The sequence below is a fragment of the Lepidochelys olivacea genome, assembly GCF_965140295.1.
Source record: "Lepidochelys olivacea isolate rLepOli2 genome assembly, chromosome: 23".
NCBI lineage: Eukaryota > Metazoa > Chordata > Testudines > Cheloniidae > Lepidochelys > Lepidochelys olivacea.
In genome coordinates this window covers 8339846-8407614 of record NC_140433.1, presented here as the reverse complement: position 1 = coordinate 8407614, position 67769 = coordinate 8339846, and the positions used below count along the sequence as shown (strand labels likewise).

Below are 67769 nucleotides of genomic sequence, written 5' to 3'. Positions count from 1 at the left end.
TGGAACGCCCCTTCAGGGAGTTGAAGGCTGCTATCAAATCCTGACCCCCGACTCTTCTCTTCTGCAGACTAAATAACCCCAGTTCCTTCAGACTCTCCTCGTAAGTCATGCGTCCCAGGCCCCTAATCATTTTCGTTGCCCTCCGCTGGACTCCCTCCAATTTGTCCACATCCTTTCTGTAGTGGGGGGGCCCAAAACTGGACGCAGTACTCCAGATGTGGCCTCACCAGCGGCAAATAGAGGGGAATAATCACTTCCCTCAATCTGCTGGCAACGCTCCTACTAATGCAGCCCAATATGCCATTAGTCTTCCTGGTGACAAGGGCACACTGTTGACTCATATCCAGCTTCTCATCCACTGTAATCCCCAGGTCCTTTTCTGTGAACTGCTGCTTAGCTAGTCAGTCCTCAGCCTGTAGCAGTGCATGGGATTCTTCCGTCCTAAGTGCAAGACTCTGCACTTGTCCTTGCTGAACCTCATCAGATTTCTTTTGGGCCAATCCTCCAAATTCTCTAGGTCACTCTGGACTCTATCCCTACCCTCCAGTGTATCTATCTCTACCCCAGCATCATGTCATCTGCAAACTTGCTGAGGGTGCAATTCATCCCATCCTCCAGATCATTAATAAAGATGTTGAATAAAACCGGCCCCAGGACCGACCCATGGGGCACTCTGCTTGATACTGGTTGCCAACTAGACATTGAGCCATTGATCACTACCCGTTGAGACAGCTTTCTATCCACCTTATAGTCCACTCATCCAATCCATACTTTTTTAACTTGCTGGCAAGAATACTGTGGGGGACCCTATCAAAAGCTTTGCTAAAGTCAAGATATATCACATCCACTGCTTTCCCCATATCCACAGAGCCAGTTATCGCGTCATAGAAAGCTATCAGGTTGGTCAGGCATGACTTGCCCTTGGTGAATCCATGTTGACTGTTCCTGATCACCTTCCTTTCCTCCAAGTGCTTCAAAATGGATTCCTTGAGAACCTGCTCCATGATTTTTCCAGGGACTGAGGTGAGGCTGACCGGTCTGTAGTTCCCCAGGTTCTCCTTCCCTTTTTTAAAGATGGGCACTATATTTGCCTTTTTCCAATTGTCCGGGACCTCCCCCAATCGCCACATGACCTATCTTGGATAAAATACATCAGAATTATGCCATAATCATATTGTAATAATATCACTGTGAAGAATATGGGGTGCAGTGTCACAATGGGCATGTCAGACGGTATCAAAGTGCCAAATAAAGAGGTAAAATAACCTCTCTACACGTACTCAAGATTCCCATTTATGCATCCCAGGATCACATTATCCTTCTTGACCACAGTGTTGCACTAGGAGCTCATGTTCACCACCACTCCCACATCTTTTTCAGTCACTGCTTTCCAGCATAGAGTCCCCCCTCCGGTAAGTATGGCCTGTGTTCTTTGTTACTAGATGTGTACCTTTACATTTACCATATGAAAATGCATATTGTTTGCTTGCGCCCAGCTTATGAAGTGTTCCAGATTGCTCTGAACTAGTGCCCAGTCCTCTTCATTATGTACCACTCCCCCAATGTGTGTGTCATCTTCAAACTTCATCAGTGACAACTTCATGTTTTCTTCCAGGTCATTGATAAAAATGCTAAGAAACATTGAGCCAGAAACCTGTGAGACCCCACTAGAAACACTCACTCAATGATTCCCCATTTACAATTATATTTTGAGATCTATCAGTTAGCTGCTTTTTAATCTACTTAATGTGTGCCATGTTAATTTTATATCATTCTAGATTTAAATCAAAATGTGCTGTACCAAGTCAAAGGCCTTAGAGATGTCTAAGTATATTACATCAACACTATTACCTGGATTTGTGCTGGAAATGGCCCAACTTGATTATCATACACATTGTAAGGAGAGTGATCACTTTAGATAAGCTATTACCAGCAGGAGAGTGGGGTAGGAGGAGGTATTTTTTCATGCTTTGTGCGTATAAAAAGATCTTCTACACTTTCCACAGTATGCATCCGATGAAGTGAGCTGTAGCTCACGAAAGCTTATGCTCAGATAAATTGGTTAGTCTCTAAGGTGCCACAAGTACTCCTTTTCTTTTTGCGAATACAGACTAACACGGCTGTTACTCTGAAACCTACTATTACCTTTATGAATCACACTTGTAATTGCAACAAAACCGATACCAAGTTAGTTTGACAGGATCTATTTTCCATCAACCCATATTGACTGGCATCAATTACATTACCGTTGTTTAATTCTTCATTAATCAAATCCCGTATCAATTTCTCCCTTATCTACCCTGGGATCTATCTCAGAATGACAGGCCTATAATTACCTAAGTCATCTTTTTTACCGTTTTTAAATATTGTCACAACATTAGCTTTCTTCCAATCTTCTGGTATTTCCACACTGCTCCAGGACTTACTGAAAACCAACATTAATGGTCCAGGAAGCTCCTCAGCCGGCTCTTTTAAAACTCTTGGATGCCAGTTACCTGGACCTGCTGATTTTAAAATGTCTAACTTTAGTAGTTGCTGTTTAACATCCTCCTGAGATACTAGTGGAATGGAAAGAGTGTTATCATATGATATGACTTCATTATCTGTTTTTATAGCTAGGTTTAGGGAAAGGCTAGAATTAGGGTGAAGGGCAGTTTTCAGATTAGATTTAAGGTTAGTTGTCTAAACTGAATGTATTTCCAATATAAAGTTCACAAAATTGTTTAGTTTATTATTTTAAATAGATTTTGCCTTAAATGGTGAGATTTAGCCACCATTTGCAGATAGTGCACACATACACCCACCATACTCTCTAACACACACCTAGTACACCTAACACGTACACAGTCCCACTAACACTCTCTCACTCCCACTTGACCAGTCCTGGCTTCCTGCCCTTTACATGATCCAGTTCTGATGCTGTCATGCAACTCCCATCTCTTCCCTGGATCTGCTGCTCCTCAGGGTGTGGCAGAGGTGGTGGTGGGGGCAATCAGATCCCCCTGGAGCTAACACTAACCAATGAACAAGGCTTCACATCCAACCACCCTTGTCTTTATTAGGGTGTGAAATGGGTCAGGGCCCACAGTGCCAAACCTAACCTATATCCTCGCGCCCATACCCTGAGGGGTTAGGGCTAGAGTTAGGGATGGGTTATAGTTACGGATATGATTTTGTCACGGTAAAATTAAACAAAATTCCTGGTGCGGTCACGGGAAAACTGTACAAAACCAGGGTCTGGCGACGGCGGGGCTGAAGCGGAGCCCCGCTGCCCAGGGCTGAAGCCGGAGAGGGGCTGAAGCTGACGGAAGAAGTCACAGAGATCTGCGACCAGGTCAGCTCCTTCGCTGGGGTTCGGTCTCGGAGGGGCGTTCGAAGCGGGTTCGGATCAGGGTGCGGGCCCGGGCCAGGTGCAGGTTTAAGGCGAGAGCTCGTTCTGGGTTAGCCGGATAAACGAATGGGTTTCCCACAGGAAAAGTCCCAAACCTTCGAGTTGATTAGACAGATTTTTGGGTGGAATGGCCAGATCTGGCCACCGTTTGGTGAGAGCAGCCTCACCCCCCAGGCCGCCCACCCACGGACACCCGCCCGGCACACCCACTCGTGCCCGCGTGTGCACAACGCACAGCCCCGGGCACACGCGGACACAGCCCCACAACTCCCCCGCGCCCCCAGTCCTGCCTCCCGGCCCGCTCCGGGGTGCAGCCCAGACGCTGCCCCCCCCCGCCCGGTCCGAGCCCCCGGCCCCGCCCCGCACGGCCCCCGGCCCCGGAGAGACGCCCCCGCCCCCGGGCCACGCGCGGTGCACGCTGGGACACCGAGGCATTGTCCTGTCCCGGCTCCCGGCCGCCGCGCGCGCGGTGCATTGTGGGGGAGGAGCCCCGCTGCCCGGGCCCCCGGGACGGGAGGGAGCTCGGCAGGTACCGGGGGCCGGGTCCGTTGCACCGGGAGCGTCGGGGGTTGGGGCCATGGCAAGGGGACCGCGTCGGAGGGGCCGGGCCCATTGCCCAAAGGGGGGCCCGGGGAGCGTCGGGGGGGGGGCCGGGCCCGTTGCCCGGAGGGGGGCCCGGGGAGCGTCGGGGGGGGGCCGGGCCCGTTGCCCGGAGGGGGGCCCGGGGAGCGTCGGGGGGGGGGCGGGCCCGTTGCCCGGAGGGGGGCTCGGGGGGGGGCGGGCCCGTTGCCCGGAGGGGGGCCCGGGGAGCGTCGGGGGGGGGGCGGGCCCGTTGCCCGGAGGGGGGGCCCGGGGAGCGTCGGGGGGGGGGGCGGGCCCGTTGCCCGGAGGGGGGCCCGGGGAGCGTCGGGGGGGGCGGGCCCGTTGCCCGGAGGGGGGGCCCGGTGGGGAGCGTCGGGGGGGGCCGGGCCCGTTGCCCGGAGGGGGGGCCCGGGGAGCGTCGGGGGGGGCGGGCCCGTTGCCCGGAGGGGGGCCCGGGGAGCGTCGGGGGGGGGGGGCCGGGCCCGTTGCCCGGAGGGGGGCCCGGGGAGCGTCGGGGGGGGGGCCGGGCCCGTTGCCCGGAGGGGGGCCCGGGGAGCGTCGGGGGGGGGCCGGGCCCGTTGCCCGGAGGGGGGCCCGGGGAGCGTCGGGGGGGGGCCGGGCCCGTTGCCCGGAGGGGGGCCCGGGGAGCGTGGGGGGGGGGGCGGGCCCGTTGCCCGGAGGGGGGCTCGGGGGGGGGGCGGGCCCGTTGCCCGGAGGGGGGCCCGGGGAGCGTCGGGGGGGGGGCGGGCCCGTTGCCCGGAGGGGGGCCCGGTGGGGAGCGTCGGGGGGGGGGGCGGGCCCGTTGCCCGGAGGGGGGCCCGGGGAGCGTCGGGGGGGGCGGGCCCGTTGCCCGGAGGGGGGGCCCGGTGGGGAGCGTCGGGGGGGGCCGGGCCCGTTGCCCGGAGGGGGGGCCCGGGGAGCGTCGGGGGGGGCGGGCCCGTTGCCCGGAGGGGGGCCCGGGGAGCGTCGGGGGGGGGGGGCCGGGCCCGTTGCCCGGAGGGGGGCCCGGGGAGCGTCGGGGGGGGGGCCGGGCCCGTTGCCCGGAGGGGGGCCCGGGGAGCGTCGGGGGGGGGGCCGGGCCCGTTGCCCGGAGGGGGGCCCGGGGAGCGTCGGGGGGGGGCCGGGCCCGTTGCCCGGAGGGGGGCCCGGGGAGCGTGGGGGGGGGGCGGGCCCGTTGCCCGGAGGGGGGCTCGGGGGGGGGGCGGGCCCGTTGCCCGGAGGGGGGCCCGGGGAGCGTCGGGGGGGGGGCGGGCCCGTTGCCCGGAGGGGGGCCCGGTGGGGAGCGTCGGGGGGGGCCGGGCCCGTTGCCCGGAGGGGGGGCCCGGGGAGCGTCGGGGGGGGCCGGGCCCGTTGCCCGGAGGGGGGCCCGGGGAGCGTCGGGGGGGGCGGGCCCGTTGCCCGGAGGGGGGGCCCGGTGGGGAGCGTCGGGGGGGGCCGGGCCCGTTGCCCGGAGGGGGGGCCCGGGGAGCGTCGGGGGGGGGGCCGGGCCCGTTGCCCGGAGGGGGGCCCGGGGAGCGTCGGGGGGGGGGCCGGGCCCGTTGCCCGGAGGGGGGCCCGGGGAGCGTCGGGGGGGGGGCCGGGCCCGTTGCCCGGAGGGGGGCCCGGGGAGCGTCGGGGGGGGGCCGGGCCCGTTGCCCGGAGGGGGGCCCGGTGGGGAGCGTCGGGGGGGCCGGGCCCGTTGCCCGTCGTGGGGCTGGTCCCATTGCCCGGAGCGGGGTATGGGGAGTGTCGGGAGGCTGGGACCCGGCAGCAGGAAGGGGCCAGGCAGGGCAGGCTGGTTCGGGGTGGACGGGAGGCTGCATTTCCCCCCTGCCCAGCTGACGCTGTCTTGTGTCCCCTGTGGCAGTGGCTCCCCACGCCCACCCTCTGCCCGCAGGGCCATGGGGGACCTGGGCCTGGGCCAGGAGTTCCACACGTGGCATCAGTTCAGCAGCTTCTTCGACGACTGGTGCGAGAAGCACAAGGTGTTATTCATCATCGCCAGCCTCAAGCCGCTGATCTCGCTGCGCCAGAACCCGCTGCACTACCAGCCCAGCCTGGCCGCCACCCTGCGCTTCCGCTTCGTCCGCCTCATCTGCAAGCACAGCGGCACCTACGTGGGCCAGAGCACCGTGCAACGCAACCGGCTGTGAGTGGGGCGCCTTAGGGCTCGCTGCGGCGCTGTGCCCCCCAACTAAGTCCATACTCTGCAGCATTTAGGTTCTGCTGGCAGATCTTGCCTGCCGCTATCTTGACTCTGCTGTTACATGGCGCTCTGCTCTCCCCCAGTGCGGCTGGGGGCCTGTCATGTTCCCCTGGCTGTGGTGGTGGAGGGGGCCCTGCCTGGGCCTGGGGGAGCTGCCATTAGCCTTGCCAGGGGATTGCTGTGCATTACTGGGTTGCGTTTGGCCTCTCCAGTAGGTCTCCAGGCTGGGCCATGACCAGTGTTAATTGTGCTGGTGATGGGGCTCCCTGGCATGCCCTGGAGGCAGCAGTTTGCAGCCTGAGCCCCTCTCCCTGGTTCTGTGCTCTGTGGCACCTGGCAACATCGCCCCATGGGGCCACAGCCCCTCTCCATTTAGTCCCCCCAGGTCAAGGGATGGGTTGGGCACAAGGTGCCAATGTGGGCAGCTTGTCGGAGTGACTTCCACTGCCCACATCATTGGCAACAGCGGGTGATGTCTATCTGCTTCAGGCTCACCCCTTCTGCCAGACCCTAGAGGCTGTCCCTCCCCCCTCTCCCCCCCACCCCCATATGGCTGTCCCATGCTGACCCCTCTGTTTCCCCTCCCCAGCAGCGAGAAGATCGACTGCCCGGCCTCCATCACACTGCGACTGGGCCCCAAGAAGGACCGGCTAGTGGTGATTGAGGCCAGCCTGGAGCACAACCACAAGTTGTCAGAGGTGGAGTTTGCTCACTACTTCAAGCGTCACCAGCTGGAGGCCAGCATGGGGCTGCCCATCCGCATCACCAACAGCGTGTCCAAGCGGTTCCTGGCACCTGACCTGATCTGGAACCTGGAGGACTACAGCAAGGCCAAGGACAAGGGCATGTGCGAGCTGCTGAGCCAGCTGGATGGCCTCTTCAAGAGCGACCCGGGCGCCAAGGTCAAGCTGGTCTTCCAGGAGGACGTGGCCGTGCTCAACAGCATCTTCCTGGCCACATCGCACATGCGGGGGCTGGTGCAGCGCTTCCCCCGCTGCCTCTACATGGACAAGGCGGCCTGCATCAACAGCGAGTTCGAGCTCTACTCGGTGCTCTGCCAGGATGGCAACGGGCGGGGCCGCGAGTGCGCCTACTGCGTGGCCCGCCGGGGCGTGCCCGATCTGGTCATCTTCATTGTGGCCTCCCTGGTGCAGAGCGCACCTGACATCAAGCTGAAGGTGAAGTGTCTGACTGTGGGGGCGGGCATCACGGATGTGGACGCGGTGGAGGAAGTGCTGCCTTGTGCTCGGGTGCAGATCTGCCGGCTGCAGGTGCTGGAGGCGCTGTACCGCAAGGCGCGCGAGCTGGCCGTGCCCAAGGAGGACAAGGTGCGCAACCTGCTGCACAACATGGCCAACGCCAGCTCGCCCCGCGTCTACAGCCAGTACCTGAGCGACCTGGAGGATGTGGCGCCGCTGCCCTTCCTGCAGTACTACCTGGAGCACTGGCACCATAACAAGGGCACGTGGGCGGAGTGCTGGGCCTTCGAGCGCAACTGCGACTGCCCGTTCCTGGAGCACATGAGCTTCCACCAGCAGAAGCTGCGCTCGGTGCTGAGCCCGCCCCTGGGGCTGGCGGCCTGCGTGCGGGGGCTGCTGGAGCTGCAGGCGCTGCGGGTGGAGATGGCGGCGCTCAATGAAGAGCGGGTGTCGGAGCTGTACCGGGCCGTGTGTCCGCCCGACAGTGCTGCGCTCATCGCTGAGGAGCTTGGCCTGGCCAAGCACGCCAACTACCATGTCAAGGAGGTGCCCGAGGGCTTCCTGCTGGATGGCGGCATCTGCTCCTTCCTGGTGAGCCGTGACCTGGCCGCCTGCTCCTGCTCCATATACGTCTCAAGCCGCCGGCCCTGCCGCCACCTTTTCGCCACCCGCCTCTGGACTGGGCAGCCCCTCTACGACCCCGGCTTGCTGCACGCCTCATCGGGAAGTGAGGGGCAGGACACCTAACGCCAGAGGTGCAGCCCAGACTGGCATCTCCTAGCCCTGGGGCATGGCATGGCCCCACTCAGCTGCCTCCTAGTGCTGGGGGTGCTGCACAGACTGGCACCTTCTAGCACAGGGGTGCTGCACCCCCCGCCAGCCACTTCCTAGCCCCTGGGTGCCACGTGGACCGACAGCCTCCGAGCTGCTCCCACAGCACCGCTCTGGGGGTGGAGAGGAGGAGGTTCCTGTGGGCGGAGGAGAGAACTGTCTGCCCACAGGTCCAGGGTATGGGACTGGGGGGGATGTGTGGGAAGGGCAAGTCCCCACAGCACAAGGCTGGGGGAGCGAGGCCTCAGGACAGTGAGAAGGGGCATGGGGGTGCCTGGGAGGGTCAGGGAATGGGGGGTGGGTCTGGTTGTGGACGTGACTCTTTATAAACTTCCCATCAATAAAATGCCTTTGGGAAAGCGCTGTCTGTGACACGGTCCAGCCAGGGGTGGGGGCTCCCTGCCCTGTCCTCAGAGCCCCGCCCCTGCCCAGGGAAACAGACTCCTGGGAGAGAGAGGTTACCTCTGCAGGGGCAGTGCACCTCAGCTGGGATTGACAGCGACACTGGCCAGGTTTGTGAAAGCTGTTGGGTTTGTTACTCAGCGGCACACAGCACAGGCCATCCTTGGCTCAGAACAGAGAGCTGGAGGTTAAAGCAGAGCCCATTCTGGTCAGCCCAGAGCTCAGCTGAGCTGTAGGGAACCCCATTGTTTCAGCTCTGTCTCCCCCCGTCTGACTGCCTTGGTCAATTCCCAGGGGAGAGTCCCAATTCGTTCCAGCAGCCAGCCCTTGTCCCCCACCTCCCCAGTCTGTGCCCAGATTCCCTCTGGGGCGTTGGGTGCTAGGTGTCCCTGTCCTGGGGACTGGGTTTGCCATTGTCTTAACGGACGATTGGCCTTTCAGTGACCCATCTTAGCTCAGGCAGCTGGATGCCTTCCTACCTATGTCTCTTAGGGCATGTCTACACTGCAGTTGGACACCCGCAACTGGCCTGTGCCAGCTGACTCCAGCTACATGCCTGTTCAATTGTAGTTTAGGCTTCTGGGCTTGGGTGAGCTTTGGGCCCCTCCCACCCTGCAGGGTAATGCAGTTCAACAGCTGAGTCAGCTGGCAGGGGCCAGACGTGGGGGTGTCGTGTGGACATACTCTTAGGAGGCCCTGAGAGCAAACAATCCCCACCATAATGATGTGACAGAGAGGGGAAACTGAGGCCCATATTGTGGTCAAATATTACAGGACATTCCCACTTTGTCCCAGGGACTTCACCATGGCCCCCTGTCCAGCGAGAGGCCAGCCCCACATTCAGCCTGTGGTGCCAGCGGGGGCAGCCTGACAGCCCTTCAGCATACCCCATGGATGAGCCCTGAGCTCTTGTCATTGCTTTGTCTTGGTCCCAGAATGTCCTGGGGCCTGCAGAGGGAGCAGGAGCAAGGAGTGGGAGCCCTCAGCTGGCCTCACGGGGGACCCTGGGAATATCAGCTCCTCTGCCTGAGGCAGCAGGGGCGACTCTCCACCCCAGCCTGGTTGCCAGCCCCACCCGCATCCAGGCAAGGGCAGGTGGGTTCTGGTCATGGTATTGGCCTGCTCCCGTTGAGGGCAGCCCTTGAGGGTGGTGGTACCCAAGGGGAGAGCCCCTGCCCACAGGGCCTGCTCTGTGTGTGGCCAGGGAACGAGAGGAGCCCCATTTGCCAGAGGGGGAATGGGATGGGAGCAAGTCATGGGGTCACTATCACTGTGACCTTGCACCCCTCTCATGCCCAAGATCTGCAAGTACCACTCAATCGTGACCCAAGCCCAACTGACCCAGTGCCTCCCACCCCACTAGATAACCACTCCCATTCCACAGCCAGCAATAGAACCGGGGAGTCCTGGCTCTCCCCCCCCCCGCCCCATAATTGACAGCAATGAGCGCAAGGCGATCATTGTGCTATAGGGACAATTGATAAAGGGGGACTAGTCACCCCTGGGGGGTGTCCCGCTGGGCTCTGGTCTCGACCCAGGGTTGGGCAATGGCTGTATTGTTGAGCTGGAAGGAAAGATAGGCCCATTGCTGGTGAAGCCTACAGGTGAGACAGTGTGGGAGTGGTGAGTAACGCAGGGGACACACAGTGCTGCAGGGTGAGCTGCATCGTTGGTACAGTGTGTGCATCCAAACAGCATGCACCTCAACATGGCCAGGGGCAAGGGCACACATCTAGGAACCAAGAGGAGGGGTCACGTGCCGGATGTGGGGCTTGTGTCCTGGAGAGCAGGGATACTGCAAAGGATGGCAGGGTCCTATTGGAATTGAACTGCCCAAGGCTCCCAGCGTGGGCTGTGTCTAAGAGGGTGAGTGCATGGCTGGGCTGGATCAGCAGGGGGAGGGGATCATGTTAGTGAGACTGGTACTGGGTACAGTGTATATTCATAGTTTCACACAGTTTAAGGCCAAATGGGCTCATCTGTTCTAATCTGCATGGCCCAGGTGTTACACTGCACACAGATACCCCTGGACCGAGCCCAGGGACTTCAGTCAGATGAAAGCATTTCAGTCCTCGGGGCACTGATTTCTGTGTGTCAGGCAGAGAGGTGAGACTGAGGGCAATGGCAGGGAATTGATCAGGTGAGATCTGCCCAATGGATCCCAGCAGGTAACCCATGCCTCAGGCTGTAGAGGAGGGTGAAACCCCCCCAAAGCCCCTGCCAGTCTGACCTGGTGGAAAATTCCCATCTGATCCCAAATCAGGTGACCCACATATGAGAGCGAGATAGCACTCAGGCAGCTAGACAGAGGATGTCCTCATTGCAAACAAGACAGGGACGAGTGGGAAGGGGTTGGAGAAGAGCTACAAGAAGGGGGAGCTGGGAACCTGCCGGGCAGGTAGAGGCTGAAGGATCTCAGTGGATTCAGCATCTCCGTGCTGCTGGGTACCTGCCCGGGGAGGAGATTTCAGAGAGCAGGGGGCTCTGTGCTCCCCCAGCAAAGGCAAAGCCTGGCTGGAGCTGAAGCTGGATAATCCCAGACTATCAATAAGAGGCTAATGTTTACCAGGGAGAGGAACTGACAGAACAACTGGCCTGGAACATGGGAGATTCTGCATCCCGGGCAGTCAGTACATCAGGACCACATGTATTTGCTGTAGCCCTGTCAGAGGTCAGTAGGCAGGGCTCACTGGTCGGGTTTGCCCAACCTGGGTGATGCAGAAACCAGACTGGGCCCCTTCTGGCCTTATAGTCCATTAACTGAAGACACTCACAGGCTGTGTCTAACACCGCAGACTGTTACACAAGGCATACAACTGCTAAAGTCCACGCACGTTGCACGAGGCATACAACTGCTGAAGTCTGTATATTGCTCGGGCGGGTGCATACTTGGCTGCTTGTGTTGGTGCTCCACATACCCCACAGGAGTGCTTGTGTTGCTGCACAGTGTGGTGCACCACGGGCAGGTATCCCACGGCCATGAGCTGCTGTCTGGCACAATGCCTTTTGGGAAATTTTCACAATCTATTGTGGGACAGGTATGACTTGCGCAGGGATCTGGGAACTAGGGGGTCAAGTTCCCAGCTTGCAACTTTCTCCATCCCATAATGCCATCCATATCCCATCATTTTCCTGTCTTTTTTTAAAAATCCCCAAACCCTTTTGTCACTCTTCTGTCTCTGCCGTCTGTGAGGGAAGCACGGAGCCTGCAGCGCTCTGCACTGTTCTCATGAACATTACAAACCCAGGATGTGCAGTTCTGTATGTGCAGACCGGCAGGAAGAGCCGCAATAATGGGGGACGTGAGATTTCTTCAAGGACACTTTGCTGAGGGACAGCAACAAACAGTTCAGGATTGTTTGTGGCATTCACAGCGGAGCACTGCTTCCAGGCCCGAGAAATGAGCACCGACTGGTGGCATCGCATTGTAATGCAGGTTGGGACGACGAGCAGTGGCTGCAGAACTTTCAGGTGGGAAAGGCCACGTTCCTGGATCTATGTGCTGAGCGTGCCCCAGCCCCCCCGTGCAGGGACACCAGAATGAGGGCTGCACTGACAATGGAGAAGTGTGTGGAGATCACGCTCTGGACTCTTGCAATGCTGGATTGCTGCCGGTCAGTGGGAATCATTCTGGAGTTGGAAAATCCACTATGGGGGGTGATGGGCCTCAGGGTCCTGCTGCACCCATCCCAGAAAAGGAGCAGTAGAGGAGTCCTCCAAGTAAGGTACCAATTTAAAGATTGCAGACACACCCAACCAGGAAGGAAGGTGGGCGCCACGTCATTACATGGGTCATTGTCATGCGGCGTGTAGGGCTGTTACTTGTCTCCTGCTGCACAGGACTGTGGCTCTCAGCAATGTGCGGGACATAGAGGATGGATTTACAGCAATGGGGTTCCAAAACTGCAGTGGGGTGATAGACAACATGTACATCCCTATTTTGGCACCAGCCTGCCTTGTCACAGGGGACATCAACAGAAAGGGCTTTTTTATGATTGTGCAAGTGTTGGGTGGATCATCTGTGTAGGCTGGTCAGGGAAGGAGCATGACGCACATGTCTTTAAGAACACAGGACAGTGCAGAAAGCTGCAAGCAGGGACTTTCTTTCCTGACTGGCAGATTACCGTTGGCGATCTTGAAATGCCAATAATGATCCTGGGGGACCAGCCTGTCGGAGAGAGAGAGAGCCTGAAGTTCTGGGCCCGGTATAAGATTTGAGGCCTGAACCAGAGACTGAGTCAAAGTTAGGCCCTGTGTTAAAGTAGCTGTTTACGAGTTTACCGTATGATCTTGGCAAAAATATCACTAGTGTTGTTAAAATACAGGCCCCCCCTGAGAAGCAACAGATACAAGGTATGTGTGAAAACACACTCCAGACGATTAGTCCAGGGCCATCCTGAGCTAACACCAGACCAGGATGTTTTGTCCCAGGAACCTGGAGCATGATACCAGGGGAGGTAAGAAGCAGATGTCCTGAACCGGGGAGAGTTGTTTGTCTCAGTCTATAAATACTGGGGTGCCTCGCTTTATCTCTTTGTGCGGCCTGTGGGAGAGCAGAAATTCCTCCAACTGACTGAATCGCTCCTTGCCACAGGGCACTCGTGTTAGCATGCCTGTAGCTCCTATGGGGTGCTAGGATTGTGTCTTGAGGGCACTAAACCTGGCCGAGTGCCTTTGTCAGAGAGCAGTGCCGGTAGTCATTCTTGAATAACACCGAGGTCTGTGGAATTAGCTAGGGGGAGTTTATGCTTGCATTGAGAACACTGGCTTTTTTACGGCAAAGACATGGAGCAGCTGTAACAACTCAAAGCAGCCCTGGACTGTGTCACCACAGCAACGACACTTCAGCCTTCCGCATTTGACAACACAGCCTAGCCCTGGCTCATAAAGCCATACAGCGGCTGCATCGACAGCGCCAAGGAAGGGTTCAACTTTTTTCCGCTCAGCAGTTGCAGAATGACAGCTGAATGTGCTTTTGGTAGATAGGGCGCTGGCATTGTTTACTCAGTAAGTTGGATCTCCATGCAAAAAATACCCCTGTGGCTTACAGCTGCCTGCTGTGTCCTGTGAGGTGAAGGGGGGAAAGCTGCCGGCAGGGTGAAGGGCAGAGCTGGGGTGGCTCTCTGTTGAGCTTGAACAGCCAGACACAAGGGCCAGTACAAGAGCCCAGCATGGAGCTGTGCAGTTGAGGGAGGCTTTGAAAGCACTGTAACGGTTAGCCACAGCAGCGTTCTGTGTGGAGTGTTTTTGGGCCTAGCGCTTTGAGTGCTGCTAGGACCTGCATCATGCTTGCTGGACATATAGAGATGTGGCTAGGTGCCTTTCTGGAGTTGTGAACTCGGCGGCGCTTGCTGCATGTGTCCAAGTCCTGCTTGCTTTGAGGGCCATTCTGCAATAAGTGTCATGAACTAATAAAGAAAACTTGATTTTCCAAAATTAGAACTTTATCGAGTGGGTAAAAAACAGTGCAGAAAATCAATGGGCAAAGAAACCCGCAGGCCATGTTAGACCCATTTTTAACATAGCTTAATGGGGTGAAAATGTAAAATTAGAAAGGAAGTAAACATTACTGTCCATTTGAGTGCACATATGCTGCCCGTTGTGGGTACGCATACAGCAGCTGGGGCAAGCCGTGGTTTTCCTCCCTGTCCCCCGGTGTGGCGTAGTAGGGGTAAGGATGCGGCCTGTGGTGTCCCATGATATGGTGAGGGGTGTGGGGAGCACTGACTGGAGGTCTCCAAGGACTGCAAAGGGTGGAGAGTCAGATTGTTGGATCTGCAGCGTTTGGTTTGTTACCTACCTGAGAAGTCCAATTATGTCCTGGTGCAGTTGCCTCTCCTTGTCTTGTTGGCACTCCTGGGCTGTTCTTCTGTCTGCTCTTTCCTTCTCCAGGCTGTCTGTCAAGTGGGCCATCCAGGGCCTTTATTCACAGTCCAAGGCAGCAGTGGCTGCAGGGTCTCAGTGAATGTGTCCTCGCTAGTCCTCTTCTTCCTTTGCCTCAAGGATGCAATGGCAGCAGCTATGATGAAAACAATCACCGTACCCCTGGATTTACAGTCACAAGGGAACTATATGTTTCCAACCTCCCTTCTCTTACTCCCATAAACCCTTTTAACAAGACATGCCTATCAACACTTGAGCTTTGGAGCGCCTCGGCACAGCACTGCTCTCCAGCCCCAGCCCTAGTGAGTATGGCCTGCTGGGGGGTGGGGGGAAGGATTTTCTCTGACATGATGATGTAAAATTTTGGTCCCTATTCCACAGGTATGAGTACAGGGCAATGGCACTGAATACTGGCACTGTTTTCCACAGGCGGTGGTGATCTTAGCTGATCTCTCACTCCTGAGGGTCACAAAGCACAGAGATCTCAGCTGCTGCTGGTGTCCTGAAGCCACCCAGGCCCATATGCCAATAGCCTGTGTACTGCGATGGTGCCAGTCGAACGCATTGCAGAGTGGCATGGGATAGTGTCCTACGGTGGGGGAAGAAACAAGGCAGCCCTCTCTAGAAACCTTTGGGAGAGGATTGCAGAGAATCTGCATGAACCTTTCCTGGAGATCTCTCAGGAGGATCCCAGGGTCATAAAGCGTTCCTCATGACCCCGCCTACAACCCAACAGGAGAATGAAAAGCAGATGCCAGCCCAACCTCTGTTTGTTGCACCACTACCTCTTCTCGTGAGAGTCAAACAAGGAAACATCAATACATGTGTCAGGTTAACTTGGGGAAGGGCCGGGCACCATCTTTAAACTTAAACACTGTAAGGGAAAATGCATGCATGTGCTTCCCTGCGTTCCCCTCCCCTCATCCGTGCTTGACTGGCGGGACTGGCTAGACTGTGGTCCTGGCTTGCAGCTTGGCTGGAGTCCTCTGGTGCGTCTCCCCCTCCTCCTCACTCTTCTCTGTCTCGGGCTCCTCCAAAGTAACCCCAGCATGCTGGTGGGGTCTCCGCCATGGTTCCCTACAGAAGTGGCAGGTGGGCAGCACTAGATTGACAGTTGGCCTCCCTGGTCTTGTGGTATCCCTGGCGAAATTCCTTTGATTTCACGTTGCACTGCTGCTGATCCCTGTCGTACCGCTGTGCAATCTGGGTGTAGATGTCCATGTTTCTGCAGCTGTTCTGTAGCTATGTATGCACAGTCTCTTCTCCCCACAGGCCCAGGAGATCCACTATTTCCTGTCTGCTCCAGGCAGGAGCGTGGAGCTGGTGTAATTCACCTCTGGCATGGCTTGTTGTGCACCTGTATGTAACAACGGTGAGCGGAGAAGTGTGCTTGCCAAGCTGGGCTGTCAGGAAAAGGCATTTCAAAACCGGAAGTGGGGAGATGGCTTCTGGTCTCTGCGAGCCCACGTCCTGGGCAGTGGAGTTCACAGTTATGAGCAGGGCAGTCACTGTCACAGGGAATTGGACATGGTGGGGCAGCTCCTAGAGGACTGCTGGGGTCAACAAGCGTCATGTAGCGTGTATGTTTGCACTGCATCAGCCTCAGCAGGTCTGCTCCATGCTGTTGGGGGACATGGGTTGGCTACTCACAGTAACGGGGCACACATGTTGGCGGGGGCCACACGTGCAAAAATGGGTTGATGCAAGGCATCTTCTGTCAGCCTAACTTTGTAGTGCAGACCAGGCCTCAGAGGGCACGTGCATTTCCTCACTCCACCCCAGCATTGTGTAGCCTCGGGGTGCCTTCCGTCCAGCCTCAGTGCCCTTATTCCCCCGACAAGGAGAGGTTGCAAGCCAGCCGATCTTTGCCCACAGGTGTTATGCTAGTCTCTAAATCCCAACTCTGTCTTTAGGCCTTTCCCATGGGTCCCTGGCGCTGTGCTCTCAGCATGGCCATACACTTGCTGTGTTGTCACGCCTTACGGCAGTGCCCAGATGGGAACGATACAGAGCTCCTGGTATGGGTCCCGCAACGGGACTGGGGGAACCAGCTTTCTACTCACTAGCCCTGCTCTCCCCTTGGCACTGGGCCAGTGTCACAACTGATCAGCCAGCCCAGTCCATAGATGCTGTCTGCTCTATGCAGGGATGACAATGCCAGGACACACACTGTTATCCCTCTGTGGTGCTGCATCCACCCTAGAGTTGGCCTCTCTGTACCAGACAAGGAGGGTAAAAGCTCTACAGTCCGTGGGCAGAGGCTTCCAACTCCCTAGAGACCCTGCTGCAGCTTTTCCCACCGTCATTGCTCCCTAGAGGGATAGGAGGACTTGTGGCACCTTAGAGACTAACCAATTCATTTGAGGATAAGCTTTCGTGAGCTTAGTAACACCCATTGTTTCATGTTCTCTGTATATATAAAATCCCCCTACTGTATTTTGCACGGCATGCATCCGATGAAGTGGGCTGTAGCTCACGAAAGCTCATGCTCTAAGAAATTGGTTAGTCTCTCAGGTGCCACAAGTCCTCCTTTTCTTTTTGCGGAAACAGACTAACACGGCTGCTACTCTGAAACCTAGAGGGTTTGGAGGCTACACGGCATTGGGGAGCTGGGGGGAGGGCTGGGGGAGGGCTACAGCAGTGCCTTGTGGGAACTGGGGCTGGATGGCAGCTTGTAGTGTATCCTGGAGACTGGCAGGGGGCGAGGGCTGCTGTGCCTTGTGGGGAGTTTAAGGCCGCGGTGCATGGTGGGAAGCGGGGGCTGGGCGAGGGCTGCAGTGCATTGTGGGGCGGGTTAGGGGGCTGGGTCGGCAGCGCAGGGGGGGACCCTTGAGGGGAGGGCCGCGGTGCATGGTGGGAAGCGGGGGCTGGGCGAGGGCTGCGGAGCACTGTGGGGGCGGGTTAGGGGGCTGGGTCGGCAGTGCAGGGGGGGACCCTTGAGGGGAGGGCCGCGGTGCATGGTGGGAAGCGGGGGCTGGGCGAGGGCTGCGGAGCACTGTGGGGGCGGGTTAGGGGGCTGGGTCGGCAGTGCAGGGGGGGGACCCTTGAGGGGAGGGCCGCGGTGCATGGTGGGAAGCGGGGGCTGGGCGAGGGCTGCGGAGCACTGTGGGGGCGGGTTAGGGGGCTGGGTCGGCAGTGCAGGGGGGGACCCTTGAGGGGAGGGCCGCGGTGCATGGTGGGAAGCGGGGGCTGGGCGAGGGCTGCGGAGCACTGTGGGGGCGGGTTAGGGGGCTGGGTCGGCAGTGTAGGGGGGGGACCCTTGAGGGGAGGGCCGCGGTGCATGGTGGGAAGCGGGGGCTGGGCGAGGGCTGCAGTGCATTGTGGGGCGGGTTAGGGGGCTGGGTCTGCAGTGCAGGGAGGGACCCTTGAGGGGAGGGCCGCGGTGCATGGTGGGAAGCGGGGGCTGGGCGAGGGCTGCGGAGCACTGTGGGGGCGGGTTAGGGGGCTGGGTCGGCAGTGCAGGGGGGGACCCTTGAGGGGAGGGCCGCGGTGCATGGTGGGAAGCGGGGGCTGGGCGAGGGCTGCAGTGCATTGTGGGGCGGGTTAGGGGGCTGGGTCTGCAGTGCAGGGGGGGACCCTTGAGGGGAGGGCCGCGGTGCATGGTGGGAAGCGGGGGCTGGGCGAGGGCTGCGGAGCACTGTGGGGGCTGGGTGCTCTAGTCTCGGCTCTTGCTGCTTGTGGAGCATCCTGGTGCTGGTGAGCTGGGCGGGACCCGCAGCAGGCTGCAGCTCGGGGCTGGCCGGGGCGGGGGTTGACCGGGGCGGGGGGCTGGTGCTCAGGGCTGGACCCACACAGGGCAGAAGCTGATGCTCGGGGCTGTCGGTGGGTCCCTCCTGGTCCGATCCCAGCTCCGAGCAGGGCTCGGGGTGGCAGCGCTGGGGCTGGTTGCGGGGTTGGGAATCGATGGGGCTGGGCGAGCAGCTCGGGGAGTGCAGCACAAGGGGTGGACAGCTGGGTGTGTGATGGGGTGCGTGAGAGAGAGCTGGCTGAGGAGCTCGCTGGACCGTTCATGTTGATTTTTTAATACGTCCTGGAGCACTGGGATAATTCCAGAAGACTGGAAGAAAGCTGACGTTGTGCCAATATTTAAAAAGGGGGTAACCGGTGTAGGTATAGCCCTGTCAGCCTGACATCAATTCCAGGCAAGATAATGGAGCAGCTGATACAGGACTTGATTAATAAAGAAATAAAGAAGGGTACTATAATTAATGCCAATCATCATGAAAAATTAACTTGATTTTGGTGGATGAGATTACAAGTTTGGTTGATATAGGTAATAAAGTTGATGTAACAGACTTAGACTTCTGTAAGAGGTTTGACTTGGTACCACATGACATTGTGATTAAAAAACTAGAACAGTATAAAATGAACATGGTCCACATTGAATGGATTAAAAACTGCTTGATAGGGCTCAAAGTGTAATTGTAAATGGGGAATGGTCATTGGTTGGGTATGCTTCCAGTATGTGCCGCAGGGACCAGTTCTAGGACCTTTGCTGTTTAACATAAAATATCACTCATAAAGTTTGAAGTTGTTACAAAAATTGGGGGAGTAGCAAATAATGAAGAGGACAGGTCACTGATACGGAGTGATCTGGTTCGCTTGGTAAACTGGGCACAAGCAAACAATGTGCATTTTAATACAGCTAAATGTAAATGTATACATCTAGCGACAAAGAATGCAGGTCATATTTACATGGTGAACTCTCTGGGGAAGCAGTGACTCTGAAAAAGATTTGGGGATCATGATGGACAGTCAGGTGAATAGAAAAGGAGTACTTGTGGCACCTTAGAGACTAACCAATTTATTTGAGCATGAGCTTTCGTGAGCTACAGCTCACTTCATTGGATGCATACTGTGGGGTGGGAGGAGGTATTGTTTCATATTCTCTGTATATATATAAAGTCTGCTGCAGTTTCCACGGTATGCATCCGATGAAGTGAGCTGTAGCTCACGAAAGCTCATGCTCAAATAAATTGGTTAGTCTCTAAGGTGCCACAAGTACTCCTTTTCTTTTTGCGAATACAGACTAACACGGCTGTTACTCTGAAACCAGTCAGGTGAATATGAGCTCCCAGTGTGACACTGTAGTTAAAAGAGCTAATGCAATCCTGGGATGCATAAATGGGAGTCTTGAGTAGGAGTAGAGTATTTTACCCCTATATTTTGCACTGGTGTCCAGTTCTGGTGTCCACCATTCAAGAAGGATATTGATCAATTGCGGTGGGTTCAGAGAAGAGCCACAAGAATGATTAAAAGATTGGATAACCTGCCTTATAGTGGGAGACTCAGGGAGCTCAATCTGTTTAGTGTAACAAAGAAGAGGTTAAGGGGGGATGATCACAGACTATGAGTACCTAGATGGGGAACAAATAGCTGATAATGAGCTCTTCAGTCTAGCAGAGGGAGGTCTAACACGATCCAATGGGTGGAAGTTGAAGCTAGACAAATTCAGACCGGAAATAAGGTGTACATTTTAACTGAGAGTAATGAATCATTGGAAGACTTTCCCAAGGGTCATGGTGGATTCTCCATCACTGGCCATTTTTGACTCAAGAGTGGATGTTTTTGTAATAGATCTGCTCTAGGAATTATTTTGGGGAAGGTCTCTGGCCTGTGCTATACGGGAGGTCAGAGCAGATGAACACAGTGGTCCCTTCTGGATTTGGAATCTATGGTGTGGGGAAGGGACTGTGTGTGTGACACAGAGTGGTATGGTATGGGAGGGTGTGACACAATAAGGGCTCTGTGGGTGATACAGGGTGTGTGTGACATGGGGATTTGACACTAAAAGGGGGCTGAATTTGTGTGACGGGAGCATATGATTGGGACCCAGGGTATATATATATGACTCAGGGTGTATGACAAGGTGCGTGACACAGTGGAGGCTGTGGCAGTGAAACATGAGGGGTGTATGACATGGGAGTGTGACACACAATGGGGCAGTGTGATTGTGACATGGGGGGGATGGGAAGTTCATTACGATGTGCAGTGGCTGTAGGGTACCTGAGAGCACTGTGCCACAGAAACTTCACCCAAGCGGGGAAATGGCGGCCCCTGGCCGATACAGCCTGTGAAATTTGCCAGAGCTGCTAGTCTGTCTGTGGAATCTCATGGGGTGGGGTTAGTTCCAGAAAACCTGAGATGCCACCAGCACAGAACTCAGCCTATGGAAACAATGACAGGTGCCACCCGCCTTTCTATATAACACAGCCCGAGAGTTCAGCTAGTCACCCTCCTCTGCTGGGCCCAATAACTTGTATCTGACTAAAGCAGCTTCCAGAAGAGCATTCAGCCTGGACCTGAATCCAGCGAGCGATGGGGATGCACCCGCAACAATTATTCAACATCCTTTATAAACATGGACACCAGAACAGCATGCAGAAATCCAAGGCCTGCCCCACCAATGCCGTACCCAGAGGGAAAACTGCCTCCTACCTCCCTATCCAGCCAAAGGTCACCTTTGCCCTTGTTGCCACAGCATTGCCTTAGGAGCCCCTGTTGAGGTGTTTGTCCCCTATGAGCCCTAAATCCCTTTCCGGGTCCCTGCTTTCTAGGGGCCAGCCCCTGTGCGGTCAGTGTGACCTGCATCCCTTGTTCCTAGACGCATGACCTCACATCAAGCTGCATTAAACACACTCTGTTTGAATGGGCCCAGCTGACCAAGCTGTGCAGTTTGCCTGGTCTGGCTGCCCTGGCCTTGTTGCTGATTACTGCTCGCTGGTCTGTGTGTCAGCCGTCAGTGCTCTTCTCAGCTGGGAGTTTGTATTTCCTGCCTGATCGCTGATGAAAATGCAGACTAGCATCAGGCCGGGAGCTGGTCCCTGCAGAGCCCACTTGATGGGGGTCCCACGGATGACTGTGCCGGAGAGCTGTCATGTAGCCAGCTGTTAATCTGCTGAACGTGTGTGTTTGTGTGTGTGTGAGAGAGAGAGACAGACGATGGGCGTGTGTGATAACAGGCTGCTGGTGTGGGGTGCCCCATGGGCTGAGGGGTTTGTGAAGCTGCAGGGGAACATGATCTATACACAGTGGGGGTTCGATACATACCCCAGCTCCCTCCTGCCCCTCTCTCAGTGTCACACCAGAGCTGCCCTGAGGCTGAGGGATGCGGATACTGGGGAGTCACAGCAGTTACTGGGGGGCAGCGCTGGTTGGGCAGAACAGCAAGGGCAGGTGCCCAGAGGACAAGGACTGGGGGGCTGAGTCTGTGCAGCTGTGAGCCCCTTCCTGGTGCCCCTCTGCTCCGTCCCTGGTCAGGAGGCTGGCTGAGGGATGCCTGTTGTGCTGTGGGTCTCCAGCACTGAGCTCTGTACCCTGCCTGTCCCGGTGCTGACCCCAGCTGTCCCCAGCAGGCCCAGCCACCCCGCGGGATGGAGGAGGACGAGCTGCAGGAGAAGGAGTTCTTCTCGTGGGAGGAGTTCAGCGCCTTCTTCGACGCTTGGTGCGAGCGCAGGAAAGTCCTGTTCTTTGTGAAGAACTCGGTGCCGCTCAGCAAGTGCAAGTGGGCAACGGCGCCCCCACGGCCCGACGTGGTGGAGGCCCTCAAGTACAGCTCCGTGCGCCTGGTCTGCAAGGACTTTCGTGGCTCCAGCAAGCCCGACCAGGGGTGAGGACCCACTGTGGGCGGGCCATGGGGGGCGGGCAGTTCGGCAGAGGGGCAGCACACGCAGAAGGGCTGGGGGAGGCACAGGGACACAGCTGGGCAGGACGGTTCAGCGCCAAACTGGGCATGTACTATCTCTCCCGTGGGGCTCCTGTGCATTGTGGTGTCCACCAGAGCCCACCTGCAAAGCAGAGTCTAACTGGGCCAGGGCTTGGAGCCCATATCCTTGCTGTGTGGGTCTCAGTAGGGAGCACTCTCCCCTGACAGTAAGTGCTGGCCCCGATGCCCAGGCCGGCGCTAGGGGGTCTGTGCTGAAGGGAGCTGAGTGGCTGATCTAGATGTAAAATTGTAGTCTTCCTCGCTTGTAGTTAAAACAATCCCATGGAGACTTCCCTTAAGAGCTGGGGTGAGAACCCAGGTATCCCGTTGAAACACTAAGATGGCTACAACCCCCATTTCTGTTCTCTGTCTGACTCCCCTTCCTGATCTCCACTGTTGTGCATTGGTTCTGTGTGACTTTTAAACAGCCCTCATGTCCCACCCCAGAGGCAGTTGCATCACAGTACCGGGCAAGGAATCCCTGTATAAAAACCCTCCACACCCCAGGCACGGGATCCCTCTCTAGCCTTTTCCTATGTCCCATTGGGGCTGAGAGGTGCATGGCTGCTGTCAGTGCATGTTACCCTAGGCAGGAGCGCGGTCTGATGTGGGTGAGGCTGTGATGGGACAAAGCTTACATCCCTCGGCACTGCCAAACTGGCTCAGCCCCAGGCTGCCTAGCTCCATATCCGAGGGTGGCGAATCCCCGCAGTGGGGAGTGCTGGCATAGCCTGCCCCAGGGAACTCCCCCCGGCTCCTGTCAATCTGTGACTGGCTGGGAGGTGGGTCATCTCCCTGCCCCATTTAATCCTGACTAATAATTAACAACCGTCCCCAGCTCTTATCTAGTCCTTTCCCTTGTAGAGCTCACAGCGCTTTACCCACTGTACAGAGGGGAAACTGAGGCACAGAGAAGGGACAGGACTTGCCCAAGGGCATACACCAGGCAGAGCTGAGAACAGAACCCAGCTCTTCTGTGGCCTAGTGCAGAGCTCTATCCAGTAGGCCACACTGCCTCAGTAATGCTGGGTGTTCTTGTTATCCAGACAAAGGCGCAGCTCCATTTTGAGCCCTGCTCGGCCCTGGCCCCACACTTCCTTGTGGTAGTGAGTTCCCCAGGCCTATAGCACTGTGAGGGAAGGATTTCTGCCTGTCTCATTGCCCATGTCCTGGTTCCTGCCTCATGAGAGAGGGGAGCAGAGGTACCTGTTTCCTGTCTCTGTCCCAATCGATGCTGTAGGTCCCTCTGTCCCATCCTTTCCCTGCAGTAACCTGCTTGGGCTCTTCAGCCCCCCAGTTGGGAGCCCCGCCGCACAATATCTGAGCTCCAGCTGGCATGGCTCTGGGGTCTCCCCAGGAGACCTGCAGTGGAGTGCCCTTACCCCAGGGCAGTGAGCCGGTGAGCCAGGCCCCTACTACTAGAGCTAATGGAGGCTCCATGCACACAGGTATATGCTGGCCAGGCCCCCTTGCAGCCCTGCACTGGTACCCGCCAGGCATGGGGTGAGCATAGGCCCCGCTCTGCCAGCTCCCACAGCTGCCTCCTGGCCCATGGGTGAGGCGTGTGCTGGGGTCCCAGCGTGCTCAGCCTCTCTCTCTGCCCACAGGGGGCAGCAGAAGGGCTGCTGCGCCAGCATTGTGCTGAAGATGAGCCCCAAGAAGGACCGGCTGATCGTCACTGAGTGCCAGCTGGCCCACAACCATTCCTTGTGCCCCATCGAGTTTGCCTACTACTTCAAGAAGGGCTACCTGATGGCCAACTCGTGCCTGCCGGTGCGCACCACCAACAAGATCTCCAAGCAGTTTGTGGGGGGGCCGGACGTGCGGCGCCTGCTCTCCTACTGTAAGAGCCGTGACCATGGGGTGCTGGACGTGCTGACAGTGCTGGACGGGCTCTTCGCCAGTGACCCCAGCGCCAAGGTCAAGCTGGTCTTCATGGAGGACAAGGTCATCGTCCAGACTATCTTCTTCCTGAGCTCGCGCATGATGGCGCTGAGCCGGCGCTTCCCGCTCATGCTGTTCTTCGACCGCATGGTGGGGCTGAACGAGGAGTTTGACCTGTATTCGGTGCTGTGCGTGGACGGGGCGGGGCGCGGCCGCGAGGTGGCCTACTGCCTGACGCAACGGGAGACGCCCGACCTGCTACGCTTCACGCTGGCCTCGCTGGTGCAGAGCGTGCCTGAGGTCAAGCTGCAGGTGCGGTGCATCACGCTGGGCGTGGAGATCGCCCACCTGGAGGCGGTGAAGGAGCTGCTGCCCAACGCCCGCGTGCAGATCTGTCGCTCCCAGGTGCTGGAGACGCTCTTTAGCAAGGCGCAGGAGCTGGGCGCCGCCGAAGACGAGCGCATCTGGCCCCTGCTCTGCCGGCTGGCTGCGGCCAAGTCGCCGGCCGCCTACCAGCAGGCAGTGCAGGAGATGAAGGCCATTCTTCCCCCGCGCTTTGTGCGCTACTTCCGGCGCCATTGGCAGCCGCGCAGCGAGATGTGGGTGCAGTTCTGGGCCTTTGAGACAGCCCGCAATGTCAACGCCTGCGAGCTGCTCAAGCAGCACCAGCGCCGGCTGCTGGCAGCCCTCAGCCCCTCGCCCACCGTAGCCCAGTGCATGCTGGACCTGCTGGCCATGCAGGTGGGCAGCGAGGCCCACGAGCTGGACGAGGGAGAGCTGGCCACGCACTACCGTGCCATCTGCAAGCCGGAGCCGGCTGGCCTGATCGAGGAGGAGCTGGGCTTTGCACGGCATGGCCGCTACCACTTCCAGGAGACAGCCGAGGGCTACCTGCTCCACGACGGCCTGTCTGAGTTCGCTATGGACCAGGCCCTGACGCGCTGCTCCTGCTCCATCTACACCTCCAGCCTGCTGCCCTGCCGCCACCTCTTCGCCACACGTCTGCGCACTGGGCTGGCGCTCTTTGACCCTGGCCTGCTACACAGGAACCGGGCAGCACTTCTGGGCGCATGCTAGGGCCGTGGGGCATGGACCCCAGCTGCTCCGGGTGCTTACTATGTAAGTTAGGGGGACAGGCACTGGTGCAGGGCTGGCTGCACATCTGCAGCTCACACAGCAGGGGAGAAGCCAGCCCATTGCCATGATGGCGGTGCCCCGCGATGACGTCAGGATGGATGGGATACCTGGGTGCTGGTCCTGTTTGACTTGTTTTCACAAAAAAGAGAAAGTGGCGGGTGGTGCTGTCCTGTAGCTGAGAACACCTACAGCCAGTGCCGGGCAGGGACCGCAGTGGGTTGGGTGCCTATCATGGGCCTGATGCTGCTTTCCCATACCTCAGAGCACCTGCAGCCCAGGCCGGGTAGAGATCCCGAGGTGTCTGTGTACTCATGGTGGGCTGGGCACTGCTGGCCCATAGCTGAGAGCACCCTGATCCCGCTGGCAGAGGTGGATGGGTGGATGTTGCCATGTGGGGTGTGACGCTTTGGGGTGTGTGCACTGGCAGAGGTGGGTGGGAGGATAGTGCCATGCAGGGTGTGACACTTTGGGGTGTCTGCGCTGGCAGAGGTTGGTGGGTGGACAGTGCCACATGGGGTGTGATGGTCTGGGGTGTCCGTGCTGGCAGTGGCGGGTGGGAGGATGGTGCCATGCGGGCTGTGATGCTCTGGACTGTCTGCACTGACAGTGGTGGGTGGGCGGATGGTGCCACGCGGGGTGTGATGCTCTGGGGTGTCTGCGCTGGCAGTGGTGGGTGGACGGATGGTGCCATGCGGGCTGTGATGCTCTGGACTGTCTGCGCTGGCAGTGGCGGGCGGGCGGATGGTGCCATGTGGGGTGTGACGCTCGGGAGTGTCTACGCTGGCAGGGGCAGGCGGATGGTGCCACGTGGGGTGTGACACTTCAAGGGTGTCTGTGCTGGCAGTGGCAGGTGGGAGGATGGTGCCATGAGGGGTGTGATGCTCTGGGGTGTCTGTGCGGGCAGAGGTGCTTGGATGGATGATGCCATGCAGGGTTTGACACTTTAGGGGTGTCTGCGGTGGCAGAAGCGGGTGGGCGGATGATGCCATACGGGGTGTGATGCTCTGGGGTATCTGCACTGGCAGACACGGGTGGGTGGATGATGCCATGTGGGATGTGACACTCTGGGGTGTCTGCTCTGACAGTGGCGGGTGGGCAGATGGTGCCATGTGGGGTGTGATGCTCTGGGGTGTCTGTGCTGCAGTGGCACGTGGGCGGATGATGCCATATGGGGTATGACGCTCAGGGTGTCTATGCTGGCAAGAGTGGATTGGTGGATGGTGCCATGCGGGGTGTGATGCTCTGGGGTGTCTGTGCTGTCAGAGGTGGGTCTGTGGATGATGCCAGGTAACGCTCTTTGTACAGAGAATACACTTTATTCAATAAACATATATTTTCCTTTTTGACCCTTCCTGGCTTACAGCTCCTCCCTCAATTCCCTTGTGCTCTGATGACTCTGTGGTTTCCTTCAGGGCCCAGTCTGGGGCTGCCCATCTTGGTGCCCATTGCTGTGGTGCCATGCCCCCACCTCTCTCCAGCTGCTGGCTCTTGGCACGGGCTCAGCTTTCATTGCTTTAAAAAGTCCGTCTCTAGCAGCCTGGGTGTGTAGAAAAGATCCCAAAGTGCCCATAGCGTAACCAGTGCAGGGACATTTGCCTGGGCAGCTGGAGAGCTTGAACCCCCCTAGCTCAGCTAGAGGAGGTGTGACCTGCCCTGCTCAGCTCCAAGATGTGCTAACTCTGCTGCTCAGTGCTGATGCTGATTTCGATGTCAGCTCTGGCAACTGATTCATGCCATGGGACAGTGGCAGGGTCATGTCTGCGCCTTGTCCTGGCAGTGACAGAGGGCACTGCTCTGCCACCCCCAGGAAGAAGCCAGTAGAGTCCCTGGCACCTTCAGTGCCCACCAAGGGGCTGAGCCTGGAGAGCCACACAGTCCTGGACTGGACCTCTGCCCTGGGCAGCATGTGCAGGTGGCTTGGCCTGGCGCTAGCCCTGGGCAGAGCGGGAGGGGAGCAGCCCTGTGACCCCGGCCCAGCACCGTGGCCAAGGCAGCACCATGGGGACTCCAGGAGCTGGGCAGATGGGCCATGCAGGGGGGAGGGGAGTGCAGGGACGCCATAGGGCACCATGGGGGAGTGCCCCGGGGGTGGGGGCAGGGGTAACAGAGCTAGGCCAGGCTGTAGATTGGGCAGGTGTGGGTTGGACAATGGCAGGAGTGAGGCTATATTTCCCAGCATGCCCCTGGATATGTTTGGCGAGCCCCGAGCGTCAGATGCTACCAAGACTACATTTCCCAGCGGGCGTAGCGCGTTTGTTTTTGGGTTGCGCGCGCAGCGCACGTCGTCTGTTGTGACGTCAGGAGCTCGGTGGCTGTCGGAACGCGACGGGTTGGATTTTCCCCGCGAAAGGGCGCTGGGAGGCGCGAGCCCCGAGTTGGAATTGGGCGCGAGACCCGCAGGTAGCCGCGCGCGCGCCCTCCCGCGGCCAGCAGAGTGGGGACTGTTGAACATAGACCGTTGGGGGCCAAGGACCGCGCGCAGCCCCTGTGGGGCAGAAATGGCGGGAAAAGGGGCTGCTGCTCACCTGCCCCATCCCCTCTTCCAACGCCCCCTGCGCTTCTCTGCCAACTGCCCCTCCCCTTTCATCCACCTTCCCCTCCAGCCACCTGCCCCTTCCCAGCCGTGCACCCACACCTGGCCCTCAATCCAGCCACCTGCTCCCCCAGCCATCTAACTCCTCCACTGCCAGGCCAACTCCCAGTCTGGTCAGGGAATCCAGTCCCTAGCCATGACCCTGGTACTTCCCAGGGGGCAGCTGCCCCCTCTGCTCTGTGCCCTGGACTCTGGCTTGCGGCTGAGCAGTGGGAACTGGGCTCAATGCCTAGGCAGATGGTTTCGCTTTCCTGTCTGTGTTGCAGACTAATGCTTGCCCTGGTCTGCCCCAGGTTCAGTTCTTGGGTCAGCTTGGGGGCCTCTCACCTCTCTCCCCTTTTCTGCCTGCAGCTGGAGCCGCCATGGTGGAGGGGTGCTGAGTGATCCCTGGTGCTTGGCTCACAGGTCCCGGAGCAGCTGACGTGCCAGAAGGGCTTTGCATCTGCCTGGCCTGCAGTGACAGCTCCCCCCCACCACCCATGATGCAGCGCCCCATCACGTGAGTAATGCCCCCCGGGGGCCTGGAGCCTCGGCACTCCCTTGCTGCCCCACTAGCGACAGGGGAGAGGTGAAGGAGCAGGGGATGGGGAGAGGCTGGTTGTTCCTTGCCAGCCCCGTACCCTCACCCCTCTATCCCTGTGGCAGCAGAACCCGCCTGTGCCATGGCTGTGTTTCCCTGCCCCTCCGCAATGTGTCTCAGCCCACTGGGGAAGGCACAGGCCCTGCCTGCACTGTTTGATGCGTTGCCTTTCAGAGCTGAGGCTGGTCCCTGGGTCTCCTGGCCTGTCTCTCTTGCTGTTAGCCTGTGCTCAGTGCTGTGGGCATGAGTACCTGAGTGACTCAGAGTGCCTGCCTTGCAGGAGGGCCCTGCAGAGAGACTTACCGCCCCACAGAGCTCTGGCCACATGTGCTCCCTTCAAGGATATAACACGGCTTGCAGCTAAGTGAGGCACAGACAAGAGCTGCTTCATTGCATGTGTGGGATGATGCAGTGAGCCCACAGGTGGGGAAATGCAGCAGTTATTCTGGGTATTGCTGGAACACTCCAGGCCCTTCTGTTGGACCTCCATGCAATTAGAGCACCTGGGGCTGCCAATGCAGGGCTTTCTCTCATTTCTCCTTTCCTCAAGAGACTGTCTAGTCTGCCCATGCAGGGGTGTTAGTCAGGCATTTCTGTCTGTTGCTTTGGCCAGGTCATTTTTCCAGCCCATGAAGGCAGTGAAGGAGGAGGAGAAGATCAGACTGCCAGCAGAAGAGGACTCAGCCAGCCAGTGAGTTACTGCCGGGCTCCGTTATGCACCATGGGGGGCAGTTGGAGCGAGGTCTTGCTGGTGTTGGTTCCGGGGCCATCCTTTCTGATCCACAGCTTTGTTACAGGGTGTCAGAGGCAGCTGTGATACAGAGAAATGGCCTAAGCCTCTGTGTGGACTCCCCAGTGAAATCCGCTGCCAAGAGGCCCCTGCGCCGGGTCTTGGAGAGCGACAGTGACGAGGAGGAGGCCGTGCTGACAGCCCAAGCAGAGGTGGATCCCATACAGGAAAAAAGCTCAGAGAAAGCCAGCAGCAAGGAGGTATCATTTGCGCACCACCCATCTCTCTCCTGGAATCCCCATGGGGCTAGCCTGGGATCCTGCATCCCCCCAGCACCAACTGGAGTGTAGGCTGCCCCATGGTGCCCTTCACTCGGCCTGCACCAGCCCAGTGCCTCCTCCATGCCTTGCCTTAGTGCCCTTCACTCCAGCCAGGTTCTGGGCTCCCTCTTGTACGTGTCCCCTAATGCTAGTCCTGCAGTGTGTCCTGGGCAGAGTGCCTTCTGCTGGTGGGAGAGGTACATACAGTACAGTGTCCTCTGTGCTGCTACAGAGACCTGCCTGTGTGTGCCCCCTCCCTCCACTTGGAGCTCTCCTGAAGGTGGCTGTTTTGCCCCCATATCTCTCACAGGCCTCCTTGGAATCCCCGCCTAAATTTCTTCCAGAAGCCTGCTGGCCCCTCTCTTGGGGCTGAGTGCTGCTCCCACCCCACCTTGCCCAGTGCTAGTGATACAGCCAGGTGGGCTGTGGTTTGTGCTCTATGTCTCTGCCCTGCCTGTAGCACTCTTGGGGGGTTGTCTTTCAGGAGCCTATGCAAACTCCTCAGTCTGATCTTTCTGCGGATAGCCCCTCACCAAGCAGTAGCCACTCCGCTGGAGACAGCCCGGCCCTTTCTGACTCCCCTGCCATTGGCCGTGCTGGCATCCCCAGACGCAGGACGGGTAAGGACCCTGCCCGGATGTGATCATGCCCTCACTCTGTCCTTGGGCACTCTTTCCAAATGGCAGGCCTCTACCTGCACTCTCCCAGAATGGGCCTCCATGGTTCAGCCCACCTGAACAGGTGTCTTAGGCCCCGTGCAATCAGACAGAATAATAGTCAGTTATAGATGACTCCCTGGTTCTTTTCCCCAGGGCTCTGGGTAGGACAGCCACAGGAGACAGGCTGGACCCCATGGGCCTGTGGGACAGGACAAGTGAGCTGGCGCTGGGGCTCTGTCTCAGCCCTCAGCCTGACTCCACACCAGCAGGGAGCCTTGCCTGCATGCACCCTAAATGGCCCATAGGACTTCCCATGTTATTGCCTTGAGCAGCCCCTCTTTTGTGTTTCCTGTCACAGTGCAGGGCAACTGTGCCTGTATTCCTCCTTGTGGTGCAGCAAGGGCACCAACTCTAGGCTCCCAGCTCTCCAGCCATTGCTTTTCTTGGACAGAGACATGCATCTCTCTCCTGCCTGACCAGTGTTTTTCTAGGCTGCAGATGATCCCTGCTTGCTCTGTGTTGTTCTCAGCAAATCAGTCTAACCAGTGTCTGTGTTTTGCTTGCTCTTCGAAGGGTATGAACAATGTAATTGCCAGAAGTTAATGTGTTGCGCTCTCCCTGGGCCATGCTTTGTTGAGTTCTCCTCATTAAATCCCATCCATGCTGCTTGTTTGCCTTTTCTCCCTTGGGCCCTGACAGAGACCTGCCCATGTGTGCGTTCACTGCTGGGGTCCTGGGCTCCAGGAGATGTTTCTCTGATTGCTGCTCCTCTCCCTTCCTTTTGGCTTTCTGCTGGCTTGGGCTTCTGTCTTTCTGAACTCTTAAGTCTTGGGAAAGGTTGGAGCTGGTTGAACAGTGTAGAGCGAGATGCAGTGTCGGTGCCTCTCTGCAGTACAGCTGTATTATGGCTGCCACGTTCCTTCTGCCCACCAAGTCACTCAGGCCTTAGTGTTCACGAGGGGCCTGGTCTGGGGTGCCTAGCTGTGCCCCATTCTCAGAGGGGCTGAGCACCCAAACTCCACTGAAGTCAGCTGGAGAATTGGGGGTCAGACAGGGCACCTAAAGCCAGAGGGGCCTCTGGATGAGTTTGGCCTCATTGGGCGCTGTAGGTTACTATGCTGGCCTGGCATGCTCTCTGTAACCCACTGCTGCTTCTGCTTCTGCACCGTGGCAATTGTGCACCTCTGGACTCTGCACCCCCTGTTTTTCCCACAACTTGTCCCAGTCCAAAGGCTCGGGGCTGGCTCCAGACATCCCTCCCAGTAGTTTGAAGGAGGCTGACTCTAAACTCTGCTCTTCAGCTCGCAAGCAGATCCCCAAACGCAAAATAGAGCTGCCAACTAGCAGGGAGAACAACAGGGATGAGGAGCCAAGTGCCAAGAGATGCCGGGAAGAGCAAGGTGAGAGTGTGCCAGCAGCTGCTCTGGGAATGCAGAGCCTCTGGCTTCCCTTCCCTGGATATCTCCTGCTGCTTCCCAGAGGGTCCTGCTGCCAGTGACACTCCCAAGGGGATCTGTCTTTTTCGGCTGGGGGCTCATTTGCGTGGCCTTTCCTTGTGGTGCTCAAGACCTGAGTACTCCCCCGACACAGGGGCCTGTATTGCACTACCATACCTGCAACCAGGAGGTGGCAGCAGTGAGCTTGCTGTAGGCATCCTGTGTAGAGCAGTGGCTCCCATCCTTTCCAGACTACTATACCCCTTTCAGGAGTCTGATTTGTCTTGCATACCCCCAAGTTTCACCTCATTTAAAAACTACTTGCTTACAAAATCAGACATAGAAATACAAAAGTGTCCCAGCACACTGTTACTGAAAAATGGCTTACTTCCTCATTTTTACCATATAATTATAAAATCAATTGGAATACAAACATTGTACTTACATCTCAGTGTATAGTATATAGAGCAGTATAAACAAGTCATTGTATGAAATTTTAGTTTGTACTGACTTTGCTAGTGCTTTTTATGTCGCCTGTTGTGAAACTAGGCAAATATCTAGATGAGTTGATGTACCCCCTGGAATATCTCTGCATACCCCCAGGGGTATGTGTATCCCTGGTTGAGGACCACTGTTGTAGAACCTATCCTCTGGGACTGGCTCTCACCCTTCATCCCCAGCTGCATGGGTCAGCCAGCTGCCTGAGCAATGGGGTCCCTCCCTGCACCCTGTATGCCTGATCGGCTGTGGGCTTCTGTTCTGCTGCAGGCCCAGGAGATGAGGTAGGCAGGGGAGCAAAGGAAGAAGCAGCCATGGACATGCAAGAGATGAAAGGTCAGCATTCGGAGATAGAACTGGCTGAAGTTAATGGCACTTTGGAGGAGGGGGCTGTGAACAAGGGAGAAGAGGACTGCACTAAAGGGGGAGCCCAGGAGAAGCCTGAGCCACCCAAGCCCAGCAGAGCCATCGCCAGCTTCTTTGGTGAGTGTGGGGGCAGTGTAGCCCCACTGGTTCAGGGACCCCTGGGCTGGGGTGGGGGCTGGGCTTGGGGAGCCGGTTTCCAGCATGAGGCATAATCCATCACTTATGTGTGGGGTCAGACTGTCCCCAACTGAGCTCTCCAATCTGGAGCTGCCATGTAGGAAACCGCCTCATAAACATAACAAATGTGGCCAGCAAGGCTCAGTGCCACTGTCCTCGGCACTCTCCAGAGCAGAACTGCGCCCAGGTGGAGGGTCACCTCCCAATAGTGGGGAGAGCAGTCCTGGCACAGGACAGACAGACCCAGGGGAGGGGACAGGAAGACATCCTGGCCCCCAGGATGGGTGGATCCGGGGGAGGGGCATGGGAGGTGGGTGGATCTGGAGATGGGTGTGGAGGCCTGCTAAACCCAGGGTTGTGAGTTCAGTCCTTGAGGGGGCCATTTAGGGATCTGGAGCAAAAATTGGGGATTGGTCCTGCTTTGAGCAGGGGGTTGGACTAGATGATCTCCTGTAGTCCTTTCCAACCCTGATGATCTATGAGCAGGAGCTGATGTGTGCAGATCCCGGGGAGGGGGACTTAGCGTTAAAGGCAGTGGGGTTCCCCTGTGGGTATCTCTCCTGCAGGCAGGTGGGCCTGCTCTCCTCCAATGAATAATGTGCTGTGTGTTGGCCCTTTAAATCCCACATAGCCCCCAAGAAGGTGGCAGTGGCAAGGGCAGGGAAGGCAGATGAACATGCAGCAGTGGAGATCCCGCCTGCCCCAACTGGCTCAGCCACAGCGAGCAGCAATGGGAGTGATGGCACAGCTGGCAGGTAGGGAGCTGTGGGCATGGAGCATCTCCTGTGCCTGGTGCTATGCCCCACCCACGCAGTGGGGGAACAAACACACTGTAGGGCAGCACCTGTGTGGGGTGGCACTCCTCTATCAGGGGCGGTAGCCTTCCCCTCGCCCTCGCCCCTCTCCCAGGCAAGCATGGCCCTTTTTGGGGGTGGCAGGAGGTAGCGTCAGCTTAAGTCCTCCCCCTCGCCCTCCTGCGAGGTACAATTCCTGCAAGGGCTGCACGCCCCTGGGCTGCACCCAGGCCTACGTGCACACACAACTTCCTGTGACACTGCAGCTTCCCCCATGGGGGGCATTGGTGCAGGGGGTGCTGTCTCATCCATTCTATAATGGTGCCTGTTGCTACCTGTGCTAGGATCCCCTCGTTGGGGGTGCTAGTGCAAGTGAATTGTTGGGAGACTCCCAGAAACACTAGTGCGGTGGGGCCTTTGTACTGGGCTTGGTGGCTTCCTATCTCTCTTTGGCTTTGTGATCCCTCCAGTTTCTCCAAGCCAGTTGTGCCACTGGACCCTATGGAGTACAATCCTTCGAAGAGCAGCTACCACCCCATCCAGGATGCCTGCTGGGGGCATGGTCAGAGGTGAGGGGGCCATGAAGAGGCAGTGCTCCCTTATGAAGCCTGCAAGCCCTGCCCCATCTGGGGGTGGGGGGGAAGGAGGGGTGTAATGGGAGGTGCACACCAGGGTGCTTCCCCTGCTATCGGGGATCTCGTCATATCACAGAACTGTCACTATTCTCCTTTGTGGCACATCTGGTCCCAGCAGAGCAGCAGGGTGCTCTGCACTGGCAGTGGGGGAAAGCACCTGGCTGGGCTTAAAAAGCTTCCTGAGGAGTGACGGGGCAGGGGGGCTTGGAAATGGGGAAGCATGAGGGCTTGGGCTGCCCTGGGGATTCATGTGTGAGATTCCCTAGTGCAGACAGAGCTGCGGTGTGAGCCTTGGATGTGGAGCCTTGGGTCTGTTGCCCTGGCCCAAGGCTCTGAGTTTCAGTGGTATGCTTGCAGCTGAAGATACAGCAAGTTCCTTGGGATGTGCACAGGGGGGCTGCAGGACTAGGTGATGGGCCTAGGAACATGCAGTGAGCTGGCAGGAGTGCAGGCAATAGAACCCAGGAGTCCTGACTCCCAGCTGTCCCTGGTCCAACCACTACAACCCATTCCCCTGCCGTGATCAGGAATAGAACCCATAAGTCGTGGCTCCCGCCATGCTGCTCTCCCCACTAGCCTGTGGTTGCAGGGAGAGGAAATGTGTTGGGGTGGTGGTTCTGACAGATCTATGTCTGTCTCTGCAGGGTCCCCTACCTGGCTGTGGCTCGGACCTTTGAGCGGATCGAGGAGGTGTCTGCCCGGTAAGGCCCCGTTGTGCTGCTTGCGCCTGGACTGCTAGGTTGCATTAGCGGTGGCTGATGCCCTTCCCTCATTATGTGTGTGTGTTCCAGGCTGAAGAACATTGAGACCCTGAGCAACCTCTTCCGCTCGGTGATCGCCCTGTCGCCATCTGACATTCTGCCCTGCATCTACCTCTGCCTGAACCGCCTGGGCCCTGCCTACAAGGGGCTGGAGCTGGGCATTGGCGAGACCATCCTCATGAAGGCTGTCGCACAGGCAACGGGTAGGGACCAGGCAGGAGGTCCCTGGCTGTGCTATGGCCTTCATCCCTGCTGACTCTGGGTGTCAGGTGTGCGGCTCCTGGGCAGTGGGACCCTGGCCATGCTGCCGCTTTCCATCCACTTATAGGTGTGGTGGCGCTGGTATAGGGTGTGCCCCCTTTGAGTTACCAAAGTAGCCGATAGCATCCGAGGGCCAAGGCTGTCTCCCTGTGACCATTCCCCCTTCCCAGAGTGCATGACTGCAGGTGCTGGTCTCTGTCTCGAGGCTCAGTCTCCCGTTGGGGTATTAGGGCTGAGCTGCCCAGATTTTCCCAGCATGCCCTGGTACATGCACAGGCAGCACTGTGGTTGCAGGTGAACTGACTTGAGAGTTGGAAGGGACGCTGGTGTGTGTAACAGGTTTGGGGGTGTCACAGCCTGGGTGAGAAATCCATGCTGTATTTGCAATCTGGACAGGCCAAGCTGCCATCCCAAATGGGGGTTTGGCCCCAAAAGACTGGGCCCCAAGAGGCTGCTCCCATCTCCTAGAACTGCCTGCCTGGCCTGGGTCTGGCCGTTGCCTGCTTTGGGCCCACCCAGAGGGGAATAGCCTTCAGCCCCAGCAGTGGGGGGGATCTGGGCCCTAAGCCTCACAGTGCAACAGCTGATGTGCCCCTCCCTGGTGCCTGGGCACCCTGACTTGCACTGAGCAGCAGGCCCACTTGTTTGGGGAATGGCAAAGGGGTGGGGGAAGCTGGTCAGGCCACCCATGTGCTGGGGGCATTGTGGTGTGCTGGGTAAGCTGCCAGCTTGGGAACCTCCCTCCCTCCCTCCCTGTCGCCTGCAGGCCGCCAGCTGGATCAGATCAAAGCCGAGGCCCAGGAGAAGGGGGATCTGGGCTTGGTAGCAGAGAGCAGCCGCAGCAACCAGCGCACCATGTTTACGCCGCCCAAGCTGAGTGCTGCTGGGGTTTTCAGCAAGCTACAGGAGATTGCCAGGATGACAGGCAGTGCTGTGAGTGGGATGGGTCTGCTCGCATAGGTGGAGCTGGTGGGCTTGGCCCTGTCTGACCTAGCTCCGTGTCCCTCTGACAGGGCTGTAGGCAGCTTGGCCCTGGGCATGCAGAGCGCTCAAGCTTTTCGCAGCTACTGGCTGCCTAGAGGGGTTGGCCCCCAAGAGGGGTGGAGAAGTGCCTCTGGCTCTGGGGCTGGCATGGCCACCTCTTGGCTGGCTCCTCAGGATGACAGGGCTTTCTGCGCCATTGCTCCCATGCTAGGGTGTTGGCCTGCAGCCCCTGTAATAAACATGGAAGGGGTGGTGCAAGGAGGGGGGAGTTTACATTTGTGATGCAGCCCTTCGCCAAGGGCCTAAGCTACTGCATGGGGCCAGGTTGGCCTGGGGAGGAGGGCCTGGGGGCACAAGCAATGGGAGTGGAGACCATGTGGGAGAAGAAGACAAGGCAGGGGGTGCAGGGGTGCAGCAGTCAGCCAGGCTGGTGGATGCTGCAGCCCCTTCCTGGCCCAGTGTATGTTTAGCCCAGGCTTGGCTCAGCTGGGCTGTCTGTCCTCCCCCCACACAGTCCATGAACAAGAAGATCGACATCATCAAAGGGCTGTTTGTGGCCTGCCGGCACTCGGAAGCTCGCTACATCACTCGGTGAGACATGCTATCCCTCCTGCATCCCAAGGCCTGGTGAGGCCTGTGTCAGTATCACCATGCTGCTGCTCCAGCTGGAGCCGCTCTCCCGCTCCGCCATGACTCTGCCAGAACCTTCCAGTCCAGCCCTGAGCTCCTCATAGCTCTGCTGTTGCCTCTCGATCCTGATCTGCAGCATGCTGCTACCCCAGCCCTGTGCTCCGCCCACCTGCAGGTCTGCCGGTGCCCCTCAATCCTGACCTGCAGCCCCCTGCTGTCCCAGCCCTGGGCTTTGCACTCCCAGCCCACCTCTACTGGGGCCCTCAATCCCCATCCACAGCCCACTGCTATCCCAGCTCTGGGCTCCCCTCTACCAGGTCAGCCAATGCCCCTCAATCCTGACCCACAGCCTTATGATTTGTCTCTGTCTTCCCTTGTGTATTCCAGGTCCCTGGGCGGGAAGCTTCGGATTGGGCTGGCAGAGCAGTCAGCGCTGTCAGCCATTGCCCATGCCGTGTCTCTTACTCCCCCGGCACAAGGCGAGTCCATGGGGCAGGGTGCTGTGGGGCCATGTGCCCTGGTGGAAGTTGTATGTGAATGGGAAGTGATGTGTACTTCTCTTGCAGGGTTTCCCCCAGAGGTACTAGATGCTGGCCAGGGCAAGTCTGCAGAGGCACGCAAAACCTGGCTGGAGGAGCAGACCCAGATCCTCAAGCAGACCTTCTGGTGAGTGCTGCCTTTGCCCATACCAGGGTGGGGGCAGAGCCACAGCCACACAGATTTCTTTATGCTAGGACAGCTGTCAGAGCATGACCAGCAGGATCCCCAGCCTTCCATCTCCATCTGCAGGACTCCCCAGAGGTGGGGATAGGGGCTGGCCATCATGCCCTGGGAATGGCATGCAGGGTGGGCTGGGGTCCTGGCTCTCTGTGGGCTCTGCTGCTCTTAGGGGTAGGTCAGCATGGCCTTGAGTAGGTCAGCATGGCCTTGCTTGGAGAGCTAGTCTGTATCTCCAGCACTGTTGGTGTGGGGGCTGTAGCAGGGCAATGTCCTCCTGCCCTTGCAGCGCTAAGTAAGATCTGTTGTCTTGGGGCTCATGCTGAGGATCAGTCCCCCCTTCTCCCCAAAATTGGCAATACATGCTGCCACTCCGCCCTGATCCCTGCCAGCTGGTTTCCCCAGGGCAGAGGTAGTGGCAAAGAGCAGCATTCTTCCATCTCTGTATTGCCTTGGGCTGACAAATCCCTTTGAATCCTTCCTGGAAGCTGGGCTCTTCCTGGGGTAGTGCTGGCTGGCGGATGACGGGCATGGGATCCACACACATCCTTGGCTGGTAGGATCTGTTCCAGGGAGTGCCAGCTTGTGTCCGAATTCCCTCCAGAAGCACTAAGTGCACTGTCTCCTCTGGCTTTCAGTGCTGAGGGGTGCGTGGCTGCACATGGGGCTCTCTCTGGGGATGGGTTGCATCCTGCTGCATTGTGCTCCCAGCTCCTTTTAGTATATTTTTAGCTCCTGTGTAATTTGCAGCTCATGCACCCCTTTGATCATCTGTATGTGCAAACTGCTCTCTCCAGTGGCTTTCACCATCTCCCAGTGGGTCTGTCCTTGTGAGGGGAGACCAGTGCTGCTTTGCCAAAGGGGCTCATTGTGAGCCTGCTATACAAAACGCACCCTGTTGTGGACTTGAATCCACTCACTGTTAAGAGGTTACACTCTGCTCCAATGCTGCTGTGCGTTCATTCTCCCGTGTTACCAACTGGAACCTCATTTCATCCATTCAGAGAAACCCCACGGTGAGCCCTGCTCCGTAGCCTCTTCCCCTGGGAGCTTCTCTTCTGCACCTGCCTTGCAGTGTAGTTTGTGTTTGTTACCTGGCTGCTTTGAGTGGCATGCAGTACTTCTGCAAAGTGCTTCCTTGGTTTGCTGACTGACCTCTCTGGATGCCTTTGCATTGGGGATAGTTGCTTCCACGAACAAACCTGGTCTCTGCTGTTCACTTTCTCTTGTTTTCTCTTTCTCCATGCAGAATTACCTGCACTCGAGCTTGCTACCTGGCTGTTAGGGGGAGCACAGATAAATTGGTCCCCAGCTAGCCTGATTCCCAGTAGTTAGCTTTCTCACTTTGCTCTACAGCACAGAGCCTGGCAGCTGGGTCCTATTGGAGAAAACAAGCCTCTCCCGAGTGACAGTCCCACCTGCATCCCAGTGTGGTGTGATGTGTGTGGCGGTTTCCATCCTCCTTCTGGAAGGCAGTGTCAATGTCCTGCTGACTGGGGACTTGCCCCAGGGGGGGAAGTGCACAGTGTCTGTAACCCCAAGGAAATAACTGAACAGCTCCAGCTGATGCTGGCTCTAGGAAAGGGGTTCTCAAACTGGGGGTTGGGACCCCTCAGGGGGTTGTGAGGTTATTATATGGGGGGTCACGAGCTGTCAGCTTCCGCCCCAAACCCGCTTTGTCTCCAGCACTTATGTGTTAAATGTACAAAAATGTGTTTTTAATTTATAAGGGGGGTTGCACTCAGAGGCTTGCTATGTGAAAGGGGTAACTGATAAAAAAAGTTTGAGAACCACTGCTCTAGGGTGCATTCTCTGTGATGCTCCAGGAGAGAGAGCTACAAAGCAGGGAGTCTTCAGAGATGCATGAGCCTGGTGGCCTATCCCAGAAGGGCTGCCCTGGGCTGTCGCAATTCAGGACTGTCTCACAGTGGTGCCCAAGGGCAGCGGTGGGTGAGATAAGGGAAGTTGTCTCAGAAGCATCATCTCCATGCCATCCAGAGAACTCTGTTGACCCCAGCTCCAGTGGACTGGGGCTGTGTGAGGTCCTGGTGCTTCCCCATGGGACAGAGTGCGGGGAGTGAGCGCACTGGAGACTGGCAGGAGGCCTCCTTTATGTTTGTGTTTCAGTGAGTTGCCTAGCTATGACATCATAGTGCCCATCCTGCTGGAGCACGGAGTGGAGAGCCTGCCACAGCACTGCAAGATCACCCCAGGTACCGTCAGCTCCCTGGCACCAGAGCCCCCCACCTAGCACCTCCTGCACCTGCATAGCCTTCTGCACTATGGCATAGCCCCGTTCTTCCCATCTGCGCCCCTCCTTGTGTGTAACGGGCCTGTTTTGATTGTACTCTGCGGCAGGGACAGGTGCTATGATAGTGTGCAGTGCCCATTTGGATTGGGGAGGGACTGGATCAGAGTCAGTGTGTGCTCTGGGGCAGCACACGGTTGGCATGTTGGGGGTGAGTCAGACTGCTGTGGGGCAGTGCCCAGTGTTGTGCTGTGGGGGAGCAGGACAGACAGACTGTGCTGTGGGGCAGGGCCTGGCGTGATGTGTGTGTGCGGGGCCAACCTGGCATGGGGGTCGGGGGTTAAGCAGACTGCTGTGGGGCAGTGCCCAGTGCTGTGATGATTGTCTTCAGGGCCCACCTGGAATGGGGAGAGAGGGGGCGGGGTCAGACACTGTGCTGTGGGGCAGTGCCCATCCTGTGATGTGTGTGCAGTACCTGGTGCAGGGGGTCCGGCTCCTGGCCACGGCCCCTGGATGCTGCTATCATCCACATGCTGAGGATCCTGATGCCCCAGTGCGTGGCCTCCCTAGGGATCCCGCTGAAGCCCATGCTGGCCCAGCCCACCAAGGGCATTGGGGAGGTGCTGAAGCGCTTTGAGGAGGCTGCCTTCACCTGCGAGTACAAGTATGACGGGGAGCGAGCCCAGGTAACAATGCCACACCCGGAAACCAGGAGGGGACACCCCCCCCACCCCCTGCAGCCTCCACTGTTTCTCATTGTGCCCCTTCCCCTGCCCAGATCCACATTCTGGAGAATGGCGATGTGCACATCTACAGCCGCAACCAGGAGGACAACACCTCCAAATACCCTGACATCATCAGCCGCATCCCCAAGGTAAGGAAGTTGGGACATAGAGTGCTGGGGGGTGCCAACAGGCAGGAACACTTAAGGGGAGGGTGCTCCCCTGAGCAGCAGGAAATGGAAGGAGGTGGGGCAGGGATACAGGCTGGGGGCTGCAGTGCTATTGGCACCATGAGCCAGCCCTCTGTCCTTTCATGCATTGACACCCCCCTGTGCAGGTGAAGAAGGGCAGTGTGCGGTCGTGTATCCTGGATGCTGAGGCCGTGGCCTGGGACCCTGAGAAGAGGCAGATTCAACCCTTCCAGGTCCTGACCACGCGGAAGCGCAAGGTGAGGGGGCAGTTCCTGTGAAGAGGGGTGTGGGGCTGGTCCCTGGGTGGGCAGGTGAAGCGGGGAGGAGAGTGGGGCTGGTGGTACAGAGTGGGTTGGGTGGGGAAGAGAGCAGGGCTTATGGGGTGGACAAAGCAGGGCAGTAACCCCTGCTGCTGGTTGTCTCCTCAGGATGTGGAAGCTGCTGAGATCAAAGTGCAGGTGTGTCTGTATGCCTTCGACATTCTGTACCTCAATGGGGAGGTGAGTTCCTACCTGTGCTCCCTAACCCCATTGGCCTCACTGCAACCCCCCACATGCTATCTGCCCCATCCCTTATGTCCCCTCACTTGCCTGTGACCAAGCACGGTGCCCTTCTGTCCCTGCAGTCCCTAGTGAAGGAGCCATTTTTCAGGCGCCGTCAGCTGCTGCACGAGTCTTTTGTGGAGACGGAGGGGGAGTTCTTGTTTGCCACCTCCATGGACACCTCCAGCCTGGACGAGATCTCTGAATTTCTTGACCAGTCCATCAAAGGTGAGCTGGAGGGGGTGGGGATGCACTGCCCTGCCTGTTAGGGAGAATGGATTAAGCACTGGCAATGGGTGAGGGGAGATGGGGCACTCCACTCTGCCTTTCAGGCCTTGGTAACCAGCTTCTCTCGCAGACTCCTGCGAGGGCCTCATGGTCAAGTCCCTGGAGGTGGATGCCACGTACGAGATCGCCAAGAGATCCCACAAGTGGCTGAAGGTGAGAAAGCCCTTGCTGCTGGAGTGGGGACCATATGTCCTACTTCACTGGCGGTCAAGTCAGTGGCACACAGCACACGAAGTTCTTAGTGTCACACAGAAAGAGGAAGGCTCAAGCAGAGCCCATTCTGGTCAGCCCTGAGCCCAGCAGCCCAGCTGTGGTGAATGATCTGAAACCGATCTTTTCAGGCTCTCTTTTCCATAGTAAGTTCCCAGGAGAGAGCAAGAGAAACTTCTTCTTCCAGAGCCCACAGTTATCCCTGCTGGTCACCTCCTAGTCTCCTGCTGATCTTGTCAATCCAGGAGTCGCTAGAACTGAGCCTCTCCTGTCCTTTCACACATTGACACACCTCCTCCACTCTGTGCAGGTGAAGGTGGCCTCATTAGGCTGATGCGGTTAAGGCAGGTCAGTTTCTCAGCCAGTGGCACACAAGGGAGTGATGTGGCCAACGTCATATCTGACCACCATAGGCAACCCTAACCCAATGGATCAGGTACCCATTTTGCAGCTGGGTGAACTGGAGGTGGCCTTTCAGTGTGAGATTGAGCGCAACTCAAACCTTCAGGTTTATAGTTGAGTACCTTAACCACTCAGCCACCACCCCTCTCTTGCTACCCCACTGGGGTTTCTGGCACTGGGAGGAGACATGCTGTTCCAGATGTGGAGGGGGGTCCAGAAAGCTCTGGTAGTAGGAAGGGGACAGGCTATCCCACAGTGGGGAGTGGGGGGGCCCGTTGCTCTGATTTGGCAGTGGGGAGAGGAATCGGAGTGGGTTGGAGGCAGCTAACCATACTCTGGGCTCCTGGATGCTGCCTGGTGCCAAGGCACATCCATCTAGGACAATGGCGGCAGGGCGAGGAGCCCCAGCTCTGGGGACACAGGTTGGCATCAACTGAGAGATCCACATCCTGCCTCCTTCAATTGCACTTGCTCCAGCCAGAGTTCCCTCTCCCATGACATGAGGACAGCAAACTATCATTGCATGGAAGTGGCTTTGCATTACGCTGCTGTCCTGGGGCTGCATGGTCCCTGTTGACCCCTGGAGGAGAGAGGACTCGTGTTCCATTCCCCACCCCTCTGAACCAGCCAGTCCTCCCCACCTGTGGCTGGATTGGAGCAGGCAGCCCTTTGAGGAGAAAGGACCTATGTCCCGCATACACTGTTGCTGAGGCTGGCTCTGCTGTTGCAGCTGAAGAAGGATTACCTGGAAGGTGTTGGTGACACTCTGGACTTGGTGGTGATTGGTGCCTACCTGGGTAAGGGCAAGCGAGTAGGCATGTATGGCGGCTTCCTGCTGGCCTGCTATGATGAGGAGAGTGAAGAGTACCAGAGCATCTGCAAGGTAGGGAGCATGGGCTCTTCGCACAGGGCTGGGAGCCTTCAGGCTGGCACAGCCACAGGGGCCCCTGGGAGATGGGCTCCCTTACAATCCCAGGCTCCCATGCTGTTCTGTACCCCATGGATGGGGCTGTGATTTGGGATTACACTAAGCACTCTTGGTGAGAAAGCAGAGCAGCACTGCCCTCTCTAGTGCCCCCTTCTGGGCTGCTGCCTGTGGGCAGGAGCAGGGGAAGGAAAGCAGCTCCCTTCCTGGGTTAGGGGGATGTTAATAAGTGGGGGTAGTTGGGGGATGGCTGTTGGGTGCAGTGTTAGTGTGTCAGGCCCATCTGAGGGCAGTGAAACAGGCCAGAGGGAAGAGAATGGTTTTCATGGCAGGGGGAACCCCAGTGGGCCAAGAGTGGGAGGAGGTGGGTATGCCAGGAAGAGTAAGGGTGAGCATGAGCATGCTGGGACATGGAGGTGAGCAGGCTGGGGGGTGGGGATGAGTGGTGGGGTTGTGCAGGAGGTGCAAGTGAGCATGCTGAGGGGGAATGTGAGTATGGGGTCGTGCAGGGGGGCAATGGCAGAGATAAGCAGGCTTGGGGGAGGAGGGTCGTGCACAGTGGCGAGCAGCCTTGGCGGAGGGGGATCGTGTGTGGTGGGGTGGCAGAGGTGAGCAGGGCAGGGGGGCGCCACGGTCGGGGTGAGTAGGGGTGGTGGTGGGAGTGAGCAGGCCAGGTCGTTGGGGAGGGCTGTTATAACGCCCTGCTCTCTCCACCAGATTGGGACTGGCTTCACAGAGGAGATCCTGGAGAAGCATTACAGCTTCCTGAAGGTAGGAGGCTTTGCCCAGAGCTAGCTTGCAGGGCTGTTCACAGGGAGCTCCCCCATTGCTAGCTCAGCCCAGCTGCTGGGTGCTCTTGAGGGGCATGAGCATTGCCCTCTTGGGCCCTGGCTCCCTGCCCTGAGCCTGCTTCTCAGAACCCCCTGCTGGTCGCTAGAGGTAACCCTCAAGCTCTGGGAAGATCTTTAACCCCTCTGCATGCAGTGAGAGACTTGTCCAGAGGCACTCAACCAATCAGTGGCAGAGCCTTTGGTGGAACCCAGTTCTGGCTCCCAGCCCCCTGCTGTAACCATCAGACCCCACTCCCTTCCCAGTCTTGGCTCCCAGGGCATAAGGTCTCTAGTTGTGTAGCAGCTGTTCTGGAGTGTGTTTGGAGTTAGATGCACACCTCCGGAGAACAGCTGGGCCTGTAACCCTTCCCTTCTGACTGTGGCAGGACCATGTGCTAGAGAAGCCACGGCCCTACTACCGCTGGGATAGCAGCACTGAGCCCAACCACTGGCTGGCAGCTGTGCAGGTGTGGGAAGTGAAGTGCGCTGACCTGTCCATCTCTCCTGTGCACAAGGCAGCTATAGGTCTGGTGAGTCTGGGGCAGGGTCTGCAGTGAGAGGAGGGAGAGGCTGGAGCAGGACCTACAACCAGCCTGCAGTATGGGACCAGCCTCAGGCCTTCCCTAATGGACCACCCGGGGCTGCTGTCTATGCATTGGGAGGAGTGGAACCCCTCATAATTAATCCTGGGCTGCTGGCCCAGTCAGTCTCAGCACCACTGTAACCCTGGGCTCTACCCTGTCCCTCAGAGCTTGGGAGCACCCTCCCAACCTTCCCCCAGGTGCCCAGCTGGCCCCATCCATGTCTCATAGGCCCTTTCTGGCCCCCAGGTGGATGAGGAGAAGGGCATCTCCCTGCGCTTTCCCCGGTTCCTGCGCGTGCGTGATGACAAGAAGCCTGAGGAAGCCACCACCAGTTCCCAGGTAGCACATGGGGCAAGGGTAGGAACAAGTGGCTTAAGTCTGCAGAGCGCCTTCCTCTCTTCTCAGCTGGACTTGGGGCTACTGCTCTGTTGGGAACTTGTGCTAGAGGCCTATGTCCAGGGCAGCCTTAGACTGGCATGCACATGGCACAGAGGAGGGCATCCACCTTTCCTTCACAGGCAGTGCCTGGGAGTGACCTCCAGGACAAAGGCTGGGCCCAGCAGAAATTGCTCACTGTGCAGTGTTGACTGACACTGTGCTAGGGGTGCTGTGCTACAAGGAGCAGGGTAGCGGGAAAGTAGGGGACATGAGCCCCTCAGTGTTGGCCATAATGCCCCAGCATGGCACTAAGGGGCTCTTTCCAAGATGCTAAGCTGATGTCCCCACAGCACTTTAGCTCAGTCAGGGTGTTGATCCCAGCATACTGGCTAAATCCCTCTTAGGGCCAGGCCCCTGTGCCAGGGGTGAGCTAACCTCACTGCAATCATGGGGTTGTCCCTCCCAACAGCAGCCTACATTGCTCAGCTTGGTATGGGCCTATAGGTTGTTACTGCCCTTGTCTCTGGGGCAGCAGGACCTGGCTGAGCTTCTCCGGTGAGTTGATGGGCACAGTTCTAGATGAGCATCTTCCTGTATGTAGGGGCAGCAATGGAGATGAAGCCTCTCTGAGTTAGGCCTGCCTCCTTTTCCAGCACAGCTCCAATGGGGTTTCTCCGAGCCATGTGTCTGGCACTGTATGAGACAGAGTTGGCAGCTTCCATCCCTTTCTCTTGGCTGCAGGTAGCTGAGCTCTACAAGCAGCAGCAGCAGATTCAGAACCAGCAGCCTGTGGAGAAGGCTGAGGAGGAGGACTTCTACTAGTGCTGGTGTGGGGAGCTCAGGAGGGGGTAGGAGACACCAGTGGCTGCCAGGGCAAGGATGGTGAGTGCCCTAGGCTCCCTGCTGCCTCCTCTGTGCTTGGCGCTAAGGCCCAGAGCTCTTGTTGTCCTTCCCTAGGTGCACTGAGCCCCTGGAGGGAAGGGAAGGGAAATGCTGGCCTAAGGCAGCGGCATCTGTTCAGTTGTAATGAGCATTGTTGTGTACAATAAACCTTAAATCTCCTTCTTAGCACCCAGCCTTTGTGTGCAGGGAAAGCCAGGTGTGGACACTGTCAGCCCTGTGATGCAATGGGGAGCTCTGCTTCTAGCAGAGATGGCAGAAGTGGGGTGGGGAAGTCTGCTCCCTTGAGGCTGAGTGCAGGGGGAGCCCCAGCCCCCAGGGAAGAAGGGGTACTCTCACACACACTGCTCAGCCTGAAGGCAGGAACAGCCTTTATTGGCTTTTATGTTCTATAAAAGCTACAAAAAAGTCTATACAAATGTTTTTGTACATAACTCTGCCTGTCTCATGCACTCTCACTGTACCCCTCCAGCACCCTCCCACACCTTTCTTACACATCCCTTCTCTGCCACAGCAGCACCCTGCTCCTGCCATTGTTCGGCTCCAGCCCCACTCCCCCAACATCCCTCTCTCGAGGCAGGGCAGGCTGGCACAGGCAATGCTGGTGCTTGGAGAGCTGACATGCCTGGCAGCCTGGTTCCCCCTCCCAGGTCAGTGTCACCCAGACTTCCCCACATGTCTAGACACTGCTTCCCTAACCCAGACAGAGCATTGTCTAGCTCACTATCCCCTGAACCCCCCTCTACTGCATTAGGGCTTATTGTGCGCCAGGCCTGAAGCTCTGCAGCTGCCAGAGCCCCACCCCCACTGACTTGCGTGTCATGCTCTAGACCTGGGGTGGAGTTTGGGCTAGCTGGCCCTTGCCCTAGCTGGCACGGAGCCTCTGGCTCCGAGCCTTGTAGACCTCAATGAGCAGGTCCTTGACATACTGGATCTCTCGCTCAATGGAGTCTGCCTTCTCCTTGAGCTCACGGTTCCTGGCCTCCAGGCCCTGGCACTCATCATCCAGTGCCTCGTACTCAGCCCGCTTCCGCTGGCGGTACCGCAGTGCTGCTGTCTTGTTCTGGTCCCGCTTCTTTTGCTTACGGTCCCCCTTTTGCTGGGGCAGGGCTGGCCCACAGGGGGCTGCTGGCTGCTCCAAGGGGCTTGGCCTGCTGCGCTTGGCTGCTGGGCTACTGGCACACTCCTCCTGCAGGCCCTGGCCAGGGCACTCCCCAGGCACCCCTGCCCCATACAGGCTGAGGAGCTCCAGGCATCCCGAATCCAGGGTCTGCAGTGGCATGGGGTTATCAGAGCTGAAGGGTGGGAAGGACCCTGCTGGCCCGCTCCCATCCCCGAAGGGGAAGTGGAAGGCAGGCTGGTGCGAAGGTGGTGTGCTTGGGGCTACCTGGTCCAGGCCCAGTCCGGGGGACAGTGACTCCTCCAGGAAGTAGTCCTCCATCTGCTCCAGCTCTTTCTTCAGGAGGGAGGCCATGGCCTCCAGGTCGGGCAGCGGGGGTGAGGGCAGCGATGGGTCCCCTGACTCCATCAGGAGAGAGGAGAAGTCCACCCTCTCCGTCATCCAGTCTGAGAAGCCATCGCCTGTGTGGAGAGAGCAGGCTCAGAGGCTGCATTGGGGAGCCTTGTCAGGAAGCGAGCAGCACAGAGTATGCTGCTCCCATGAAGGGAACCGGCTGCAGCTGGCCTGGAGAAGGGAGGGCTAGGTAGGCAGGTACCAGGCCTAGCCAAACCCCCTAAGGCTTTACAGCTTGCCTTCTGCTGTCCTGGCCTCAGCCTAACCTAGGAGCCAGGTGCCCCATGGGCATTGAGACACCTGAGCAGACATCCTAACCCCTCAACAACACCATCTCCATCAATGGGGAAGGGCTGGGATCTCCCAGCCTGGCAATGTCCTAATGAGGCAAACTCACTGGAGGCAGCACAACCAGTATCCCCCATCTTCTCCCCCTCACCCCTGTACTTCCCACTCCTGCCAGTACTGTACCTGCCAGCATCATTGCCTCTGTGCCATGGGCATAGCGCCCATCCGTGGCCCCTGGCATGGGCTCATAGTGGCCAGGGATCTTGAGGAACTCAGCCCTCCAGGAGAGGGCACTAGCTGGGAGCAGAGTCTTCTCCAGGTCCAGGGTCAGCGCTGCCAGCATTGACATGGTGGGGCAGGTGCGGGTTCACGCAGGCCACAGCACAATAGGGCAAGGGGCCAGAGCGTGGAGGGCGGGGGCCGCGATTCCTGCTGGCAAGAATGGTGGCAGGTAAGGAGATGGGGGCAGAGCAGGAAGACCTGTTGGGGGGACAAGAGAGGGTGAGCAAGGCCCCTGGCATAGGGGAGGGCACCCCTACACCCATGGCAGGGCTCAGTCCCCGCCCTTCTGCACAGCAGCACCCCATAACAGCGAAAGGACAACCCTGTCCAGCTTCCCTCCACTCATCAAACCACATCGCCCTGCCCGGGCTGGGGGCTCAGCTCCCGTCCCTTCGCGCAGGCTCAAGCCCCCGGCAGGGCTAGGAGACGGCGGGCCAGCCCGCCCCGTCCGCTCTACCCGTGTGGGGAGGAGCGAGTCCACGGGGAGACACCTCCAGGGTGCAGCGTGATCCCGGCAGCGCCCCCGCCTTGGGAGCCAGCCAGCCCCGACCCCCGGAGACACCCCGGGTGCATTGCCCGTGCAACAGTGCGCGCCCACCGCGGGGCTGTAGGCGGGCACGCGGCTCCCCCCCCGGGGTCCCCGCGCGATGGGCCCTGCTGTCCCCGCCTAGGGAGCCCCCCATTCCCAGCCGGGGCGCCGCACTCACTCCATGGCGGCGGCGGTGGGGCGGCGCGGCGCGGCGCTCGCTGGTCCGGGGTCGGGCAGCGCTAGAGAGCCATGGCGCGCGGCGCTCGGGTCCCGGGTCTGCGTGTGCGGAGAGAGGCGGAGTGAGGGGGCGGTGAGGAGGAGCCGCTATCTATAGCGCCTACCCCCCCCCCCGGGCCGCATTACAGCCCGTGTTCCTCCGCCCCGCCAGCGGGGCCGTGCGTCCACCAGTCCCCACCCGCCAACCCGGCCCGCCCCCCCGCTGTGCCTCAGGGCTGCGCGGCTCCGGCTCCCCGTCCCCTGCTGCGGCGCCCCCGAGGCAGGAGCCAGGGGCCTATTTTGCGGGAGGGGCGCAGGACCCGGGGGGGCCCGATTGCAGCAGGGTTGCATCAGCTGTGGGCAGAGCTCGCCGATGATTGGCTGCAGTGCGCCGGGAGCGGGGTAGTGATTGGCTGCAGGGAAAGCTGGGCAGCCCCCTCCTCCTCCCAACTTAAGTGGTAGGTGTTGTCAGACGTCACCTGGGACAAAGTGTCTGTCTGGTTCCCCAACACCCCTTCCCCCAGTGGCCAGCTCTTAGCATCCCCAGCTCCCCCGAGCACCCCCCAAACCTCATCTCCCTGAGCATCCAATTTGCTGCAGCTTCTCCCCCACCAGCACCTCTCCGGGGCGCCCTGTGCTCCCCGTACAGCCGCCATAGCATCCAGCTCCCACACCCCCAGAACCACTCCCCACTCACCCCCAACCCCCATGATGAGCACACTGTACCCCCCAAACTCCAGCACCCACGGTCTGCCCTCTCTGACTCAGGAGGGTTCTGAGCTGAGGCCAGTGTCAGCTCTGTGCTGCCATGGCCCCAATCCCAGTGGGGAGCAGGGCCTGCCAGCCAGTCTTGGGCAACCCTGCCCTGCAGCACTGCCAGGAGCTACCCTGCTCTGTGCTCCTGGCCAGTCGGGTGCGGGGCTGGGGGAGACACGATGAGGCGCATCCAGCACTGGAGCCCCTATACGGGCCATAGGCTGGGTGTGTGGCTGGGGGCCTCCCTCAGGTCCTGGGCTGCTGAGATGGGCACACGGCACTCAGCAGCCTGTGACCTGAACCAGGGCATTGTGTCTCCAGGCAAATACCAGGCTCAGGGGATAGGGCTGGGGCTTGCCTGCACGTCCCATCCCACCCTGGGCTGATTCTGGTCTGTGGACTCTCATGTGTCCAGGGGAACAAAAGTCCAGCTGAGCCTGCTGTGTGATTAGTGCCAGGAGACAGGGGCATGGATTAGTGCGAAACATTCTCCTCAGCCCACCCCAGCAGCGTGGGAGAGCGCAATGGGTAAGCAATGAGGCATGGGATCAGGGCATCAACAAGTGTGTCGGAAACTAGACCTAATTGGTGGGCAAAATACCTGCCCTGCCTTGGGGGTCCACAGGAAAAGACTTTGGGGGGATCAAAATGGTGAAGTGTGGTCTGCAAGGAGGGAGTTTCCCCATCCAGGCTGCCCCCCACCCATCTCCTGGGACCCCAGGATCCAACACGGCACATTGGCACATGGCACATCCAACATTGCATCTTCATCATCCTGACATGTCCTGACTGTGCCCCCACTAACATCTCCGCTGGCGTGCCGCCGGCGAAATCCTTACCGCCACTCAGGAGGTGAAAGTTGGGTGCCTGCTGACACCCTCTGTCCATCCTGTGTCACTTTTCTTCCCCGCTCCCTTCCTGCTTAATGAGCATCTCCGTCCTTTCCAAGCTGGGTGCTGAGCGCCCTGCCTGAGGGGCAGTTCCAGCAAGGGTCTACCCCACCTGGCGCTGGTACAAGTTTGCCAGTTCTCCAAGTGGCTGATCCACCTGGGCCAGGCTGGGTCCCTGGGGCAGGAAGGCTGCACATGAGAGCCAGCCCTGGAGACAGCCTCTGCATTGGCTTTTCTCCCCACTGTGTGTTTGTCTTGTTTTATCTTCCAGGAAGCGGGATCGCACATTAACAGCAGCGACGCCCCCAGCCCAGCTCACTGCGTCTCTTCTCCCCGAAAGGGCGGTTAGTTCCATCTTTGGTATAACCCTTGCGGGTGGGGGTCCCTAGGAAAACTCTCTCCTGCTAATGGGAGGGGAAACAGGGGCTGTGGGCACCCTGACAGCCCGACAGGTGCTGTGCTTCCCTTCCCTTCTGCGCTGTATCCTCAGGAACAGGTTAAGCAGGTTGTCAGTGCCCGTTTTTGCCGGAGGACCAGGCAGGCCAAGGTCTCTGTGCTCTCACCCCATTTATTCCAATGAAACTAACCCCCTCCACCTCATGCTCCCCCCCACCAGCCCCCGAAGACCCATGCAGGGAATGGGGGGAGGTCGTGGAGGAGCAGAGCAGCCCGGGCCATGCTGCCACCTGCCCAGTCTGGCTTCGACCGGCTTCCCTGGCCCCAGGCTGGCACCACGGCCTTTGTCCCCTGGCTCTTTCTACCATGGATCAATAGCCCAGAGGTCGCTGTGTGGCACCAGCACAGGAGGGAGCAGGGACAGCCATCCCTCCCCCGACTTTCCCCCCCAGGCTCCTACCTAACCTCCTGCCCTGCATCCTGCCCCCGCCTGACTAAGCCTGGTGGTGCCCAGCCCAGAGCGCGGTGCCCACTGGAGTGGGGGGCAGCCCTGCCAGTGATGGGGGCGGGGGGCAGCTGTTACTGCGGGTGTTGGGGAAGTTAGGCAGTGCAGGGTTGGGCTAGGGGGGTTGACACTGCCCCCCCATGAGCTGCAGGGTCAGGCTGTGCCTCTTAGGCCGTGGAGCAGGTATGTGGAGGTCTCTTTGTCCCTGTGTCCAGGGCCACCTCTGGGTTTGGTGACCCCCTCTTCCCTTGCCGGGCCCGGCCTGGTCCCTGTGGGAGGAGACAGGCTGGTATCCCTTAGGGATGGGGTGAGGGGGCTGAACTGGAGCTGCAGGGCCAGCCCCACCCCACAGCCGGCCCTACTTCCCTCACACCAGGACATGCGGGAGACGGGTGGGTGCTCACTGGCCCTGATGTGGAGCCCAGCCAGACTAGACATGGCCCTTGGGGAGCCCTGCCAACCCCAGGCCACTGTCCTGGGGAACATCCAGGAGGGGGAGCATCTGCTGACATGGCTGGGGTCTGGGCACCGGGAGAGATGTCCCTGCCTGGCTAAGGCCTGCTTAGGGCTGGGGCAGAGCCAGGGTGGAGCTGGGACAGGGCCAGGTCACTGCTGGGGGCCAGGGCAGAGCCAAGTCATTGCTGGGGGCCAGGGCAGGGCTGGGGTCACAGATCCGCAGGATCGGTGCTACGCCCCCAACTTTGGAAAAGTCTCTCGGAGAAACCCTTTAGTGTGCCAGACCCCCAAGGGGTCTCGCTCTTCTCCAGGGCAGGCCACGGGTCCTCACCATCTCCTAGACTGAACCTCTGGGTTCCAGCCTCCTGCTCTACCCCAGTGCGTCCAACAGCGACAGCCTTCACCACCCTGCAGGGATCCATGCACCTCAGCCAGGATTGACAATGACACCCAGTGGCGTTTTCAAAGCAGTCGGGTTTGTTGGCACACAGCACAGGGCATCCTTGGGCAGCGCAGAGAGAGGAAGGGTCAAGCAGAGCCCATTCTGGTCAGCCTCGAGCCCAGGCGAGCTGGGATAAATGCCATTTTCAGGCTCAGTCTCTTCCTTTGTCAGTTCCCAGGAGAGGGCAGGAGAAGCTTCTTCCAGAGCCCATACTTATCCCTGCTGGTCACCTCCTCGTCTCCTGCTGGGGTCTGTGTCCCGCTCCCTGCTGAGAGCATTGAGCCTGGAGTCACTGGAGCTGGCATCATCTCTCTGGCCCTGGGCTCATCTGGGTCAGTTTCAGCCGTTCCTTAAGGTCTCTTGGTTCCACCCAGACAGGGAGGTGACTGACACACATGGACACGCAGCCCCTCTCCCCACCCCCTGACACTGTACTGTCTGGGGGTACACTGGCTAGCCATGCAAAGTACAGGGGAAACTGAGGCACACACTGGACTCATAAAAATACTACAGAAAATTCCCACTTCATCACAGCTGGGTCATTGCTAGATGTGGGGCTGGGGCAAGGGCAGGGATGACTGCCAGCCATAGAGCAGAGCTCAGGAGGGTAACTGTGGAGGGGTGAGTTCCTGCCCTCCCAGACACAACCCTGGCCAGCCAGGCACTGCCAATCCCCTACCTGCAAGGCTGCGCCAGTCTGGCTGGCAGGAGAGACTAATGGTTCAACCAGGCCCCAGGGGAGAATATGGCCCTGGCTCTAGACCCCTCCAGGCCCCCCCCCCACATACACACTCTGTTCCCTGCTGAGCAAGACACCTGTCCCTAGGGTGTATTGTGTTGCCAAATAGCAGCACTGTATCCACAGCAACCTGCTGGTATCCAAGTGTGAGCTCTGGGTGGAGCAGGTTGCCATGGAGACCTCCATAGGGGGGTTGAGAGCTAACAGGAGCCTGCTCCCCACCCTTCCCTCCCAGGTGCCATAGGGCCAGCACATCAGGGGCCTGGAGACATCACAAAGAGGAACCCAGTGACTGCCCCAGCATGCACCAGGCTCACAGCATCCTCACCCCCACATGGGGGTGGGGGTGGGCTAGTGGGTTAGAGCTGGGGATCTGGGAGCCAGGATGACTGGGTTCTATTCCCAGCCCTGGGAAGGAGTGGGGTCTAGTAGTTAGAGCTGGGAGGGGCTGAGAGCCGGACACCTGGGTTCTCTCCCTGGCTGTGGCACTCTAGCTGAGCTGCTGTCCAGTTAGACTGTGAATCTGGTGGGCAGGGGCTGTCTCTTGTGTATCCGTCCTGCCTGGCCCAGCAGCAGCACAGATGAGACCTTCTTCATGGGAATGAAGCCCCCTGTCTTTCCCCCTCCCTCCTTAGCTCTAGGGGGATACCTGCCCCTCCACCCCCTTCAGTGGGGGGCCATCCCCCCACCCCCAGTATGGGCATAGTGGAGGGATAAATCGAGCGATGGCTCGATCCCAGCTGGCCATAACAGGACCCACCCGCTTGCCCCCGGCCTGGCCTGCGGCAGGGCGGTATCTGGGAGTGGCTCGAAGCACCCGCTCCTGGATCCCTGCAGTGGGGTGAAGATGCCAGCTGGCGTCACGCTGGCTCAGGACGGAGCTGGGTACTGCAGCCCCATGGCGCCGAGAGAGCCCCACAGCCTCCCCTGCTGGCCGAGCATTCGGGGCATGTGCTGGTGCTGGGGGGCAGACGCACACTCCCCATCCCCCTGCCCTTCCTCCTGCCAGGCACCAGGTGGGTGAGGGGTGTTGGTCACATGCAAGCACAGGCGATGGGTCGGGGGTGGGGTATTTATGGCCCTTCCCCCAGAGGCCCGTCTCACTTGTTACATCCGGCGGGGCTCACTGCAGGCCCTGCCTGTGCGGAGGGAGGTTACGTGTTGGCCAGCCATTCCCATCGCTCCCGGGACTCTGGCCCCATTGCTTCACAGTCCCCCGGGGTTAAACTCGGGCCAGCAGCAATGGAGCTGCCCTGCCCCCACCGATGCCCACCCCTCTGCTGAGCTGTGCCATGTCCCATTGGTACCGTAGCCGTAGCAACCGCCACAGTCTCCACAGCAGCCCCCACCTGGTTTCCATGGAGGCAGCATTGCCTGGGAGGGTTTAGGGACAAAAGACAAGTTGGCAGGGGAGCCTGGGGAGGGAGCAGCAGAGCCCAGCTCTGCACCCCCAACAGCCCAGCCTGCCAAATGAGATCGCCCCGGCAGGGACCCCAGACCACCGCCCGGCTCCACCGCGATCGCCCCCTCATCTGCCGGGCAAGAGTGGTGCTGGGTGCCACCTCTGCAGTGTCATGGTCTGGGCCCGGGGGAGCCATTTGTGATGGTTAGGGGCCCTGTCACCATCTGCCACCCCTGTGAAATCTCTCTTTTAATTCTGGACACAAATAAAAGCAGATTTCTCCCACTTAGAACATTTATTACTGTAACAAGGTGACGCTGTCCGGGATCCATGGGGCTGGGCTATGGCACGTAACCAACCAGCCCCTTGGGGATGACCCCTGGAGTGTGCCAGACCATGCCATGGGACAGGCCTGCTCCCTCCAGGACTCCCAGACTGGGCCTTCGGGTGTTCTCCCTCTGTGTGCAGCCCAACGAGATATCTGCAGATATCCTGAGCCCCTCCATGGCGTAAGGTAACTACTGATCAGTGCCCGCAGCACGGAATCTGACCATCCTTGGGTTAGCTGAGGTGAGGGTTCCTGGTGGTGGAAGCCAGGGCGTTGCCATGTCCTGCTCCCTGAGCTCCACACTCCCCCCCCATCCCAACAGAGCCGCTGCATGTGCACCTGTGATTCCTGCTCTTATCAGGGGCTCCTGTCCCCTCCAGGCCCCAGCCTCTGCTGCCAGCCACACAGCGTTCACATGGTCAGAGTCAGTCCTTGGCTCAGCAGGGCTCCCGCTGCCTCTCTGGATCCTCCCTTGGTACATGCTGATCCCAGCCAGCTCCTGCTGGCTCATCGCTGCTGCTGCGGCCAGTCCTGCCCTCACCCCGTCACACCAGCCCCCTGCCCCAGGAGAAGCATGGCTTTGGCACAAGGCGGGAATCCTTTGTCTCTCTGGGTCCCACGCCCCCCCCCCCAATGGAAAAGCACCAGGTTTAAGATGTATTTCAGTACCAGGTGACATGGTCACAGGTCACTGTAAGACCCCAAGCCTTCATTCCTTCCAGCCTGACTCACAGGAAGGCCTGCCTGCAAACAGAGCGATCCACAGTCGATTGTCCTGGCTGATGGGAGCCATCAAGGTTCCAAACCACCACTCCCAGCCCTTCTGCACAATCCCCAACCTGGCCTGTTGGTCACCAGTATCATAGCAGATTCCCGCTTCCCTCACGGGGTAACGAGGGCAACATTCTGGGCACATTTCAAAAACCAGCATCCAGTTCTCATCCTGAAACCAGATTTAACCCTTCGTTATTCTTCACCCGTCCAACCAGCGCCTACCGAGGGGCTCAGGAACGTCTGCTGAAGCCACTGCCCTCACCTGCTGTCGTCCTCGGCTATAACCCGACAATTAGTGGGTTAATTAGCACCAGCGCCAGTTCTCACCCACGGGGCAGGCCCCTGCCTACAGCTGCTTCTTCAGGGAGCGGGTTGGTTTGTTTCTTTGGATCCACAAAGGGACTTAGGTGCTGTGATGTTCTGTATCACCCCCCTGCCCCAACTTTTGGGCATTGAGAACGTTAGCAGACCAACGATGGGATCCAGGGAGCCTGCACTGGGGGGCCCCGGGTCCCGGCACAACGGATGGGGTGAGACAGACACTCGCGGATGGGACCCCAAAAGCCAGCACACCAGGTAGGGAACTGCCTATGCCAGCCAATGGACAATGCTGAGCCAAGGGGATGTGTGCGAAGCCCTGCCCCACGCATGGAGTTAGACACCTAAGAAGGCACCCAGCTCTGCTTGTGGCCCATGAGCGGGAACCCCTCTCTGGAGCCAGGTAGCTGAGATGGGGGTGTCTTGTGTGAATGAGTGGGGCGCCTGCCTCGTTCCACACAAAAGGGGCTGAGACAGAGGCCCCCCTTCTTTACCCCAGAGCACTCAGCTGGGCTGTGGGAGACCCCAGTTCAACTCCCCTCCCCCACCTGCAGGGCAGCCCATATCCGAGCAGAGGTCTCCCACGCCTCAAGACAAAGCCCTGTCTGCTGGGTGAGGGCATATTCAGGGGCCTCCTTCACTCCTGCCCATTGAAGCTGCTCCATTTTGGATTACGAAGGAATGAGTCTGTGGGCCGCACCAGCCCATTCCTACACGCCACCCCACTGTCATGGGGAAGGCGCCTGTACATACAGCTCAGAGCACTTCCGTGGGTCAGACCTGTCTTACAGGGATCAGGCCCAAACCAACGCGGGTGGGGAGCGCGGCTCTTCGAAGCTTGGGCTCATTAAAACAGATCTTTGATTGACGATGGCCAATGAGAGACTGACATTGCTTGCTAATTTATTGTTTGAACATGCCATTGGCCAGTCTTTGGCTCTCTCTGACGCTGTGATTCACTTCACAAGGGCAAAGGCGAGAAGAGACCTTGTGAACTGAAGGATGAGGGTTAACATTCTAACACTGTCACCGACTGGGACATTGTGTAATACGGGTCCACCCAGTGTTGGTGCACAGTTCAATTCATAATGTTAGCACATTTCAGTTGTTCTTAAAATTAAAGGTTTCAGAGTAACAGCCGTGTTAGTCTGTATTCGCAAAAAGAAAAGGAGTACTTGTGGCACCTTAGAGACTAACCAATTTATTTGAGCATAAGCTTTCGTGAGCTACAGCTCACTTCATTGAATGCATACTGTGGAAAGTGTAGAAGATCTTTTTATACACACAAAGCATGAAAAAATACCTCCTCCCACCCCACTCTCCTGCTGGTAATAGCTTATCTAAAGTGATCACTCTCCTTACAATGTGTGTGATAATCAAGGTGGGCCATTTCCAGCACAAATCCAGGGTTTAACAAGAACGTCTGCGGGGGGGGGGGGGGTAGGAAAAAACAAGGGGAAATAGGTTACCTTGCATAATGACTTAGCAGTCCCAGTCACGGCTGCTGGGTTACCGGACCTGGCTGGCCGGTGGATGCGTCCCCGCCCTGCCGCTGCTCCTGTTCGCTGCCAAAGGGAGCTGTGGTGGCAGCAGCGTGCGAGAGCCGAGACCCCCTGGCCTGCTGCTACCTTCCCGAGGCTTTTTTCCAGGGGCCGCCAGCAGCAGTGCACCTGCGCTGCCCGGAGTCCAGAGGACAGGCGCGGACAGACGCCCCACCAGGGGAACGCGCATGCCTCCTCTACAGTGTGCCCCCAGCCGGCCCTTCGCCTGCTTGCCATGGTGCATGGGGGCGCCAGCCTGCAGCAGGGGTCCCGGGAGCCAGCAGGAGCCCGGCTTCCTGGCTGGGAGAGCACGCCTCTTAAATGGCTCCCTCCCTGCTCTCCCCCACAGCTTCTGCCCCCCTGCAGGGGGTGCTGGACGGTGCTGGGCTGCCCGGCCCTGGGGCCCCCTATAGTTGGGGGGGCCCCGTGCCAGGGCACTGTGTGCTTCATTGTAAATCCGCCTCTGACGGGTAGGATCTGATGAGAAACAGTCAAATGAAAAAAAAGCCCCATTCAATTACACCATGTACTGTAAAAGCTAAAAAGTGACAAGTTTTTAAAGTGCTTATATACCAATGCTGGAAGTCTAAATAATAAGATGGTGAACTAGAGTGTCTCATTAAATTAGGCTATTGATATAATAGGCATCACAGAAACTTGCTGGAATGAGGACAATCAATGGGGGACGGTAATACCATGGTATACAATATATTGGAAGGACAGAACAGGTCGTGCTGGTGGGGGAGTGCCATTATATGTGAAAGAAAGTGTAGAATCAAATGAAGTAAAAATCTTAAATGAACCAAACTGTACCATAGAATCTCTATGGATAGAAATTCCATGCCCTAATAATAAGGCTTTATTGCCTACCAGGATGGTGATAGTGACTGTGAAGATTAGGGAGATTAGAGAGGCTATTAAAATAAAAAACTCAATAATAATGGGGGATTTCAACTATCCCCATATTGACTGGGTCACCTCAGGACAGGATGCAGAGATAAAGTTTCTTGACACCTTAAATGACTGCTTCTTGGAGCAGCTGGTCCTGGAACCCACCAGAGGAGAGGCAATTCTTCATTTAGTCCCAAGTGGAGCACAGGATCAGGTCCAAGGGGTGAATACAGCTGGACCGCTTGGTAATAGTGACCACAATATAATTAAATTTAACATCCCTGTGGCAGGGAAAACACCACAGCAGCCCAGCACAGTAGCATTTAATTTCAGAAATGGAGACTACACAGAAATGAGGAGGTTAGTGAAACTGAAATTAAAAGGTTCAGTGTCAAAAGTGAAATCCCTGCAAACTGCGTGGAAAATTTTTAAAGACACCATAATGGAGGCTCAACTTAAATGTATACCCCAAATTAAAAAACATAGTAAGAGACCCAAAAAAGAGCCACTGTGGTTAACCAACGAAGTAAAAGAAGCAGCGAGAGGCAAAAAGGCATCCTTTAAAAAGTGGAAGTTAAATCCTAGTGAGGAAAATAGAAAGGAGCATAAACTCTGGCAAATGAAGTGTAAAAATATAGTTAGGAAGGACAAAAAAGAATGTGAAGAACAGTTAACCAAAGATTCCAAAAGTAATAGCTATTTTTTTTAAAGTACGTCAGAAGCAGGAAGCTGCTAAACAACCAGTGAGGCCACTGGACGATCAAGATGCTAAAGGAGCACTCAAGGACGATAAGGCCATTGTGGAGAAATGAATTCTTTGCATTGGTCTTCATGGCTGAGGATGTGAGGGAGTAGGGTGACAAGATATCCTGATAAAATCGGGACTGTCCCAATTTTTAGTTCTTTGTCCTGTGTCCGTTGTGGTGTGTGGTTTTTTTGTTTTGTTTTTTTTTGCTTCCCCCATGTCATCTGGTCACCCTATGAGGGAGATTCCCAAACCTGAGCCATTCTTTTTAGGTGACAAATCTGAGGAACTGTCCCAGATTGAGGCATCATTAGAGGAGGTTTTGGAACAAATTAATAAATTAAACAGTATTTAGTCACCAGGACCAGATGGTATTCACCCAAAACTTCTGAAGGACCTCAAATGTGAAATTGCAGGACTACTAACTGTCGTCTGTAGCCTATCATTTAAATCAGCTTCTGTACCAGATGACTGGAGGATAGCTAATGTGATGCCAATTTATAAAAAGGTCCAGAGGTGATCCCGGCAATTACAGGCCGGTAAGCCTGACTTCAGTACTGGGCAAACTGGTTGAAAGTATTGTAAAGAATCTTGTTGGGGAAGAGTCAACATGGTTTTTGTAAAGGGAAATCATGCCTCACCAATCTCCTAGAATTCTTTGAGGGGATCAACAAGCATGTGGACAAGGGGGATCCAGTGGATGTAGTGTACTTTAGATTTTCAGAAAGCCTTGACAAGGTCTCTCACCAAAAGCTCTTAACAGTAGTGGATTTGCCAGGGCGCCAGGCCCATGCTCCAAAGGGGCCCCGGCCAGGCGCTCTTCTCCACCCCCTGCTCTCTCCTGCATGGCAGGCTCTGCTGGCAACCAAGCTCCCCTGTCCCCGGCCTCTTCCCCCAGCTTGCTACTTCCATCCCTCTCCCTGCTGCTGATCAGCTGTTTGCCAGAGCCAGGGAGCAGGAGGAAGCGGAAAAGAGGCCTTGGGGAAGGGGGTGGAATCGGGGCATACCCCCTCCAGCCCCCTGCCATGAGTCACTGAGGGCAGGGGGCTGGGACCACCCCCATGACCCCAGACCCCCCCAGACCCCTGCCCTGACTCCTGCATCCCCCACACACATACCCAGCCTCTGCCATGCCCTGACTCCTGCACCCTCACACATCACTACCCCCACCCTGAGCACCAAACGGGAGCTTCTGCACCCTCCCCCCCACATTCCCACCTGCACCCCTCACAGCGAATGGGAGCTGCCCCAGGTAAGCGCTCCACACCCCAACCCTGAGCCCCCTCCCTCATTCTACCTCCTGTTCAGACCCTGCACCCCAACCCCCAGCCTGCTCCTGCACCCTAACTCCCTCCCAGACCTTGCACCCCCAACCCTGTGCTCAGAGCACCCCCACCCTCAGCTCGGTGCAGAGCGAGACGAAGAGAATGGGCTAGAGCCAGGGCAAAGGTAGGTACCCTCTCTATGTGGGCAGGGGTGGGGGGGACCCTGTTTATTCCCTCCCCAGTCCTGCTGCGCTTGCAGTTTACCCCCAGTCCCTCTCTTGCTCCAAGAACCAACCCTAGCACTCACCCCTCTGTGCTTTTGCCCTCAGCCCCTGCCTTGCTCCAGTCAACAGGGACTAATCCTCCCCCCCCACCCCACCCCCATTCCCCGCTGTGCTATTGTTGCCCCCGGCCCCTGCCTCGCTCCAGCTGGGGACCAATCCTGCCCCCCCACCATGCCCAACTGTCAGGGTGGATAAAACTCAATGACTTTTTTAAAAAATTCAAATCCGGGTTTTTTTAATTTAAATTGGATTTTTGAGGAAAAAATACCTAAAGATAGTTTTAATTAAGGTACATTATACCTCGTCATGGAATAGGGATTATAAATTCTAATTCTATAGTATGAGACAATATATTCGTGTAATGTTTTAAGAAAAGTTTTGTAAATGAGTTCCAATAGTTGATGGATTAGGGACCCAATCTTATGGGGTTCCACAGGCTTCTCTATAGATTATTTAGGTTAATTTTTCTATCTAGCCAATGGGACTCAGTGCTCAGTCTAGAAGATCCCATCAGAGATGCTTAGTTTTGCCGTTCTCAAATGGTGGATTTGTGTCTCCAGAGGTAACATGCTTGTTAACAGCAAAAATGTTTTAAATAAACAATACACAGAAGTGAGAAATAACAGACCTCAACTCTATTGTCCCACTGCAAATTTGTGTACACAGGGTCAACCCCTTACCTCTCTTTAAAAGTGAAAAGTTTTAAAAAGTTCAATGAATATAAGATTGTTGGGGGCAGACTAGATCTGGACAAGGAAAAGAAGTCTGGAGATAAATGTGAGAAGTGAGGGACATATGCTTTTTTGTTAAACTATTATGTTTGCTGTTAAAGAAAAATATCCAGAATACTTAACATTGTTGTTTTAAATAAAACAATTTAAATATCTGTCTGGTGATGTTCTCCTCCTAATACAGCCTGGCAAGAAAATCCTCCAACTATTAATGATTAACCTGTTGAATTGGAGATAGTTCACCTCCCAATAACTTCATAAATATCTGCTTCAGCTACCTTTGGTAAATGAAATAACCAAACACTCATTCATTTTGTGATATAGCTGTAAAACTAGTCTGAAAAATTTTCAAAATAAATCACTGTTTAAAAATGTATGGTATTTATCTTCTAAAAATGAAACCTACATGTATCTCCGAGTTGTGAAGAACGTGTATTAAGGTTATAACAACCATCAAGAATGCACTTTTATGTAGAAAACCATGATTAGATGGAGTCTTCCTGACTCGTGATTTAAATCAAATCCACCCTGCCCACTGTGCTCTTGCCCCGGCCTCTTCATTCCCCAGGGGGGCCCACAAATATGTTTGGCACCAGGTCCACAAAAAGTTAATCCAGCCCTGGCTCTTTAGCAAAGTTAGCTGTCATGGGATAAGAGAGAAGGTGCTCTCATGGATCGGTAACTGGTTAAAAGATAGGAGACAAAGGGTAAGAATAAATGGTCAATTTTCAGAATGGAGAGAGGTAAATAGTGGTGTCCCCCAGAGGTCTATACTGGCTCCAGTCCTATTCAACATATTCATAAATGATCTGGAAAAAGGGGTAAACAGTGAGGTGGCAAAATTTGCATATGATACAAAACTACTCAAGATAGTGAAGTCCCAGGCAGACTGTGAAGAGCTACGTAAAGGATCTCTCAAAACCGGGTGACTGGGCAACAAAATGGCAGATGAAATTCAATGTTGACAAGTGCAAAGTAATGTACATTGGAAAACATCATCCAAACTATACATATAAAATGATGGGGTATAAATTAGCTGTTACCACTCAAGAAAGAGATCTTGGAGTCATTGTGGATGGTTCTCTGCAAACAGCTCCTAAACGTGCAGCGGCAGCCAAAAAAGCAAACAAAATGTTGGGGATCATTAAGAAAGGGATAGATAATGATACAGAAAATATCATATTGCCTCTATATATATGTCCATGGTACGCCCACATCTTGAATACTGCGTGCAGATGTGGTCGCCCTATCTTAAGAAAGATATGCTGGAATTGGAAAAGGTTCAGAAAAGGGGCAACAAAAATTATTAGGGGTATGGAACGGTTGCCCTATGGGTAGAGAGTAATAAAACTGGGACTTTTCAGCTTGGAAAAGAGATGACTAAGGGGGGATATGCTAGAGGTCTATAAAATGACGGGTGTGGAGAAAGTAAATAAGGAAGTGTTATTTACTACTTCTCATAATGAAATTAATAGACAGAAGGGTTAAAACAAACAAAAGGAAGTATTTCTTCATACAACGCACAGTCAACCTGTGGAACTCTTTGCCAGAGGATGTTGTGAAGGTCAAGACTATAACAGGGTTCAAAAAAGAACTAGATAAATTCATGGAGGATAGGTCCATCAATGGTTATTAGCCAGGATGGGCAGGGATGGTGTCCCTAGAAATGGGTAACAGGGGATGGATCACTTGATGATCACCTGTTCTGTTCATTCCCTAGGAGGCACCTGGCACTGGCCACTCTCGGAAGACAGGATACTGGGCTAGACGGACCTTTGGTCTGACCCAGTGTGGGTGCTCTTATGACCCCTCACTCTCCTCCTTTCCCTTCTGGTGCCCCAGTAGCAGGATTCATTGTCTGCAGCTGGTGAAGTCCCTAAGTCCAGGAGTGCACTCGGGTAGGTCCATCTCCAGCCGTGGGGCGAGGGAGGCAGCCACGTGGGGCAGGGGGAGGCAGAATGTGGGTAGGCACGGAGCGGGCAGAGGAGGCCGAGAATACATCGTCTCCACCACCTATAGCCACAGTGCCACCTCTGCACCATCACCCCCCTCCGCCCGCGTGCCGGCCTCACCCCGCTGCTGGCTCTGCACCTTCTCTGGCGGCACTGTCACCTCTCGCCCCAGCACTGGTCTGGGCTCTCGCCTCTTAATGCAGCTCCAGCAATGACTGCTCAGGGGTGCTGGGCAGCTGCCAGACCCCATCCCTGCTGGAGCTCACTGAGCACTGTGCAGCACTGCAAGGAGGTTTAACAGCACGCAGGGCCCCTGGGCAGCGTCCTTGCCCCCAAGCCCTCACTCCTCCCCACCAGGAAGTCACCCCATCCTCCTCTGGCCAAAGTCCATTAGCCAGACAGAGGTTGTAGCTGGGGGACTCTTCACTGGGGGTGTGTCAAGTTCAGTCCTGTTGGCCTTTAGCCCCCCACAACATTTCACTGCTCTGACACTCTCCTCCTCCTTCTTCCCTGATCTGTCCGAGGCAGCACTGAACTCCACCTGCCTCCCGTCTTCTTCGATGCAATCCTGCCGTCACTTCCTCAGCTTTCCTCGGGTCTCCATCCTGCCAGCCTCTCCAGCCGGGCTATCATAACCAGCTCCCTTTCCCCCACCTGCGTGCATGTGCGGCCCAGCGACGTCGTGCCCCCATTGTCAGCCATCCTTTCGTTTCACAATCTGTCTCTTTGTGGAGCTCCTCTTCTGGCGTGAAGACAACTCTGCTCAAACCCCATTGGTGCCGACCCTGCCACCTTGGTACCACCCTTGCTGCTGCCCCCGGGGCTGTCAGTCTCAGGAGCATCCACTTGTCGTACACAGCACCCGAGATGTCAGCCTCCCCTCACCCAGCTCCCCACGCTGGACTGAGCTCACCCTCCAGCTCGCTGGCTTCCATGGCCCAGCTGGTCAGTCTGGTTTAACTCCCAGGACTGGCCCACGCAACTTCAGTCTTTGTCGTGCTCGTTTTTATCCCGTGCCAGCGCATGGGTCATACCACTGCTGTACCATTTCCTCTCGGGCTCGTTGCCGAGGCGTCTGCGCCCCGACACCCAAAGCTTATCGGAGGTTTAATCAAACGGCTCTCCCCGGGACAGCTCCTTCCTGACGCCAGATCACAGTTCTCCCTGGCATTGGGGACTGCCCTCATCTGACTCAGGACAGCCTCCAAAGGCTGCAGGCCTCATTGGGCAGGGTACTGTCCCTGCGCCCACCAGCTGACAGCCTGCACATCAAGCTGCATCTCGGGGGCTGAAATTTGACACACCAGGGTTTAGCCCCAAGTTCAGGTTTTCAAGCCAGCTTGGCTCAGCTGTTTCACGTGTGAATTAAGACATTTCCCCTTCTGTAACCCAGTGCCCCAGCGGGGTTGTCAGCAGCCAGAACTGACCCAAGGACCATAGGAGCAGTACGGCAGAGCCGCCACGCCCAGAGCTGAGAGCCCTATATGGGTTACCATTGTGGGGTAGCCATAAAGGTGGGGGGAGGGCTGCTTGGAGCCAGACTTGGTCCCACTCGCACACAAACATCTTGTCATGGACTCACAGGTCAGGCTCATGCTTGACCCTGTACGGTCCCTTCAGGGAATCCCCTTCAGTGTCACAGCCCTTCTCGGGGGTCCACTCTCTCTTGGGGGTTAAGCCCCTCCGCCTCCTGGAACTGCACCTCTCTGAGCCTTCAGCACGCCTGTCTCTTGCCATGGGCCCCCTCAGGGAGTCCACTCGCTCTGGACCCCCGGCGCCTCCACTCCCAGAGGGAATAATGCAACCCTGTTCTCTAGACGGGAGTGACTCTCAGCCAACGTAACACAGGAGGGTTTATTGAGCATCTGAACACAGCACAGGAAACTCTCCGGGCTCTCAGTCCTGGCCTCCCTCAGCACAGTACATCTAAATCTCTCCTGCATCCAGGGAGGCTCTGCCTGTTCTCTCTCTCAAGGCCAGAGACCCTGTGTGATGAATTGGGAATGTTCTTAATGTTTTCTCTGAATACTGTGTGGGTGCCTCAGTTTCCCCTATGGATTTCTTAAGTATCTAGGTGGTGGGATAAGGGGGTGTAATTGTTGCAGAGCAAAGGGCCAGGGTACATAAATGGCTGACACTCTGTCTCCTGGCAACTGATGGTCTGGGCCCTTCCCCCCTGCAAGGTGAGAGCTAAAGGGTTTGAGAACAAAGGAATCAGGTGACCTCCTGGCCTGGGAAAGGGACAAAGCCCAGACGAGGAGGGAGAGTCAGTTTGGAGCTGGCTGGGGAAATGGAGAAAGGCACAGCTGGGGCGCTGGCCTTCCTGCCCCTCAAGATGGACCTGATGGAGGAGTCCTGTCCTCTGTACCTACAAGCTCTGGTTTAAACCATGTTCCTGTTGTCAACTAAACCTTCTGTTTTACTGGCTGGCTGAGAGTCACGTCTGACTGCGGAGTTGGGGTGCAGGGTCCTCTGGCTTCCCCAGGAGTCCCACCTGGGCGGACTCTCTGGGGAAAGTGCACAGTGAAGAAGTGGATGCTGAAAGCTCCGAGGTCAGACCCAGAAAGGGGGAAGCTTCTTTCCCGGGAGACTGTCTGCTCGCAGAGAGGAGGCTCTCCCCAGAGTCCTGACTGGCTTCCCAGGGAGTAGTTCCAGAGCATCGCCCAGTGATTCCGTGACACCCTGCGCTTTCCAGCTGGGCATCGGATATCACAGGCCCCAACAGCTCCTCCCCTGTTCTTTGTCTTCCGTCCCAGGTAGACAGGGCTCTGGGGCCCTCTCTCTTCAGTCCTTTGTACCCCTCTGTCTGGAACTGGTTGGTTGGGTCACTGGGGTCCTCTCTCCTCAGCCTTTTGTCTTCCCACTGGCCAAGCTGGGGTGGGCCTCTTAGTCTCCAGGTCACCAGTTGTTAGGGTTCCCCATCTCCAGGCCGTTGTCCAGGGGTTCTGGCTGCTAGGCGAGGTCACACCTGGTCCTCTGCAACAACAAACTCTCTCCCACCACCTTGTTAAATATGCAGCACACAGGGAAACTGAAGTGCGCACACGCTCTTGTAAAGCATGTAAAGCACTAAATTCATGTAAAGCACTAAAAAAATCCCCAACTTCATCACATCTCTCCCCACTTCGAGTCTCAAATGAGCGGGGTCACTCCAGCCGGTGACCTGGGGAAGTTCAGGCCCGGGACACAGCATCAGCTATAACATTTGTGCTCCTCTTAACATGGACCACCCCTGTACGATCATCCTGGCTGATCAGACTTCACCCCTGGAGTTTGGCATTAGCCCCTTTCATCCAGTGCAGCGATGTCAGGGCGAGTGGTCACTGTGTCGCTGCACTGGATGAAAGGGGCTAATGCCAAACTCCAGGGGTGAAGTCTGATCAGCCAGGATGATCGTACAGGGGTGGTCCATGTTAATGTAAGCAGAGACAGGGTGGGCTCCACCCTGACATCTGGTGGTGAGGTGTGGCAAGTTGTGGAAAAGAACTTCAGGGGCTGATCTCATTTGCATAGGCACACCCACCCTGCCTAGAATGAGGCCATAACTGCCCAAATCGTCACTTTGGCTGTTGTGGGATCCCCAGTGTCTCTGTTATTGGGGCGGGAAGAATAAATTGTTAGTACCCTGATTATGGGAACTGTGCTTGGAACTGTACTTGGCCTTTTTGTTATGATGGAGGACTCACCATCAACTGAGTAGCACTCACTAGGCAAGGGACATGGGTTCCAAAACTCTGTGAATTGAGAGAGACTTGAGACAGGTATTAGTGCCTGGTGGTGTAGGCCCCTTTTGTGAGGGCCTGAAGCACCAATTGCACCTCTGTCTCTCTCCACTGTGGAATGTCAGAGCTAATTTTGGGTCTATTAAGAGTTTTGTTACAGGTATTGTGCTGAATTCACTTCAGCCTTATAGTGCACCAGCACTAAGGCTCCCACTACTATGAGCTGAAATCACTGAGAGCTGAAATCACTGAGCACTGTGTCAAGTAGGGGGGAGCTGGAAGTTCTAGTGTGCAGTGGAGCCGGTCGTGAGACAGCAGTGTGTTCGTGAGACGGCGAGCTGAGCGGAGCCGGTCGTGAGACAGCGAGCTGTCCGGAGCCGGTCGTGAGACAGCGGTGTGTTCGTGAGACGGCGAGCTGTCTGGAGCCGGTCGTGAGACAGCGGTGTGTTCGTGAGACGGCGAGCTGAGCGGAGCCGGTCGTGAGACGGTGAGCTGTGCAGAGCGGAGCCGGTCGTGGTGGAGCGGAGCAGAGCCCTGTGGGGCAGTCAGCTTCAGGACACGTAAGGTGCCCCTTACCTCTTTCCCCCACACCCAGGCACATTTTAGCCAGATTGGGGAGTAACACTCTGCAGGTGAACTTTTGAACTCCGGGGCTGGACTTTTTTTGGACTTTGGGCGATTAGTGGATTGCTGGACTCAAGAGACGTTTGGGTTCTGGGACTCAAGAGCCTGAGGGAAAGGAGGTGGCCCAAATTTTCTGGGGTGGGTCAGTGTTCATGGTTTGGTTAATGAACACTAGTTGTGGTGTTTCCCCAATTTAATGCTGATGTTGTTTGCCTCATGTTATTAAAGATTCTCTACTACACCAAGACTCTGTGCTTGCGAGAGGGGAAGTATTGCCTCCTTGAGGCGCCCAGGGGGTGTGTAAGATTTTCCCAGGTCACTGGGTGGGGGCTCGAGCCAGTTTTGCATTTGCTTTAATGAGAGGGAACCCCTGTGTATTGAACCCGGCCCTTGCTGCTATCAACTTGGCCTGGCAGAAGGGTTACATTAAGAGGAGCACAAATGTTATAGCTGATGCTGTGTCCCGGGCCTGAACTTCCCCAGGTCACCGGCTGGAGTGACCCCGCTCATTTGAGACTCGAAGTGGGGAGAGATGTGATGAAGTTGGGGATTTTTTTAGTGCTTTACATGCTTTTCAAGAGCGTGTGCACACTTCAGTTTCCCTGTGTGCACAGTGGGGT

General features: G+C 57.3%; 4 protein-coding genes across 11 annotated transcripts; 3 read left to right on the top strand and 1 right to left on the bottom strand.

The window, feature by feature from the left end:
* Window positions 1-3809: 3809 nt before the first annotated feature.
* On the top strand, window positions 3810-8470 carry LOC311511828 (uncharacterized protein ZSWIM9-like). Of its 2 annotated transcripts, none has more exons than XM_084612709.1 (3): window positions 3810-3920; window positions 5820-6101; window positions 6748-8470. In XM_084612709.1, the coding sequence occupies exons 2-3, from the start codon at window positions 5854-5856 to the stop codon at window positions 8102-8104; spliced, it is 1605 nt and encodes a 534-aa protein (XP_084468835.1). In that variant the 5' UTR covers window positions 3810-3920; window positions 5820-5853; the 3' UTR covers window positions 8105-8470. The 2 variants fall into 2 exon arrangements, with proteins under 2 accessions (XP_084468835.1, XP_084468836.1); XM_084612710.1 differs by having other exon boundaries at window positions 3837-3934.
* Window positions 8471-10102: 1632 nt separating this feature from the next.
* Window positions 10103-26550, top strand: ZSWIM9 (zinc finger SWIM-type containing 9). 5 transcript variants are annotated; one of them, XM_084612713.1, is made up of 4 exons: window positions 10103-13597; window positions 14483-14775; window positions 21829-22082; window positions 23786-26550. In XM_084612713.1, exons 3-4 carry the CDS (start codon window positions 21847-21849, stop codon window positions 25137-25139), a joined length of 1590 nt encoding a protein of 529 aa, XP_084468839.1. In that variant the 5' UTR covers window positions 10103-13597; window positions 14483-14775; window positions 21829-21846; the 3' UTR covers window positions 25140-26550. The 5 variants fall into 5 exon arrangements, with proteins under 5 accessions (XP_084468839.1, XP_084468841.1, XP_084468838.1 ...); XM_084612715.1 differs by lacking the exons at window positions 10103-13597; window positions 14483-14775 and adding an exon at window positions 15764-15845 and having other exon boundaries at window positions 21826-22082; XM_084612712.1 differs by lacking the exons at window positions 10103-13597; window positions 14483-14775 and adding an exon at window positions 18082-18169.
* Window positions 26551-27468: 918 nt separating this feature from the next.
* LIG1 (DNA ligase 1) lies at window positions 27469-45728 on the top strand. 2 transcript variants are annotated; one of them, XM_084612707.1, is made up of 27 exons: window positions 27469-27599; window positions 28144-28291; window positions 28986-29063; window positions 29170-29362; window positions 29907-30042; window positions 31383-31481; window positions 32286-32498; window positions 33190-33313; window positions 33823-33921; window positions 34632-34688; window positions 34779-34951; window positions 35776-35942; window positions 36508-36584; window positions 37011-37102; window positions 37190-37289; window positions 39468-39553; window positions 40159-40274; window positions 40367-40462; window positions 40648-40758; window positions 40930-41001; window positions 41127-41271; window positions 41402-41484; window positions 42674-42826; window positions 43586-43639; window positions 44085-44228; window positions 44529-44621; window positions 45402-45728. In XM_084612707.1, exons 2-27 carry the CDS (start codon window positions 28272-28274, stop codon window positions 45480-45482), a joined length of 2862 nt encoding a protein of 953 aa, XP_084468833.1. In that variant the 5' UTR covers window positions 27469-27599; window positions 28144-28271; the 3' UTR covers window positions 45483-45728. The 2 variants fall into 2 exon arrangements, with proteins under 2 accessions (XP_084468833.1, XP_084468834.1); XM_084612708.1 differs by lacking the exon at window positions 31383-31481.
* Window positions 45729-45908: 180 nt separating this feature from the next.
* Window positions 45909-48501, bottom strand: ATF5 (activating transcription factor 5). Of its 2 annotated transcripts, none has more exons than XM_084612721.1 (3): window positions 48351-48501; window positions 47545-47841; window positions 45909-47141 (listed from the first exon to the last, which is right to left on the bottom strand). In XM_084612721.1, exons 2-3 carry the CDS (start codon window positions 47708-47710, stop codon window positions 46426-46428), a joined length of 882 nt encoding a protein of 293 aa, XP_084468847.1. In that variant the 5' UTR covers window positions 47711-47841; window positions 48351-48501; the 3' UTR covers window positions 45909-46425. The 2 variants fall into 2 exon arrangements, with proteins under 2 accessions (XP_084468847.1, XP_084468848.1); XM_084612722.1 differs by having other exon boundaries at window positions 47545-47790; window positions 48351-48498.
* Between the last annotated feature and the right edge of the window lie 19268 nt (window positions 48502-67769).

Bases quoted from the DNA above. Each gene is read 5' to 3' on its own strand.
- LOC311511828 (XM_084612709.1), top strand. From the start codon at position 5,854: ATGGGGGACCTGGGCCTGGGCCAGGAGTTCCACACGTGGCATCAGTTC. The intron at 6,102-6,747 runs GTGAGTGGGGCG...TCCCCTCCCCAG, and splicing joins ACCGTGCAACGCAACCGGCT to CAGCGAGAAGATCGACTGCC.
- ZSWIM9 (XM_084612713.1), top strand. From the start codon at position 21,847: ATGGAGGAGGACGAGCTGCAGGAGAAGGAGTTCTTCTCGTGGGAGGAG. The intron at 22,083-23,785 runs GTGAGGACCCAC...CTCTGCCCACAG, and splicing joins TCCAGCAAGCCCGACCAGGG to GGGGCAGCAGAAGGGCTGCT.
- LIG1 (XM_084612707.1), top strand. From the start codon at position 28,272: ATGATGCAGCGCCCCATCAC. The intron at 30,043-31,382 runs GTAAGGACCCTG...TCTGCTCTTCAG, and splicing joins CATCCCCAGACGCAGGACGG to CTCGCAAGCAGATCCCCAAA. The intron at 35,943-36,507 runs GTGAGTGGGATG...CCCCCCACACAG, and splicing joins CCAGGATGACAGGCAGTGCT to TCCATGAACAAGAAGATCGA.
- ATF5 (XM_084612721.1), bottom strand. From the start codon at position 47,710: ATGTCAATGCTGGCAGCGCTGACCCTGGACCTGGAGAAGACTCTGCTC. The intron at 47,142-47,544 runs GTACAGTACTGG...CTCTCCACACAG, and splicing joins AGAGGCAATGATGCTGGCAG to GCGATGGCTTCTCAGACTGG.